The sequence below is a fragment of the Eubalaena glacialis genome, chromosome 14, assembly GCF_028564815.1.
Source record: "Eubalaena glacialis isolate mEubGla1 chromosome 14, mEubGla1.1.hap2.+ XY, whole genome shotgun sequence".
NCBI lineage: Eukaryota > Metazoa > Chordata > Mammalia > Artiodactyla > Balaenidae > Eubalaena > Eubalaena glacialis.
In genome coordinates, this window is record NC_083729.1 from 53,470,569 (window position 1) to 53,542,116 (window position 71,548).

Here is a 71,548-nt window from a genome sequence, read left to right on the forward strand (position 1 = left end):
CCCCATCTTCCATGGTGGAACCCTGGGTTTTGCGGGGGCACATCTGCCCAAGCACTTGGCGGCCGGGGTTCGGTCTAGGACCCGTACAAACTGACTCCGGCCAGAAGACGCCACTGGAGTCCTCACCAGGCCATGTGCTTAGTTTCCCAACATCAGATGTACTGCAAGAGGGGCGACAACAAGAGGGATTCAGGTTAGACTGGAATTGGAAAATAGTTCTTTTGAACTTCGAGCAGCCCTTTTTCTCCGAGGGTCTAGTTCTTGGGGTCCCCTTCCCCCAGTTTAAGCCTTTGCTTTCCAGGTGAGGGCCCGGAGGGTCCCCGGATGCCAGGAGGAGCACCAGCCTGGGCGGGTCCCGCGCGCCCACCGCCCGACCAACTGGAGCTGTGCCTTCCCCAAACTTGGGGCGCGGGGCGGCGGGCCGGGCGGGGCGGTGACGTGAGGGGCGGTGCCGGGCCTGATTGGCCCGTGGGGCGGGGGCGGGACCGGGACCGGGCCGGGGAGCCCCGAGGCGGCGACGGCGGCGCCGGGAGCCGGAGCCGAAGCCGGGAGTGAGGCGCAGCGGCCGCGGCGGCAACAAGTGCCGGAGCTGAGCCGAGCCGGGGCCAAGCCGAGGCGGAGCCGTCCCGCCGCGGACACCACCCGGCCGCCCATCGCGGGCGCAACGCATGGAGCGAGAGCGGCGGCGGTCGCCGGGCTGAGCCGCGCGGAGCGGCCGGGACGTGGATGCAGCCGCGATCTCCCGCCCCCGCCCCGCTGAGCAGGAGCTGCTCCCGGATAAGGTAGGGCCGGGCGGGTGTGCACTCCCGCCGCCTCCCTCCTCCCCAGGCCAGCTCTGCGCCCTCCTAGCTCTCTGGTCCCCGGCTCCCCCTCCTCTGGCCCATCCTCTCTCCCTCCACAGCCCAGTTCCTCGCCGGTTCCGGCTTCATACTGGCGCCCCAGAACAGGAAACAGTCTCTAGGTGGCTCCTGCGGCGTTTAGGCGTCCCGGTCCTCCCCCATGGCCCCCCGCCACCTTCCTTACCCTAGAGGAAGAGGATAACGCAACCCGCGGCAGCCTGTCTTTTGAGCTTCCTGCCCCACTCCACCCCCAACCCCGGGACCCGGGAACATCTCCGCCTCCCCGCTGCACCCCAATTTCCGGGGGAGCCCGCGCCGGGGTGATGCAGGCGTTGGGAAGGGGCGTCTGAGGCCTGGCGTCCTCATCTGGGTTGCACAGGCGTTTTGGGGAGGGGGCCCTGCTGGATTTCGCGCTACACCCCCGCACCCCACCCTCGCACTGCGCTGCCTCCGGTGCCGCATGGGGAGATCAGGTGTTCTGTGAGCTACAGGGCCGCCAGCAGTCGCTCCCCAGCCCCATCCGCCTGCCACTGCCACCTCAGGGTCCCTAAAGGCTGGTGTCTGTGAAACTTAGGAAGAACCTTTTGCTTTGACCTCTACAAAAATATTCCACACCGCCCGCGTTGAATGATTAACCCGGCTACTTGACCGAAACCTGGGGAGGGGGAGGGGTGGGTGCTGCGGGAGCGTGGCTAGCCGGCCTCTGCGAAACACCTGGAGTGGAGCGTGGACGTGGGGCTGCTCGGGGCGGACTCCTCGAGGGCTGCGGGCGCGGGTCCTGACGGCTGCCCCGGGACGGCAGGCGGACCCTTCTGGAGGCAATAAAACTGAGTCACCTTAATTTCTAGGCCACAGTGCTTTCCACTCAGGGCTGGGGAACCCCAGAACCCACTGGCTCCCCGTCAAGTGGGGAGGAGCAGCCGAGATACTCCCCACAAGTGTCACAGCGTGAAAGCTCATCTCTGAAAATAATATATACGTTTTAAACCTGGATTGTCGAGGAGGCTCCCTCTCCTTCTTAAAACGTAGGGGTGGTATGTTTGTTTTTGCTCCCCTGCCCCCCATGGTCTCCTGAACTTCCCCAACTTCGTAGAACGGTAGTTTGGAACAATTATACCATATTCTCTTGCCGCTCCCTTGTTGGAGCCTTGCTGTAGATTTCAGATTGCAAAGCCAGTTGGTGAATATGGGCTTCTACTTGTTATAACAGATCCTTCCAGTGTAATTTTGCTCCGGGGAGGTAATGGGATGGTTAAAGAGGTGGCCGACAGGGCCAAGAATGGGACTAGGAAGGCGGGGACCCAGCCCAGTCCTAGGGCTCTCAACCGAATCCATTGCGTGGTCTCCCCCATGTGTTATCTGACGGCTGCCCCAGAGGGAGGATAGGGCTGGGCGGTCACTTCTTCCCACTGCCCTAGTTCCCTCTTCTGTTCCTTTTCATTTATTTATTTTAAAAATTTATTTATTTATATTTTTGGCTGCGTTGGGTCTTTGTTGGGGTGCGCCGGCTTCACATTGAGATGACTTCTCTTGTTTCGGAGCACGAGCTCTGGGCTCGCGGGCTCAGTTGTTGTGGCACGTGGGCTCAGTAGTTGTGGCTCGCGGGCCCTAGAGCGCAGGCTCAGTAGTTGTGGTGCAGGGGCTTAGTTGCTCCGCGGCATGTGGGATCCTTCCGGACCAGGGCTCGAACCCAAGTTCCCCGCACTGGCAGGCGGACTCCCAACCACTGTGCCACCAGGGAAGTCCTTTCTGTTTCTTTTGAATAGAGGTTATTAAGACTGGTGGACTTCGGGAGAATGTTACACAGAGTCCCTGTGCTCTTAAACCAGATTGGATTTTAAGACCAGGGAAGTTCGGGAGTCCTATAGCACTCTACTTGAGTAAACCTTTTCCTACTGCCAAGCCTTTACAAATGTCTTTCTCTTTAGATCTGCCATTCAGAAGTACTTTTTCAGTTTGGGCTACTGCTTTTTCCCTTGGGAATCTTCCTGCAGTAGGGGCTCACTGCTCTTCATTTAGTTTTTGTGCAGATGGCATGTGTATGATGCAGGCCTAATTCTCCATAAGAGTTCTGAGTTCCCACCTTCACTGTTCACTGGTCTTGATTCCGCCACATACTGTTCTGTGACCTTGGACAAGTTGTTTATCATCCCTGCCTCATTTTCCATGTCTGGTTTTGGGATGGTAGTGTCTGCTCTACAGGATTGTTTTTGAGGACAAATAGGATAATGTTTGCCAAACTCCTAGCTCTGCATCATGGCGGGGTTGGGGGGGGGGGCGGGGGGTTAAGAAGTGCTTAATAAGTGATGGTCATTGTGTAATCAACGTAGAAGTTCCTCCAGGCACCAACTTCCCCTTACCAAAAACAGTAACCATTTAGATTTGTTGGAGACTGAAATCAGCCAAATTTGGCAGATGGCAGATAGTTTTTAAAATCCAGGGAATGAGGTAATCTTTTGAGGAAAATAAACATAATATGCTTGTAAAAATTATGAATTGTTTTTTTTTCCTGGGTTTCCTGGATGGAGAGTTGAGTATATATAGGTGGCTTGTAATTTTGAAAATTTCCTTGTTTTAAAAAAAACTCCACAATTCAGATTTCTCTAATTCTAAGATAGTAAAGGTTTGCTAAAAATAGGAAAGTGGAACTGATAATTCATGGTGGATTTTTCACTGTACAGTTTGCTCAGATGCATGGCTTAAAAAAAAAAAAAAAGAGTTAACATTACGAAATGAATGAGAACCCAAAAAAGTTAATCATTTTGCTTTACCGGGTGCATTGCTGGTATAAAGCTAAGATGTTCTGGATACAAATGTGTGGGGCTTTTTCAGCTGATGCAGGGATAAGTGAATCCTTTGTTTCTCAAACTTTGAAACTGTAGGAGAGGAAAACTTTTCTCTTTTTCCCCTCCAAGTTCTTTGGCTGATCTAATAATTAAATTGACATAAGACAGATTAATTGGAGAAAAACAAATTTCATATGTACAAGGATAAAAATATGTGACTCAAAGAAGTGACCAAAGCAGGCAGCTTTCATACCTTTTAGACAAAGAAACAAATACATTTGTGAAGAATTGACAAAACAAAGGGGTTTGGGTTTAGGGTGACTGATGAGTTAAGAAGTAACAAGGTTTGTGCAGGCTTCTCAGCGCTGAATTCCCTATCTCTGGTGATAAGAATGCCTTCTACCCTCCTGGTGCAAGGAAGGGTACCTTCCTACGGAAGATTTATCTCCTGTTTTAACGGGGACAACGGGGGGTCAGAATGTCCTTACACTGGCTGTTTTCTCAAGTAACTTTAATTCAAAATAATCATTGTGTCAAAGTGACATATCTTGGGGTGGCATATTCTGCTCCCCTTCAAAACTTTTAAGTTTTAATGTTTTCTGACAATGCTGGGTTTTTTTTGTTTTTGTTTTTGTTGTGTTTTGTTTTCCCCTCTAACCATAATTTAGGAATGCGGAACCAGGGCTGTGAATGTACTTAAAGCAGCACACTGTTCTTAACATACTGGGTCAGTGCTTTTCATTCATTCTAGCTTGCTTAATAGCTACAATATTTGACTCTACGTAGGTTGTGTTTTTTTTTTTTTTGACAGTTTTATTGAACAGTTTGTTAAGGACTTTAAAAATTAATAAATACAAATGGTTACTTTTATAAACATTGAAATTCTTGCATCTGGGATAATATTTGGTTATGTAATCTTGCGCATGCCCAACAGTGGTGCGTAAGTTATCAATTCTGAAAAATTCTCATAAAGGTCTTTTGGTCTTATATGAAAATGCTCAGGAGAAACTAAAATCATTTCAGTCAATTGCCTGGCACTTTTGGGTGTACAGAATGTTAAAACATGAATTAAACTGGGCTCTGAATTTGAAGGTTGGGTTTCTTGGCTTGCATACTCAAAAGCACCCAGTAAAGACCATACAACCAACAGGTGTGGATCCAGCTGTCCCTCCCCACTTCCCCAAAGGTGGTAAAACTGTAACTAGGTGCTTGCCAAATTTGTCTCCAAATTGTGGATGAATAAATTCCTCTCTCAGGAGAGGCAATTACCGCTTGACTAAGAGGTATATGTAGTGTGGGGTGAGGCTTTGAGCGAATTGATGTAATGATTTCATCATCACCAGCTGATGATGAGGCTTTGCTAGTCTGAACAAAGCTTTGGTGGGAAGAACTTGCTACTCAATGGAGAATTTGTTGTTACGGCATATGTGGCACAATCACCTTACTGCTGGGAAAAGTTATTTGAGTTTTCTGTTTGTTACAACTCTGCTTTGAGATTTTTACACTCACTGTGTTGCCTCTACTGTGAGATTTATGCACTTTGCCCACCGGCTTTGTCTTCTTGCCTTGTCTTAGTTTTTGTAACAAAATTCAAACTTCTTTTGAGGGTCAGCATTGTTGATAAAGTTATAATGTATGTCTTGAAATATTTTATGTAGTTTTATTTAGGTACTTCCATAGATAACTCTTAAGAATTTTGTTACAAATTATTTTCTGTGCATCTATGAACATTTCTTTAGAGCAAGGTTTAAAATTATTTTTATTCTGATGTGGCTACAGACAGGAAATTCCCAGTAGCAAGGAAATTGATACTTTCTACTTTTCATTCTGTGGCATTTAAAAATAAGTTTATTGTTCAGTTGCCTTCACTCTGATGTGATTAGGATGTACTTCACTTAACCAGAATGTTTTAAAAGACTGATTATCCAAGAGAATCAATTCTAGAGTGTGGTCAGGTTCTGTCAAATAGTGGTATGATGGTTTAGTGGTTAAAGACCATGAACTTGGAGTCAATCAAATGAGGATTTTTTTTTTTTAAACTTGAGGCGTAGCATACAATAAAATGTGTAAAGTGCACTAATATTAAGTGTGCAGCTCATGAATGTGTGTCCACCACCAGATCAAGAAGAAAACGTTTTCAGTACCCCAGAAGGTCCCTGTGCCCCTTTCCAGTCAGTCTGCAGCCCCTAAAGGGAACCGTTATTCTGACTTGTTATATCATCTTAGATGTGCTGCGTATCGTCATAGATTGGTTTTTCCTGTTCTTGAACTTCATGTAAGTGGCATTTCCAGAATCAGAGTGTGTAGTCTTTTGTGAAACAGACCTGGATTTGAGTTCCATTTTTGCCACTTACTGTGTGACGGTGGCTACTGTGTGATAAATTACTCTAAGCCTATTAGTGAAATAGGGGAGATAATCTAGCTCAGATTTGCTAAGAAAATTAATTTGATCATGCACCTAAAATACCTAGCACTGTGCCTGACATACACACTGTGCCTTTGCCCCCCTTTTATTTCTTTAAAAAGATGGTAACTAAAGCAACTGTATCTTCTGTGTTTTAATATGCTATTTCACTATAAAAGTTGTGTAGGTCTTTTATTGAAAGTTAGAAGCCAAATCTTTGTTGAGTCAACACTTTTTTGATGTAGCATCAGCTTAAATAAGACATATTATTTGTTGATAGTTGATCCCCTATTATTTTTAATTGACATTTCCTCTGTAAGTCATAAAATGACAGTCATTGAAATGTTCCATTTAGAGCTGATTGGTCACCTGTGTGATGTGAGCTAAGGTGCAGTGATGACAGCTAGTTTACACGTGTTTATGAAACCCATGAAAGAGTTTAATTTAGATAAGAGGCATCAGTAAGTGCCCAGGATGCCCAGAACAATGTTTTACTACTTTATGTTTTGTAAAATAATTATTTCAGAAGTGAAAACACAGGGTCAGTTGTTAATTGCATGCTTCATACAACCCATTTAAAATGTTTTCAGTTTTTACAGTCTTCCTCTATAAGTGGTATTGTATATTCAGTGGTCTCATGTCTCCAGTGTATGTGGTTTTTGTTTTCTTTTTTTTTAATACTTTTTATTTTTGGAACCATTTTTTAAATGTAACTTGATGGTACTATGGCATTCTTTGTAAGAGACTTTTTTCTTATGTTTATTTAGGGAAAAAAGTCAAGATAAAGTAAAAGAAAATAAAGTTAATTCCATCTCTTAATACTGTAATTACTGTTAACTGGGTTGAGATCCTTCTAGGTGCTTTTGTCTACATCTGTATACTTCTAGAATGAGACTAGGAAAAACATGTTGCCAACGCTTTAGGCAAATGTAAAGCAGATTGTATGGGCCTTCCTAGAGATACCTGGCTGAGAGGACAGAAGACTTTGAAGGTCTGGGTTCAGATCCATCCCCACATCCCTACTTGTGGCTGTACCATGGAGTCCTCAGGGGCTCCATCAGAGGGACTCCTGTCCTCCAGATTACAGTAGCCAAGGGGGAAAACCTGTCCTTGGACAACTCCGCCCACCCCTCCACCCCACAAGACCTCAAGAAGATATATAACAAAAGGGCCAATTTGTTCATTTAGCCAGCATGCGTTGATTGAGTGCTTAGTGGAAGCCTTGCACTGTGCTTGGCCCCTTGTGTATTCCTAGATGGGTCAGGCACAGTTCTTGCTGTCAAGGAGTTAGCAATCTGGTGGGAACTCTAACCAGGAACTGATGAAAGAGCGGTCTGGTAGAGGTGCAAGAAAAGTGCAGTGTTGGGGGCAGCCAGGAAAGGCTCCTGAGGAAGTTGTGTTTGGGCTTAGCCCTGATGGATGAATAAATAACTTTTAGGGGCAGAGAAAGGAGGGAGAGGCAGTTGGGGATTGCAGGCTTGTAGCGATGTGTCAGGGGAACAGCAGGTGATCCTGTGGGTTTGGAGGGCATGGTGCTTAGGGAGGGGTAATAGGACACAGTGCAGCCTTGATGACCATGTGAAGAAGTGACACTTGATAGTTACGGAGGTGATGGGGAGCCATGGAAAGTTCTTGTGGAGAGGATGTGGTGACATATCATGGTCAGGCCTGTGTTTAGGAGGATGACTTGAGCCAGAGAGGTGGACGTGAGGTGAGTGTGATCATGGCTCCAGGTCATTTTACGGCCTCCTAACGGGGCTCTCTGCTTCCTATTTGCCCCACAGCAGTCTATTCTCAGAAAGAAGCTGGGGGGATATTTAAAAACTGAAATTGCTTTACCTACTTCTCTACTCAGAATCCTCCACTGGCCCCTAGTCTCCCTCATGGTAAAGCCAAAGTTCTCTGTCAGCTGTCAGGCCCTTGGCTCAGTTCACTGCCTCTCCTGCCTTGCCCCCAGCTCAAGTCGCTGCAGCCACGCTGGCCTTTGAGCTATCCAGTCTCTGGCCTTTACACTGGCTGTTCCGTCTTCCTGAAATTGTCTCGCCCCCTTCCATCCACCTTCCCTCTGAGAAGAGAGGCTTTCTCTGACTGTCCCCATCCTTATCCCCTGTACTGTGCTTTATATTTCCTCTAAGCCCTTAGCAACCTTATGATAATTGACCATATAACTTAATTCTTTGTGGTCTGTTTGAAACATTGCTTAGTTTAAGTAGGTGCTTGATATTTGTTGAATTAGGTCACTTCATCAGTCTTGCTGGGGGAAAACTGAGGGCCCAAACCAGGTCAAGGACGGTACAGGATTAAAGTGGAATCTTAAAAAAGAAAAAAAAACAATGGTTCTGAAGAACCTAGGGGCAGGACAGGAATAAAGACGCAGACGCAGAGAATGGACTTGAGGACAGGGGGAGGGGGAAGGGTAAGCTGGGACGAAGTGAGAGCGTGGCATGGACATATATACACTACCAAATGTAAGATAGATAGCTAGTGGGAAGCAGCTGCATAGCACAAGGAGACCAGCTTGGTGCTTTGTGACCACCTAGAGGGGTGGGATAGGGAGGGTGGGAGGGAGACGCAAGAGAGAGGAGATTGGGGATATATGTATATGTATAGCTGATTCACTTTGTTATACAGCAGAAACTAACACCATTGTAAAGCAATTATACTCCAATAAAGATGTTAAAAAAAATAAAGAGGATATGGTACATAAAAAAAATAAATAAAGTGTATGTGTGCCTGTGTGTGTGATTTATTTGAAAGGGAGTGAGAGAGAAAAAGATAGTGGATGGGATGAGATTTGGAAACCAATTCAGGGAGGTGTGAAGGAAGTGAGCTACAGATAGGGGTACGTTGGGACATTTCTTAACCTCGGGACCCGGAGGCTGTAGTGGTGTGGAAGGAGGGGTCCAGAGGACTGGAGTGTGGGGTGAAGGAAGACCCACCATAGGCTTGAACCCAGAACTGTGGAGAGTGCCCATTTTGGGGGATGGGGCCAGGAGCAAATGCTGCCAAGATGCAAGAGAACCAGTAGAGAATTGGGGTTAGAGGATGGATGGTCTTGAACTTGGGGTGGGGGTAGGGATGGTGGCCAGCAGTGTTAGGTGCTCTGGGAAGTCAGGAGAGGCAGAGGACTGTGAAGATTCTAGAGGGGTGAAGGGAATTGGGAAGGTCAAGGCACAACAAAGGGGCGTGACAAGACGTGGAACCTTTTCAGGAAGTTGTCGGAGAGGGAAGGAGCAGCCTGTGCCTGGAGCTACTGGAGAGGGAGAGCTTTGAGGTGGATGATGAAGTGGAGATCGCCATTGATACAGGACCCCAGGGGAGCAGCAGCAAGGGCTGTCCCAGGGGACAGTAATCTTGTGGGGGCTGGGGATTGACTTACTGAAAAGGGAGACTGGTCCATGTGGAGAACTTGAAGTAGATTTTGGTCCCTGAGCTGACATTAAATATCTTTGTAACCATGGCAACCCACTTAGCTTGTTCCCTCCTCATCCCCACCCCCTGCATAATAGGAAAAAACCTGCACAGCCAAGCTCATATGTTGATTGTTTGAATCCACTGCAGTCATGAATATGGACCATATTTAAGGTCCATGGACAATTAACTTGCTAAGGCTTATAATTTGTGCTTTAGAATTCTGTTGTTGTTTATTTTCTTTGAAAAGCACTTAACATCCAAGTGCTTCTTGAAGTGCTTCTTGTTTTTTGAGTCCTGATCAGGGAGTAACACAGTTGTTTAAAAAAAAACAAAAACCAACTTCAAGTCTGGGTCTAGATTGTTCAGTGAAAAGCCTGGTGATGTTTTCAGAATCAAATCTATTTGTCTTAACAGTGAAAGGGTCAAAGTGGGTTTGTTACAGATACCATCCTCTATAAATATTTAACCTTTGGGACTAATGACATGTATTTTACATTTATTATTTTATGGCTAAATTTGATGCTTGTTTATAAGGAACTTATGTAGCTTTTATTCTTTAAGTAAATGAGATGCAACCCTTTTATTTTTCTTCTCCCTTCACCACAAAAGGAATTATTTCCTTCAGATGAACTTAAAATATCTCTCATGAATAATCCTATTTTTAACTGACTGTTTCTCTCTTTGAATTTTTTTTCCTCAAGGTTCTGATGGATCCTCTTTAGAAAAAAAAGCCTCCTTATAATGGAAATTTTTAATCAAGTGCACATAACAGAGTGATATAATGAAGCCTCAGGTAGCCATCTCTGGTTTCAGCATGATGGCCTCTCTTTTTTTTGTCCCTGCCCCACACGTGACTAAGATGCTATGTGAGCACCACCCAGAGTGGGAGGACAAGCTCATGCTGGACCTCCAGGTGTGTGTGTGGGAGTCATCAGTGTAGAGGTGGCAGAAGTTCTGGGAGTGATTGGACCCCCTGAGGGAGGAAGGAGTGGGCACAGTGTGCAAATGACACTGAGAGACACAGAGATTGCTGTGGTCCCCGATGTTTCCAAGGAGGTGATAATCTATGATATATGAAGGTGACATTCACAGAGACACTTAAAATTAGGTGATTTAAGAAAACAAATTTATCTTTTCTCACTTTTCTTTATTCATTTTTAAATTTGGAATTTAAAATAAAATATTTTGCATGTTAAATTATTAATAAAAGATCAAAAGCAAGATTTAAAACATTAAAAAAAAAAAAGAAAAGAAAACAAATTTAGGGTTACCAGGGGTTAAGGGGGAGGAGGGATAAATTGGGAGATTGGGATTGACATATACACACTACTATATATAAAATAGATAACAAATAAGGACCTACCGTATAGCACAGGGAACTCTACTCAATACTCTGTAATGGCCGATATGGGAAAAGAATCTAAAAAAAGAGCGGATATATGTATATGTATAACTGATTCTCTTTGCTGTACACCTGAAACGTAACACAACATTGTAAATCAACTCTATTCCGATAAAAATTTTTAAAAGTAAATAAAATTAGGTGATTTAAACTGCTTGGTGAAAGAGGCCCAATTTCTAAGCTGCTGAGCAGTGTGCTCATATATTGAGCAAACAACATGTTCTCTTTTATTTTGACAACATAAATTTTTCTTGGCAGGTGGCCAGAGAAAGCGATGTTACTATTTCATCCCTTCCTTAAATATGTAGACGTAGAACAGCTTCCCCTTTAATAGAACATTTGGACAAAAAGCCAAAATGTCACTGTTTTGAGGATGTGTATTTTAAATCCATGTGATTAATTTTGATATTTAAAAAAAATCTAAGAACATCCTCAAGCACCCATCTGTAACTTGGTGAAATTGAACAACATTTGAGAAAGGGAGAAGAGGCAGGAAAGGAATCTGGGAGATGGAGGCTGGGAGAGAGGGGAGCCACTCTGCTTGTTTGGTACCCCGTCCTGAAGTTGCCACCCTAGGGTCACTTGTCACTAGAGAGGTTGTCTTCTGGGAGGAGGATGGCCTCTGACGCTGGAGAAGAGGTGGTCTCCCAGGGGCACGTATTTTCATCGGATACTCTGTGTGTGAAGAGCAGAGCCTGGTGCTCAGCAGTTGGGGTGCTTTCACCTCACAGTTACAGCCTGTGGGTTGGGGAGCCTCTTGGTCCTGCCTCTCTCCAGGGTGAGGAGAGTGGATCTCAGCTCACCGGGAACTGTTCGGGCTGGGAAGCATTGCTGGGGGTAGGGGGCGTCTGGATAACTAGCTCTTGGCAGTCATTTTGAGGGGCTTCAGTTTGGGGAGTCCCAGGTGCTAGGAGGAGAGGATTAGATACAGTGCACTAGGGGAACCGAGGGTGTCCTTACGGAGAAGGCAGTGGGATTTGAACCTGTACCTTTAAGCGTGGGGGCAGGATTGAGAAGCAAGAGAATGGATGTCTCAGGCTGGGAGAGCCAGCATGAGCGATGGTGTGAGTGAGGACAGCAGTTGTTCTTAAGGGCTGCTGGGCCCCAGGAGGGGGTTTTGAGGGTGGCATACTTGGATCTAGGATGGGGTCTTTGTGAGAGCACTTAATGAGGACAGGGTGCCAAGCGCTCCTCCATCCCGGCTGTGCCATCCACGCAGCTCTTTCTGCCTGTCTTCAAGTTTGGCAGCAGCTGAGATGGACTTGCAGGCCGGGAGCTGCCCATTTGGGTTCCTAGTTCCTGCCCCCTCCCTCCACTCTCCATCTTGGGAACCTCAGACAAGTTTCTGGAAGCAGTTCACTTATCTGTAAAATGAGGAAACCTCAGTAACCACTGTGTGTGTATTCCCTTGGGCCTTTGGCACAATTCCTGGCACAAGGACAAATGTTACCGAGTCCAAGCTTGGACAGCTCACTGCATGACGGGCCAGTAAATCGAGAGATGAATTGTTGGGGCGAGGAGTAGGGGCTATATTCAGAAAGCCAGCAGACTGAGAAGATGGTGGACTGGCGTCCAAAAGAACCATCTTTCCTGGGTTAGGATTCAGGCTGCTTTTATACTAGAAGGGGAGGGGGTGTGGCTGGTAGTTGCAGACTTCTTGGTGTCAGAATCCTTTGTTCTTGCATTTGTCCATGTAGGTGTCTAATGTTCATGATGCTCCTGTAAACCTCCAACAAGACAAACGTTATTCTCTGTTCTGCAGCTTTTTATATGAATGGGAAAGTGTTATACCTTTAAAGGTCAGAGCCTTGAGAATGGACTGTCCTGTATATTGCAGGCTGTAGGCAATGTTCTTAACTTGTAGCAAAAGCAATAGAACACAAAGGTTAAAGTAAAAGAAATAGATTCAATATGGAGTCAGATTTCTTCTTCCCTATTACAAAAGCCACTGGTGAATAGGTAGAGGCTGGTGTGCAGTTGTTAATTTTTCTTGCTGTAGGGAGTGTCCCTGGCACCTCCACCCCATTTCTTCATTTCATTTCTTTTCTTTTTTCCCCCTCTCTCAAGATGTCAGACCTGTTGATTCCTTTTATTTGAATACAGCATTATTTACATCTCTGCACATGCCAATTCTGTACAACTCTGTGATCCTCATGCATGTTTTTGAAAGAGTGAGTCAGGCAGTTATCTCAAAGCTGCTTCTCTAAGAGACTCCAAATGGCTAAGCAGGGAGTCCTGGCGCCCGAGGCATGGCACTTTATGCTCCTTGGTGTCCCCTTGTGTTCCCTTTGTTGTACCCTTTGTTGTACCCAAGGGCAAATGCTCTTTAAGGAAATTTGTCACTGGAAACCTTCATCCAAATAGCCAAGAAATTGAGACTTCCCAAGGCAATTTATTAAATTATTTAAGAAAAACACAATGAATGTCACTGGTATTAATGCAATCCCAACTTGCAGCATGTTCAAACAATGTTTATTTTGGGAGATATATTTTTATTTTGGAAATAAATGTAAACAAACGTAAACTTTTATTTTGCAAGAGTTGATGGAGGTGCTCTCAAACCCTACATTTCATGGGGACAAGGATTACGAAATTTAATAGAATTGGGAAGGGCATTGGTGATTTGAAAGAGTTTGTAGAGTACCTTTTGGAAGTGACATAGGTGAATCTCTATGTCGGGGAAAATGGCAGATTGAATTTGGCTGCCCAAGTGCTTAACATTAAAGTGATTGTTTTAAAATCTAAAAAATTTTACTTCTCTTTATAGTCATTTATTATAGCCCATGGAATTAAGTGGTGAGGAATGATGTGATTTTGAAAGTCAATCCTGAGCGCCTGCAGCGGCGCGGGTGGTCACGGGCGCGCAGGGGCTCGGTCGCGGGCTGCCAGGCCATGCCGCGCGGAGTTTGCGGCCGGCTCGCCTCAGCGCTGCGGGGGACACGCGCACAGCCGCCCGCGGTCGCCCAGAGGTGTGTGCACGCGTCGGTGTCGCGGCCGTCCCCAGACCAGAGCGAGCGGACGCGGGAACCGCCCCGCGCCTTCGACCCAGCGCTGCTGGAGTTCCTGGTGTGCCCGCTCTCCAAGAAGCCGCTCCGATATGAAGCATCGACAAATGAATTGATTAACGAAGAGTTAGGAATAGCCTATCCAATTATTGCTGGGATTCCTAATATACCACAGGCAGCTAGGATGACACATCAAAATAAGAAGCAAGAAGAAACGGAGCAGCATTAGATCATACGTAGAAACGACAACACACACAACTGAATTTTCTAAATACCATCCACCTTTTAAAAAGTCAGAGTGGCGGGTAATAAGTGGAGGGGAAGAATGTTTCTGTCTCTTCCTACGTTGACTGTCCTTATTCCGTTGGTCTCGTTAGCAGGGCTGTTATACTCGGCCTCCGTGGAAGAAAACCTCCCACAGGGCTGCACTAGCACAACCAGCCTGTGCTTTTACAGTCTGCTCTTGCCGATTACCATACCCGTTTATGTGTTCTTCCACCTTTGGACTTGGATGGGTGTTAAACTCTTCAGGCATAATTAATACAACCAGGGCCAAGATGGTATATCCTAATGATATGCTGAGTGTCTGTCTCTGAAAGCTCAACTACATGGAAATACTGGACACCCACTTAATGTGCAAGAAAGATGCTTTGCCTAGCTTCTGTCAGAGGTTTAGGACTGGGGAGGCTTAAGCTGCAGAGGCTTCTTTATTGTACTTTGGTTCTGCCCTTGTTTTTTGAAGGTTCTTACTTATACCTGGGGTATCAGGAGAAACATTTCAACAAAGTGTCTTGTTGGAAATTAACAGCCCCAGCCATCATCTGATGACTTTATTTCTTATCCCATTCATAATTAAAAGTTACTAATTTGAAATCTTAAAAAAAAGAAAGTCAATCCTAAAACTTTGAGGAGAGTCAACTTTTGATTTTGTTAAATTAGTCTTTTTTTAAAAAATAGATTTATTTATTTATTTATTTATTTTTGGCTGCATTGGGTCTTCATTGCTGCGCACAGACTTTCTCTAGTTGTGGCAAGCTGGGGCTACTCCTTGTTGCCGTGCGCGGGCTTCTCATTGCAGTGGCTTCTCTTGTTGTGGCGCACGGGCTTCGTTTCTCCACGGTACGTGGGATCTTCCCAGACCAGGGCTTGAACCCATGTCCCCTGCATTGGCAGGTGGATTCTTAACCACTGCGCCACCAGGGAAGTCCCGTTAAATTAGTCTTTAATTGAGTATTTCATGCATTTTACTGTGTAAAATGACAATAATCTCTTTTCCAGTACCTATGTGAAAATAGTCTTTCTTAATTGGTTTCACCAGCTTTTCTCTATGTGTGACTGTAGACAGAAGTAGCCCACATAGCAAGCCCCAAGTTACCTCCTCCCCGCCCCATCTCTGTCCACCAAGATTGCCAAGCCATGGCTGATGGCCTGCTTGTTTCCAGAAGCACTTATACAAGGTCAGTTTGATAACTTAGTTTATATAATATAGTTTATATTATATAATGATAACTTGGTTTCTAGTCCAGTACTGTAATTTATGCTTGAGCACTTCTATTAATTTTTAATTGTCTTCTTCCTCCTCTCCTCCCATCCCTTGGGCCTTAGTTTGTTTACAGATTTGTTTAATCATATGAGACTGTTTCCTGGGATTTTTTTAGGTGATGTCCTGCATTGAGATGACACCCAGTGATGCTGTCCTGATGGGTGAGGGTGAGGCATGGAGGGGAAAGCGCAGGAATTGGAAAAGGCTTATGACAGTTGTGAAGAGGAGTGGCCTGGCCTGACACATAGACAGCCAGGGGCCAGGGAGGGTCTCTGGGGGGCCCGGAAATGTAGGGCCTGTGTGTGTAATCATTCAACAATGATTTGTGTGGAGCAAAAGATGAAAAAGGTCAAAGAATAGACATTTTCCTTTATTTAGTCCTCGTTCCTTTACTGCCCCTCCCCGTTTATGTCCTTCTTGTCCTCAAATGTATTGACTGTCAATATGTTGTCAGGGTGGCAGACGCTAGAGAGACTGAAATGAAATTGAAATGGCCCAGCCCCTGCTCTTGATGGCCACGTGCCCTGTGGGGTGTGTAAGACTTGTTACCGAAGAGGTGTGGTAAGTCAGATAAATGTGTGTGAAGTGTTAAAGACAGCAAAAAGGAAGTAATAAAAACCACTGTCTGGGGGCGGGGTGGCTGGCGTTGTTTTTTATGTTGACGGCTCAGAATTGAAGCTCCGACTATGAGAATGCGACTTTGTCACTGATGATGGTTCTCACTGCGGGACTCCTCCCTACGCTGACCCTGGGCAAGCCTCTGTGCCTCTCTGCATCTTGGTTTCTTCTTCCGTACGGGAGGTGGTTGGAGTAGCTGAGCTGTAAGGCCCTGGAAAAGAAATTCTTGTAGCTTCTTTTTGGTAATGAACTCGGGACATGGTCTGTGTGTGGAATGCGTGTGCATGTTCCAGAGAAAACAAGTAAAAGGGTGAGAGAATACAGTTTATGGCCAACACTTGCTCTTCCATCACCTTTTCTGACACGGCCAGTGTCCCTTCCTCTCAGAACCTGGAGAGCTGGGCTGCAGGCCCACTTGGATCTAACCTCTAGCAAGTGGGAGGACCATCCTGGGATCCCTTCAGCCTCAGGCTGATGTGCCCCGGGGAAGGGAGGGGGAGAGGAGAGGCAGGGCTTTTTCTGCTTAAAAGCTCTTGCCAAAAGGGTTTGCCCAACAGGTTTGTTAGATTGGGCTGGTTGAAGCTGCTGCCATCTCTCATTCCTCAGTGTGGATTAACACCTACCACAGAGCTGCAGGGACTCCACCCGGAGCAGGGGCGGGGCCCACCTTACCAGACCAGGACCTCTGGGCACCTTAAGACTACCGACTGGTTCCCTTCTGGAGATTCTGTCTACATTATTCCTTTCTCATGCTGCTTAAAAACAAAACGCAACTGCCTGGCTTTCTTTGAAACTGCCTACATCTTCTGGGTATCCACAGATGCAATGATTTCACTTACTAAGTAATTTTTTTAAAGTGCAACTTTATTTGAGGATTCTTGAAATCTTCTTTGAGCAACGAGGTTGTGTGGTAGAAATAGTTTAGACTTGGGGTCAGGGTCCAGGGTCCAAGTGCTGGCTCCACACAGATTAGCTTTGTGACCTCAGAGTAATTGCTTCACATTTTTGAGTTTGTAAAGATTAAATGAGGGCTTCCCTGGTGGCGCAGTGGTTAAGAATCCGCCTGCCAATGCAGGGGACACGGGTTCGAGCCTTGGTTTGGGAAGATCCCACATGCCGCGGAGCAACTAAGCCCGTGCGCCACAACTACTGAGCCTGCGCTCTAGAGCTTGCAAGCCACAACTACTGAGCCCTCGTGCCACAACTACTGAAGCCCACGCGCCTAGAGCCCGTGCTCCGCAAGAAGAGAAGCCACTGCAATGAGAAGCCCATGCATTGCAACAAAGAGTAGCCCCCCCTCGCCACAACTAGAGAAGGCCCGCGCGCAGCAACGAAGACCCAATGCGGCCAGAAATAAATTAAAAAAAGATTAAATGAAGTGAGAATATCCCGGTGTGGAAAATGGGCAAAGGGCATGAGGAGTGGGAAGTCAGGAAGGAAGCACATGAATGACGATGGGTCAGTTAAAACAAGCAGAGGTCCTTTTTTTGCGAAGATTAAAAAGAAAGACAGTGTCCACAGTCAACGTGGAGAGTGCTGTGCTCTTGGGTGTGTACAGTGAAAGGATAAATCAGTCTGGCTTTTGTTTTTGGTGGGGGATGGGTGGGACGGGGAATAATTTGATTATATTCTAAATGACTTTAAAAATGTATGTTCTCTTTGTAATTTTTCCAAAGGAAATAATAAGACAATGGACAAAGATGCACATATGAGGCTGTTCGTCAGTTTTTCTTTTTCGATTATAGGGAAAATCAGAAACAACGCGTGCTTTTTTTTTTTTTTTTTTTTTTTTTAGTATTAGGCTGCGCTGGGTCTTAGTTGCGGCATGTGAGCTCTTAGTTGCAGCGCACGAACTCTTAGTTGTGGCATGCGAACTGTTAGTTGCGGCATGCGGAATCTAGTTCCCCAACCAGGGATCAACCCAGGCCCGCTGCATTGGGAGTGCGGAGTCTTACCCACCGGACCACCAGGGAAGTCCCTGACTCGTGGGTTAGTGATTAGTAAGCCAGGCCAAATGCCTGTACTCTGTCAGAGGTGCATTAGAGATCTGATGATAGAAGATGAACCCCTCAGATCATGCTGTCTTCCGCTTGTGAACCTAATCTGCTTTACAGAAGTTAAATCTCTGAACACAATAGCCAACTGTATTTGTAATCAACATGGACATCCAATTTGGAAGTTCTTCATTTTTCCCTATTTCATATTCTTGTGTGATTTAGTCAGTTTTCTGTTTGTTTGGTTTTTTTTAATAGAGGGGCTGTGAAAGAAAACACATTCCTACAATCCCTCTGGCAGCAGCATTTGTTACGTTAGATGTAGGCATGGTGCACTCCCATCCCGTGGAGAGCCCTTGGGCTCAACAGCGCTTATCTGTTCTCTCCAGTGGCCTCAGCATCCATCTGCCCACAAACTGGCTGTGTTGGTCTCTGCATACAGACACCCTGTACCCACCCCCCCACCTCTTGCCTGCCCTGCTTCTCCTCACATCTCTGAAATCTACCCTGTTTCAAGCCCCACTCAGGTCCCTGCCTCGTCCTCTGCTGTCGACAAATGGACTGTCTAGTATTTATTGCTTGTCTATCAATTCACTGTACAGGACCCATGTTTTATACACGTTTCCCCTAACTCCGGACTTGAGTAATGGTGTTCATGGTTGGAATATGACTTTAGGTTGGTGATATAGAGATCTCTAACTTGTATCAGTTTTTAGCTATTGCCTGTCAGCTCCAGATTCACCCTTTGTTGCCTGATCTGTGAAAATGGATCAGAGCCTTCAAATATTTTTCCTCTGCCTTCTCTAAGTTGAGGGCTCTGAAGAGGATGTTGCAGGAGAAAGAGATTTTCCTTCCTGGTTCCCAGAGTCTAGAACCAGGCTTCCTGTAGAGCCTGCTGTTTTTCCTGCGGGTCTGCAGGCCACAGCTCTCTCCAGCATGTGGCTGCTGTGTCCTCTCTCCAGCTCTGGCAGCTGTGGTAGAAGGGGGAGCCTGGGCCCAGCCCAGGTCGCTGCTTCTCTTCAGCCCCGACATGTATACACACTGGGAGCCCCGTGATCCTGGCCGTCTAGTGAGCTGGCCACCTGATCTTTGTCCTGAGCAGTGGCCCTGAGCTGTTCCTGTCCGAGCCATGCACTGACGTGCTAAGCTCCTGCAGAGGGAGGCCTCTCCAGTTCCTGTTCAGCGGCAGCCGGACTCCCTGTGTGTGCATGACTCCTTCCGCACCCTCGTTCTCTCTGCACACCGTCCCAGCAGTCTGCGAGGTTTGTTTCCTGAAACCCTCCTGATGGGGACTCTTGCGTGTTCCAGGCTTTGTGCCTGCATCCCAGAGGGTTGTTCCTGCTCTCCTGGTGACTGGACCATCTCTGGCCTGGGCACCCAGGAACTGCCACCTATACCTACTTCAACAAACTCTGAACTTTTCTTCCACGCTTGTCCTTTCTTGGGTACTTTTCATCTGGTGCAGGGCATTAGAGTTCTATTCCATCTTTATAGTTACTCAATTATTATATTTTTAAACTTCCCCTGCTTGAATTACTGTGTGGTTTCTGACTCCTGATTGGACCCAGACTGAAATACATTCCATGTAACCCAACTAAGCAAACGGAAGGATGAATCAAAGAGAAATCTTCTAGGGATTTCTCTGAGGGCTTGTTGAGAGCCTGCCAGACTATACTGGTTTGTACATAGGTCCTGGAGCTTGGAGGGGAAACACTTACCAAACCATAGCCATGTACAGGCTCTTAACAAGGGCTTCCAGAACACGTGAAGCTCCCCAAGAAGTGACTGCCTGCATTGCAGCATTTCTTTTCTAAAATGGTTTCCCACCTAGGTAAATAGATGCCCCCAAGCTTCCAGTCTGTACCGGGGCCTGCCTTCCTTTACGCACGTTCACCCTGCTATCATGGCCTTGGTGGGGGTAACACTTGCTGGAGGTCCTCCCCTCACCAGGAGGGAATGTGGAGGCTTCTCTCTGTGGGGATGGGATGAAGGAGAGTTGGCTTGGGTGTGCTGCCGGAGGAGGGATGGAGCCCTCACCTAGAAGCACTGCTGAATCCCACGCTCCTGCATTCCCACACTGGAGGGCCTGGGCTGCCTGTGGGAAATGAGGGGCTGGGCTGGGCTTTTCACCACAGTTTACCTCTTCAAATCTTGCCCACACCCGCCGAGGTGAGACAGATTTCTTTAAATACATATGTGTCGTTGACTAGCACACATATAAGTGATTTTTCCTGTGTCATCTCTTTGGAGAAAGGGCATGTATATTTAATTAATCTAATTTCTACTGAACGTCTGTATTCAGTGAACTTGACCAGATGACCCAAATACCTTTCTATTCAGCAAATGCTGAATGACTCTCAGATGCCATGTGCAGGGGTAATGGTGGTGCAGGGTGAAGACCTTGATCACAGAGGATGCCCTAACTCCTGGGAGGTGGGCTCTTCAAGAGTGACACTTGACCTAATTTAGGAGTAGAAGCTCTTCAGGAAGGCATGGCAGACAGAGGGCACTCCTCAGGTGGCAGAGTGAAGCTGGGATTTTTCTGGAAGAGAAATGTGTTTGCTGTGGTTGGAGGTTCAAGTGTATATGGTGTGGAGATGGAGGATGTTGGCAGGAGGTGGTGTGAAAGGAAGCACAGATCATCATAAAGGGACCAGAAGGGCATGTGAGTGAGAAGATTGGAGGAATGAGGCTGGTATTTAGGCTGGGGCGTATCCTTGGGCAGGAGAACTCACAGAAGAGGGGAAGAAGCCATGAAGCCCTAAGCTCCAGGAATGGAGAAGAGAGGAGTTTTAGAAGACAACACAGTTACAGTTAGGCTATGAGGGAGCTGTGCCATGTTGGTGGTGGTGACCAAACCAGGGAACAGCATGAGAAGGGAATGTATGTACAGGGGCTGAAGACTGAGTAGCTGGGGAACAGGGCATGTTTGGGAGCTGTGGGAAGTAAGGCATTGGGCTCCTGCAGTAGCCAGTGGCAGAGCCTGAATGGGATAGAGGACAGGCGAGGAGGAGGGGCAAGTGATGTTGCAGAGGTGGGAACACAGATGTGCTGGATGTGGAAAGCAGGGGGGAGAAGCAATTCAAGGTCCTGCTGGGGAGTGCACATGGGAAGTTGATCCATCACCGATGGGGGACCCAGGAAGAGAAACTCCACACGGCATTTGCTATCTGGAGTTAGCTGGGTCAACTTGTGATACTTCTTCTGGAGGTAATGTTTAAGACGATGGATAGGTGGGTTTCTAGAGAGAGAATATTTGTGAAAGAGGCAATGAATGACAAAACTTGAGAAGTATGCTTAGTGTTTGGAGGAGGAATCAGAACCCGTGAAGGAAAACTATTGAAAGCCCAATGCACAGTAGACAACACCCTGGTGTGGTAGGTTATATCATCCCCATTTTACAAATGAGGAAACTGGGGCTCAGATAAGTCAAGCAACTTGCATAAGGTCACACAGCTAGTAGTAGGTAGCATAACCAGAATTTAATTCTGGGCTCTCTGACTCCAGGTACCAGACTAACTATGGATCTGGAACATTTCCATCCTCAAAACATCTACGAGCCTTGTTTTATAATTACATAATCTTATAAAATGAAGATCTAAAATTCTTACCAGTTTTACTAAAGGCAGGGACAGGATGGCCTCTGGGAGGGTTAATTCCCTGTCATTGTTTACTACATTTTCCTCTTTCTCCTTTTCTGAAAATTCTATGCATGTTTATTTAAAGAATGAACTTAGTGATTGATTTTATTTTAAATGATAAATACCATTTGAGAAAATCAGCCACATTGGGTTTTGGGGGAACTATAATCAATGGGGACCAAAACATGTCCTATAGACACTTTGATGTACAATGTCACCTGTGGGAGCATGTAGGTAAATAGATTCATCATATGTACTTTTCCCTTTAAATTTTGAACATGAAGGGTACTGCTAATGACTATGAAACAAATTCCTTGAATTTAGCTGATAGTTGTTCTAGGACTTAACAGACCAGAAAGCAGTCAGACACATGTTCTCGCTTCATGCCAGCTTCTAGGTGAGATTGTGGGGGGAATCCTGGGGCTCCCCGGCACCAACCCAGGCAAGAACCGAGGCCAGGCTTCTTGCTCCCATTAAGGAACGAACTCTAGGTATGGCCCAGCTCTTCTGGTCCCACTGAGCTGCTGCACTCACACCCTTATCACCACCCCACTGTCTGCCCTGAGTGCTGGGAGGTGGCCCCCAGAACCACTTAGCTGCAAGCTGTCCCTGTCTCTTTATCTGAGCAGAATCTGGAAAAGTCTGGCAAGGACCAGGCAACAGATGTTAGAAGCCTGGGAAGTAAGGATTTAGCCACTCTCACCAGGCTTCTGGAGGGAGGATGGGGGAGGTTGGGCAGGCAGAATGACGTACACGTCCCCTGCCCCCGTGGTACGGCAGCGGGCTTGGGCTCTTTATCTCCTGGAGGATTTGTGGGTCCCGTTTGCGCAGGAGAGTGAGCAGGAAGCAGGACGCCCCTGGACACGGAGCCCGCCTGCTCAGCCTACTGGGACGGAATCAGGAACTTGGATTTCTCGCCTCCAAGCCTCAGCCTGACTAGATGGGGTGGCTGGTCATTTCATTTCCTGATTACAGGAAGGTCCTGCCTTTCTTTTATCTTTCACTTTGGTACTGGGGGTGCGGGCAGCAAAGGCAGTCCTGGGCACAGGTTTTGGCCTGGGTCCGGGTGTGGTTGCTCTTCTGTCCCTGACCAGCTACTCGTGGCTGTCTGCCTAACAAGCCGGAGGCCCTTGGGGTGCAGGAGTCAGGCTCTGACTCAGAGCTTTGTGAGAATGGCCACATTCAAATGTCTTCTGGCCAGCGCTTCGCTTTCAGAACTGGAGGGAACCTTTTAGGACCATCCTCTTTAGTGGTTCCCAGTCTAGTGTCCAGGAATGAAACATTGGGATTGTTTAGACTGCATATTGGGAAACAAAATGACTACAGAATAGTCATTCAGTAAATGTTACTTATGATCCCACCCTACCTCTCATATCTGACTTTGACTGATGGTAGTTTTGAGGGTTCAGATGTATAAATATAAAGCTTTAAAAATTTTAAATAAAACAATTTTTAAAATAATCTTTTAAGAAGATTAACCATCGAAAATCAGACCATCATCCTTTTAGTTCCTTACGTCCTAAGCCTGTGCTGCAGTGTTCACTTGTATCATGGTTTAAAACTCAGACGCTAGAGTTTCAGGAGGAGCCGCTTAGGTTTGCATCCTGGCTCTGCCATCTGCCAGCTGTGTGACCTTGGACAAGTTAAATCTCCTCTCTGAGTATCTGCCTCATAGCATCACTGGTGCCTGGCACATAGCCAGTGGTACCTAAGTATTTATTAAAATAAAGCATAAGTGTTCATATTTTACTATTATTTTGAGGAGCCCTCTCTAATAGATGGCTTCAGGCAGAGAGCACGGGCCCACGGAAAGGTGTGCAGTGATCTAGGGATGGATGTTGTGACAGAGCCTGTGCTGAACACCGCAGGGTCCAGTACAGGGCTGGAGTGTCTGGGACCGGGGGACCATAGCCCAGGCTAGTGATGTGGGCTCTAGAAATGGGGACCTGGCATTAGGATTTGTGTGTGACGTGCCCCAGCCCCCATCCCAGGCAGTCTAGATGTGAGTGGTAGAGGCTGCTGAAGGGGGAAGATGGTGTGGCAGCATTAAAGAATATGAAAATAACCTATAATCCTACCACCCTGATTAACCCGGTTTTGTTTTTGTGTGGTATCTTATCTGGATTTTCACATAGTTTAAGCATGGCATCTGTACTATTTTATAATCCATTTTCAGCTAACACAAATTTTTGTGTGTGTGTCTCTACCTTTCTAAATATTTTAATTGCAAATTAAAGAAGGAAGTTGTTAAACAAAATCAACTTAAGTGTTTTAGAAATTTTAAGACTGTTCAGTCTCTGTTGGGGAGAGTCAACTCCCAAGTACAAAGTGAAAGCTAAGGTTGTTCTTTGTCTGCATATGGGATTTTCTATTTCTGTTACTCACAGTAAAAATTCTGTGTTTCACAGTGAGGGTTGTATAACATCTTCCCTAGCTTCAGGGTAGGTTTTCTTACTCAAAATTCTTTTTGAGCAATGTAACTTCCTGCTCAAAAAAGGACACGGAATTGGTTTTATGTCTGTAATGGGAATATTTAGTCAAATATTCAGAGAGCTTTTTCCCACAGATATTTTTATGGAGGTCACTGCTTTATCCTCCTTTCCATGAACTTTGGTTTATTGTAAGAGTCTAGTTCTCATGCGAGGGACTGTGCCTCGGTCACAAATGAAAGTTGACATTTACACTCGATGGAAATGTATAATTGAGAATCTGGGTGGTTTTCCCACCCTTCCTTCTCAGGTTGGTTTGGAAGAAATGCCCTTTAGAAATAGTGGTAAGAGTTAGCCCAAGCTGCACGTTTGGGAATTTAGAAAAGGAAGGCTGGCCCCTTGTCAGAAGTGGGGCTGGGAGCTTCTAGGCTCCAATTTCCCTTTCTTTGGAAAGTCTTTGTAACAACCAAATGTACCATGACCCAGTGCCTTGGGTCTTTTCAGCCTTGAGCCAGCCCTTGAAACTTCACTGTTGACCTGGACCGGGTTACAAGAATGTGGCCATGCCTGGTAGAAAAAGGAGGAGATCCAAAAAGCCCTGGATTAGGAGCCAGAAGACTGTGTCGTCTTGGCCTTACCTTTTAACTCTGTGGTGACATTTAGGCAGCCCAGTTGTAACCCTCTTGGAGCCTCTGTTTTTCTCCCTGGTAAAGTGGTATCCTCTCAGCTTCCCTGAGGGGGCACAAATGAGAAATGGACAGGAAATGTTCTGGAATCCTTTGAAAGTGGAATCCTTGAATCAAGGACTTGAAACAAGGGGAAGATGGTGTCCCTTTGAGAGCCACAAAGCCCTGTCTTGGCCGAGAATATGGGAGGTCCTGGCTGGGTCTTGATGGTAGAAATAAAAGCCTGAATTGCCGTGATGAAGCTGGAAACCTTGGCCAGGGTCAACAAGCTTAATGCACTCTTCAAAGTATTCCTGAAAGAAGGATTGGTGCTTTTCGTGATACGAAACTTCACATCATCATTTCAGATGGTTCTGGCTGGATTGCTGGTATCCATAGGTCTGGATGCATAGCTGGCTCATTTATCTGGAATTATATTATTCACCCTGAATCTTTTCCTAGGAAAATTAACTTATAGGTTCACGACCTGCTATGTAAAAGTACTGTGCTTCTCTTTTTTTCTCCCTTAAGCTGTCCTGTTTTACTGTAGAAATTTCAGGAATAGTCTACTGATATCCATACTCCTTTTCTGAGTTGAAAGTTTCTGCCAAGTAGTTAGCTGTTCATAGCGCATGCTGTTTTCCCTTCCAGACCTTCTTGCTCATTGTAGTCTTTCTCTGTTCACCCTCATCCTTTTCCTTGTCCTCCTTTCAGCCTGTTCACATGACGGGCAAGACCAGTGATACTGGGTCAAGTGCTACTTCAGCTTTAGGAAAGTTATCCTAATTTAGAGAGAATGGTTTGTTTTTGGAAAGTGTTTTGTCTCGAATCTGGAGGCCAAAAAAAACCAACTTAAAACTATCCATGATTTATTTGCTAATAAGATGACTAATTCTTTAATTGTATCAGATACCCACACAAATACATTCCAAGTGTCTACTTGAGCTCTCCTGTCCTGGCAAGTTAGGCCCATAACAAAGAGGTTTAGGGTGCCGAAGATGTACTGGCCTTCAGTTTGCATAAAAGGTGTGCTCAGAGGCTCACTTGAAAGGAGCTGACCTAAGGAGGGCATGGACCATAGACTTATGAATTATTCAGGTTGTGTGTGACTCGGGGCCCTTTAAAACTATAATTAAGGAGTAGGGAATGTCTTGTGGGGTTTCCTTTTTTTTCTTACCGCCTTCTTTGGAGGAAGTTTAAGAAGGCCCTTTCTTGGTACCTCAGTAGTGGGATTCTTGAGGGGTGGAGGGTGGGTAGTGGTTGAGAAGTGAGGGGAGAATGGAGTGGTGATGGGAGGCTGCTTACCTGGGTGAGCTGAGAGCACCCACATAACTTTATCATCTGCCATGTTCTCTAGCTGTGTAGAGGCTTTGGGGAGTGGAAGGTATGGTGGAGGGACTGGTTTTGTAAAAACATCTTTTGCTTATATGTCCTTAACCAAAACTGTTTAGCAGTGATAAATACAAGCAACTAGATTTGGATCTACTGGACAGATTTTAAGAGACGCAAAACAGTTTGTGAATTCCCATTGATCTAATCTGGGCTGTTCAACATAGTGATAACTTCACAGCATTCTCAGCATGACAAATACTTCTGCCTTGAGACTATTTGTTAGAACCCAGTGAATTTTTAAATCTTATAGTAACAAATAAATAAATAAACACTACCCTTGATTAAAATACATAATTAAGTTACAAGGATGTAATGGACAGCACAGGGAATATAGTCAATATTTTATCATAACTTTGTATGGAGTATAATCTATAAAAGTAGCAAATCACTATGTTGTATACCTGAAACTAATATAATGTTGTAAGTCAACTATGCTTCAATTTTAAAAAAACAAATAAACAAAATCCCATGCTCCTCCAGTGATACCAAACTGTTTCCTTTACACCATCCTTTTTGAACTTTCACATTTTGTATTGAAATTTTAGAAGAATCAATGTTTATTAACTGCAGCCCCCCCAATAAAAAAACCCACTTCGTTCTAGAGGTCAGAGAAGAGTGGCTACCATTTGACATGGTGGTCTTAGAACCCCCATCACCTTGGCTAGGATTCCAGCTCTGCCCTTAACACAGTTACTTCTTTAAATCTGTTTCCTCAGGTATAAAATGGGAATAAAAGTAACAATACCTACTTCAGAGGCTCCCTGTATCAAGATAATGCACCGTGCCTGAGAAGCAATACTTCTTTGGGATTCTTTTCTGAGGATGAATTCTCAACTGTAGAATTAACCTGATAAGAAAATTCTTTTTTTTTTTTTTTAATTTATTTTTGGCTGCATTGGGTCTTCGTTGCTGTGCACAGGTTTTTCTCTAGTTGTGGCGAGCGGGGGCTACTCTTCGTTGCAGTGTGCGGGCTTCTCTTTACGGTGGCTTCTCTTGCTGCGGAGCACGGGCTCTAGGCGCCTGGCCTTCAGTAGTTGCAGCAAGCGGGCTTCAGTAGTTGCAGCACGTGGGCTCAGTAGTTGCGGCACGCGGGCCCTAGAGCTCGCGGGCTTCAGTAGTTGTGGCACGTGGGCTCAGTAGTTGTGGCGCATGGGTGTAGTTGCTCCGCAGCATGTAGGATCTTCCCGGACCAGGGCTCAAACCCGTGTCCCCTGCATTGGCAGGCGGATTCTTAACAACTGTGCCACCAGGGAGGTCCCAACCTGATAAGAAAATTCTTTACCGAGTATTGCCATTCCACTTTTTGGGGTTGTCTTTTAATGTCAAGCTTATCTAACTGGTTGTTCTTGGGCCATCTGTCTCACCAGTGTTAGAACTCTGCAGTTACAACCCCAGCAAACCATCTCATTACTCTTTCTTTGTTCTGTTGCCCACAGCCTGAAATCTATTCTTGGCCTTTGATATTTCACTAAAATGTCATTTTCATTTCTCTTTTCTTTCTTGCTATAAACAGCAGGGATCTTAAGAATACAGTTTGAGTTTTGACAAATGTATACACCCATGAAACCCCATCCAGATCAAGACATACGCAGTATATTTCTATACCCAAGAAGGCCCCTCCTGACTCTCTCCATTCAAAACCCCTACCCCTATCACTCTCAGATTTCTAGGGCCTAGATTAATTTTGCCTTCTTGAACCTAACATAAATGGAGTTTGAGGTCTGTCTCTCCCTCACTACACTGTTGTTGCTCGTAGCAGTAGTTTTCCTCTTTATTGCTAAGGGTTGTTCCAGTGTATGAATATAGCACAGTTTCATAATCCATTCTTCTGTTGATGACATTTTGGTTGGTCTCAGTTGTGGGCGATTTGGATGAAGCTGGTGTGAAGCTGGTTTCATCTCTCTGAACACTCAGTGTGGTTAGTGTCTCCTCCACCTCCTAACCCTGCAGCCCTGGGCAAGTGTCTTAATCTTTCTGCCTTGGTTTCCTCATCTGTAAAATGGAAGGTCAGGAAACAATTCAAGGTTGTGGCCACCATTTAAAAAGAGTAAAATAGGGGATCAGAGTGAATGACATGGAACTGCACATGTTGCAACTCACATAAATACAGTTATGTGTGTGTACAGGTATGTACATAATAACAAATATAAACTGTATTTGTTTTTATGAATTGTGAGTACATCCGTTTGCAGCACACAGATTTGTATATGTCCTTGTGTAAGCAAGGAAGTTGAAGCACCTGTGAATTATCTAGTTAATTCGTATCTTTGTCCTCCGGTGTCCAAAACAGCCACAGCGTTAAGGGTCATTTATACACAGCTCGCTATAGGCCAGCCACTGTTTTAAAAGCTTACATATAAAGGCATATAGCTCTCACAACCGTCCTATGAAGTGGGTTATTATCCCCATTTTATAGATGGAGAAGCTGAGACATTGGTTATACAACTTGCCCAAGGTCACAGAGCTTGAATCTAGGATGATAGGGCCATGATTTGAACCCAGGCAGTGCAAGTCTAGAATCTGTGCTCTAAACCGCTATTCCGGGGGACATAAAAGAGGCAAGTGACATGTGAGCAAATGCAATTAATAATAATCTAATCAATACAATGCTCCTCTCTTTTATTTCAGATATGAGAAATGAGTGTTGGACGTCGAAGAATAAAGTTGTTGGGAATCCTGATGATGGTAAATGTCTTCATTTATTTGATTGTGGAAGTCTCCAAAAGCAGTAGCCAAGAAAAAAATGGAAAAGGGGAAGTAATAATACCCAAAGAAAAGTTCTGGAAGATATCTGACCCTCCCAAGGCATATTGGAACAGGGAACAAGAAAAGCTGAACAGGAAGTACAATCCCATTTTGAACATGTTAGCCAACCAGACAGGGGAAGCATACGGATTTTCCAACATAAGCCATCTGAATTATTGTGAACCTGACCTGAGGGTCACGTCAGTAGTTTCAGGTTTCGACAGTTTGCCAGACAGATTTAAAGACTTTCTGTTGTATTTGAGATGTCGAAATTATTCACTGCTTATAGATCAACCCGATAAGTGTGCAAAGAAGCCCTTCTTATTGCTGGCGATTAAGTCCCTTACTTCACATTTCGACAGAAGGCAAGCGATTCGGGAATCTTGGGGCAAAGAAACCAATGTGGGGAACCAAACAGTGGTGCGAGTCTTCTTACTGGGCCAGACCTCCCCAGAGGACAACCATCCTGACCTTTCAGATATGCTGAAATTCGAGAGTGAGAAACACCAAGACATTCTTATGTGGAACTACAGAGACACCTTCTTCAACTTATCTCTGAAAGAAGTACTCTTTCTCAGGTGGGTGAGCACTTCCTGCCCAAATGCTGAGTTCGTGTTCAAGGGCGATGATGATGTTTTTGTGAACACCCATCACATCCTGAATCACTTGAATAGCTTATCCAAGAACAAAGCCAAAGATTTGTTTATAGGTGATGTGATTCACAATGCTGGACCTCATCGGGATAAGAAACTCAAGTACTACATCCCGGAAGTTGTTTACACGGGTGTCTACCCGCCTTATGCAGGGGGAGGTGGATTCCTGTACTCCGGCCACCTGGCCCTGAGGCTATACAATGTAACTGACCAGGTCCTTCTCTATCCCATCGATGACGTTTATACTGGAATGTGCCTTCAGAAACTTGGCCTCGTTCCAGAGAAGCACAAAGGCTTCAGGACATTTGATATAGAAGAGAAAAACAGGAATAACATTTGTTCCTATGTAGGTTTGATGTTGGTACATAGTAGAAAACCTCAAGAGATGATTGATATTTGGTCTCGGTTGCAAAATGCTCATTTAAGTTGCTAAATTATGTATAGAACTAAATTTTGCATAGAAAGATGTATCTTGAATAGTTCCCATGTTGTGTTCTCTCACATTAGAGGTAATTTCTATGTAAAACCATCAAAACTGCCTTTATGAGTAGTATCCATATGAGGGCCTCTAAACCTTTCAAATGTAGTACTTTCTGAAGAGGGAAAGCAGAAGATCCTAATTTTTATGTAGGATATGACAGGACGAATGGTTCTGACCCTTCCTGCTGGCTAGTGGTCATTATTTTCTAACTTGTCCCCCTTGTCATCTGAAATCATGTTTCTGGAATCTGATCGTGTTAAGTTATTTTTGTTTTGCCCTCATATGATGGTAATCCTATTTCCCATTATAATGAGTGAATTATCTGCAATTTAGGTATTCATAAATCTATTGGCTACAAAGACACTGTTATATATGATTCAATGCTTTTTGTGAAATGGAATTATATTTATTTTCATGAAATTTGGATGAATTTTTTAAATAGTCTGGAAAAATTAACTTCTGTTGAAATTTCCTGCCGCCCCAACATTTCCTTGGGTTAATCTAATCAATCAGTTTTGCAAAATGGGAATCACCGTGTGACATTCATCCAGTTTATCTTGTTATGGTCTTTTGGTCATAATAAGGAGAAAGCTTAACTATCTTGTATTTGGTTTGCTGGGTGGTGTCGTCATAGTTCTCTCTTTTTTAGTATTTGAAAATAATGAGTATGATTCCATAATCTTCAAACTGAAGATTGAATTGACCCTGGTAACCATATTGTGTTTATGATTTTTCATTGTGGACCAGGAAAGCATATGTAACTTTTGAACTTTAAGTGAAAAGATTGAAGTTGCAGACCTTTTTATCAGTGGTTTGTCAGTTTAAAACTGCAGAATTCTATTCTTGCCACATGATTACATGTTGCTTATACAAAATTATTATCCTGAGTAGTGACTGCTTTCCTGTCTCAGTGTAGAAGTGCCTGTGTTTTTATTTATTGTTCAGATCAAATACCAAAACATTTTCTTAAATATATTTTGTGTAATATTTTATTTGTATACGGTGTTGTTGATGAATTATTTAACTAGTGCATGGTATTTTAAGTAGTAAGTATAACATATGTTAAATAAAGTTAATTGTTATTTTTGAATTAAAAATTTTGGGGGGGGGATATGAACTAGAATTCTGCCAAACTGTTGCTTATATATACTGTCTTGTAACATGCTTTCTTGAGACATTTTTGTGTTATAGATATGAAGATTCTTACCAGATGTGATACTGGGGACTGTAAGAAGATGGAAATAAAGTCACCATATTTTTAATTGTCACGTGTAATGTGTAATCTGTAATCTCTGCTTCCAGCATTTAATTACATTTTCCCCAAAGAGGCCATTATTTCCCCCCAGAAACTATTACAGTAATATCGAACTATACCTTTTCATCTGTCTTTGTATTTAAAATTCTTAAAAGTGCTTTCCCATGTAGAGTCTGTAGAGAGGAGTATGAATACTTACTTATGCTTCCACTTTCAGTGAGTATAAAGGATTTAACTCTTTTTTTTTTTTTAATTTATTTATTTATTTATTTATTTTTGGCTGTGTTGGGTCTTCGTTTCTGTGCGAGGGCTTTCTTTAGTTGTGGCGAGCGGGGGCCACTCTTCGTCGCGGTGCGCGGGCCTCTCACTGTCGCGGCCTCTCTTGTTGCGGAGCACAGGCTCCAGACGCGCAGGCTCAGTAGTTGTGGCTCATGGGCCCAGTTGCTCCGTGGCATGTGGGATCTTCCCAGACCAGGGCTCGAAGCCGTGTGCCCTGCATTGGCAGGCAGATTCTCAACCACTGTGCCACCAGGGAAGCCCGGATTTAACTCTTTATACTCACTGAAAATGGAGTGAGTGGAATGGAGCAGCGTCTTAAAGATTGTACAATCCTAAGCCGTGTCCTTTTTGGGGTTTGTATCCATGGTGATGAAACATAGAGCAGCTTTGACCACTCAAGTTTCTTTCCTAGACTTTTGTTGAGAAGAAACTGCTAACGCTCAATTAAAAACAAGTAGGCATTGGATGAACTCAAAAAACAGAAGGATTAGTGTTGTGAGAACATGTAACACACTGTCCTCTCCTAGTGGGAATGTTGAGGCCGTACATGTGAGAGAGTATGAGGGCACAGATACTCGATGTGGGTTTGAAGATTTGTAAGCTTGGTCCTTCTAAAGGGTTCATGTGCCTGCATCTGACCTCTCTGCTCCAGTGGTTGTGAGTAGAGGGTGGTGGCCACATCACCACATCAGGTTTAAAGAAGAGTAATGAAGCTCTCAGAGCATTCATAGGCAATTGGTTCACAAATTGCTTGTGTCCGTGTAACTTGACCATGTGTTCTTAAGTAATAGATTTCTCCTCTGAGGAAGATTTAATTTTTTTCTTTTAGGGAGTCTCCTTCACTGAGATTTCAAGTCTACAGAGAAAGAAGAGATGTAGCAGGTTTTGAAACATGTTTGGAGGACCACGGAGGGCCTTTGGTGAGCCTCCTCTTGACATGTGCCATTATTCGAACATCAGTCCTTGGTGCTGACAATGTCTGGTGGGTGAGATGCTCTCCGGCTCTTCTTTATTTGACAGAAGCTCTCATGCAGTCGTTACCTGAGCCCACAACACTGGTCATCGACCTCATGGGAATGACCCTTTTCAGCAAAGGGATACTAGATGTTACAGCTTTCCACATGCTTGGGCTCAGTGTTGGTACTGACTGATCCCATGCAAGCGCTCTTGGTGTCCATGAGCTGGATTCTCACCTGAGCTTCCATCTCTTGGATGTAAGCATCACAGCCTAATTCATTCTTAGAGAACTGTTCAATAACTGAGGCCTCAGTGGAAACTGCTTTTTGGACCTTTTTTCATGGTTACTCCCAAGTCATGTTGTTTTTGAGTTTGAGGGTTTTTGAGTTTGAGGGTCAAAAAGGCTAAATGAGCATTGCCAGAGTTTGGACTTTTCCTAAACCCAACCACACCTTAACAGGAAAAGGATGAAAGAGACCAGAATGGCATATTTCCATCCCTGACCCTGGTTTCCTTTCTTGAGTTGGTTGAGAGAGAATGGAAAAGAAGGGCAGGAAGTTTGAGTCTCACTTGAAGTTGAATCCAGAATTAAAGGCACCCAAAGTGTGACCACCTCCTACTTTTCTACTCCTGATTGGTATGGTCTGGAAGTCTGATGTTCTGGGTTATCTTGTTTCCCTTAGATGCAGGAAGGGAGAATGCATTTATGAAGGTAGAGGGTGGCTTATTTTCACTTCCAGGAAAGCTGAAATGAAAGAAGCCTTTACTTGGGCCAAAAGTTAACTTTTCTGTGATTTGCATTAAGAAAAATGTCAGATGAAGTAAAAATTCTTGTTTAGAACAGGAAAGTAAATACTTCATGTGCTGGGCTGTCTAGGTTATAGGATAAATTAGTGTTTCCTTTATGTTAATTCTATATTAGTTTTATTTTTTAAATGCTAGGGTCATCTGCCAAGTAATTTTGAAACTGAGCTTTACCTAATTAGGGTTAACAATCTGAAAAATTAAAATATTTATCATTATTTAGGTCTCAATACACTTGAAAGTTTTTTTCCCCTTAATATCTTTTTTTTTAAAATAAATGTATTTATTTATTTATTTTTGGCTACGTTGGGTCTTCATTGCTGTGCGCGGGCTTCCTCTGGTTGCGGCGAGCAGGGGCTACTCTTCACTGCGGTGTGTGGGCTTCTCATTGCGGTGGCTTCTCTTGTTGCGGAGCACAGGCTCTGGGTGCGCAGGCTCCGTAGTTGTGGCTCGCGGGATCTAGAGCACAGGCTCAGTAGTTGTGGCGCACGGGCTTAGTTGCTCCATGGCATGTGGGATCTTCCCGGACCAGGGCTCGAACCTGTGTCCACTGCACTGAGAGGTGGATTCTTAACCACTGAGCCAGCAGGGAAGCCCGCCCTTAATATCTTGAAAGGTAGAGGCCAAGAATGAGGCACTTTTGTCTTTAAGGAGGCCCTAAAATCTTGTTTGTTCACATCACATATGAAATTCCATATTTATTAATTGTAAGATTCAGTACTTTTTATATACCACTAAAAAGCCCAATATGATTTGTATCAATTGTATGATATGCCTCAATTGCGGGGGTGTTAAAAAATGAAATATTATATCTTAGAATAATTGTACTGTATTAGTGTATATATATGTGTATGTGTGTGTGTGTATATATGTGTGTGTGTGTGTGTGTGTGTGTGTGTGTGTGTGTGTATGCCCTTAAATTGAAAGATGAAGCCTCATTTAGGTTTATTTGAAAGATGGAGACCTGTTTAGGTTTATTTCCTGCTTCTCTCACTTTAATCTGTGTTTAGGAATTTTCACCCAAGCAACCATAGTAGTGGCTTCTGAGCTTTGGCAGTTGTTTTCTTCCTGTCTGTTGTGCATTGTGAAAGGGAATGTATTGATTGCGCTGAAGCAGCAGAAGTAGAGTTTTTAATTTGATTGTAATCCAAGGGCTTATTTCGAAGTCAGGGGCCAGGCGGTTGAACAATGGTGCTTGCAGCTTCCCGACAGCTGCCCTGTATCAGGGAAATGCTCTTTCATCCTACGCAAGCAGTAAGCCGGCCACATGAAGAACTTGCATCCTCAGTGTCAGCATGGGCTCACTCATTGCTCTGGAATCCTGCCATCCTGTATACAGCCCATCGCTAGCCTGTCTTCAACTAACACTTTCGTCCAGCTCATCATCCAAGCCCTTCCCCAAATTGGCTTTCCTAACCATTCTATTGAAAGGCCATCAGTAACTCTGATCCTGGTACCAACTTCAACCACCTCTTCTTTTAAAATAATTATATCAAAATGAAAAAATATTATCCTACCCTTGGTTGGGGTTCTTCCAGAAACAGATCTTAAAGAGGAGGATTCCAGCTCAAGTTAGTGTTTTGGGAAGTGCAGGTGCGTGGTCCATGGTGAAGTGATGTTGGGAAGGCAGACAGCCAATAGGAGTGTGTGTTAAGCCAACGGGCACCATGGAACTGGAGCTCAGCCCCTGGGACATCTCTGAAGAACAGTCCAGAAAACTTGTGTCAGAAGGATCCCTCCTCCAGCCTTGGGGGGGTGGGTGGCGGGGGGCTGGGCTATTTTTTGTAACAGTTCTATTGAGACATTCAAGTGTGCTATGATTTTGAGTAGATTAGGGTTGTGCTGTAACTATCACTACAGTCCATGACAGAAACAATTTAGTGTTCAGTCATAACTGTTCTATTACTTAGCCCTTTACAGAAATTATTTATTTTGGCTATGTCTTTTACTTTTTTAAAATATTTCCAAAGCAATATCTTGTTCTCTGAATACTCCTCTTTCCATAGCCGCCTGTTCTTTATGGATGCAATGACTTCCTATAAGAAAATAAATTAGACTTTTATTTTGATAATCCATGGATTTTCTAAGGGCTTGGTTATGAAGAGAACATTAAGCGATTATTTGCCATTTTTGTGAATGAAAGATTGAACTGACTTGTATAAGTTCCTGAGAAGGATTTCTTTTTCAGGGCTATTCACCCAAAAGTCCACTTCCCTGCATTTGGAGTGAGGGTTTGTGTGCATGTGGGTCTTGGTTTAGACCGATGTCCTTTCAGGGACTGAGCAGGTGGGGAACAGGTAGATTTGACCCCAGAAGCTGGAGCTGCCTTTCCTCTTTTTGCTCTGGGCTTGTTTGGGGTGTTCTGCTTAGCTTCTCCCAACCCACATACTGCATCTCTCTGCTCAGTTTAGGGAACATTTCCTAGCATGTAAGCATCTGAGCTCATGCTCACCCAACTTGTGTAGATATGTGTGTGCACGTGCGTGCATATGTGTGTGTGTGTGTGTGTGTGTTTGGTGGGGGGCAGTGCTGGTCCAGATGGTGTGCAGCCAGGCCCTCAGTCAAATCACCCCCATTGCCTCCTCGAACCTGGGAGCTTCTGTGGGGCTCCCATGGGAAGGCCGGCTGCGTATCCCCTGCAGCCTTTTCTCGTTCATGTTCTGGACTGTGCTTTCCTTCTGGTTTGTCCATTGATACAATTCCGTGTGTTTTCCATCTTTCCGAGAGGAAATCTTTCTGTTGCTGGTACCATGTTCGTTGCCAGCGCTGCCTTGGGTTTCTTCATTTTTGTCTCCCTTATTGTCATTTCAAGGTGATTTTAGTAGTGGGAGGAGGCCAGCACTTGTGACCGCGCTCTGTTCTGAACTGGGGTCCCCAGGCTGTCCCTCCTAGCCCCTGACCTCTGCGGTGTTTCACTCCGCGCTCTCCAGCCTGCCCTGTGCGACAGGCACTCCTCGTCCATCTGCGCCGCCGCAGAATCCTCTGCTCCTTAATCCTGTCGGCTCCCTGGTCCTGAGCTGCCCACGCTGCTCCCACAGCCTCCTGCCGCGCCTCTCCCTTAGGGTCCTCCTGCTGCGCCGCTCCCCAGTGTTCCCACCACTGAACCCCACTCTTCAGTCTACCTCCAGTGAAGAAACCAATGGGAAACCTTCCAAGTTCATTTCTCGCCCACCTCTCCTCTTGCCGCCCTCCTGCCCTTCACTCAGTTCCTCCTCTGCAGAACCTGCCTACCTGGCTTCTCCCTGTAGGGACAGATCTGCCTTGAAGCCCAGCACACTCTCGGGGTCACACTTGTCCACTTTATAGACTTAGGGTCACAGTCAGACCCCCTGGATGTCCCCCCTGACCCCACCCCCATCCTGGGGAAATGGGTCCCTGAGGCCCCAGGTCTGGGGGAGGCCTTACGAAATGGGAGGGGTTCCATTTTATGGTTTCTACGGTAAATTTCCCCCTGACTTAAAAGGACTGTCCCTTGGCTCCTGGTCTCTTTGAATGCTTTTACCTCTGGGGCAGGTAGGGGTGGGGTGCAGACCTTCAGTTCCCCTCCAAGTGGCTCTGGGTTGCCCAGGAACGTGGTGGATGTGTGAATGCCCTTCCGATCAAGGAAGAAGATTAGTATTCAAGGTCAGTTCCTTTGTTGTCGGGGTCAGAGCACTTGCTACCTTGCCTTGTCCTTGTCGATATCTGCCCTGTGCTCCCTCTCAAAGCACCCTCAACCCTCCTCTGACTGCCTTGGCACGAGGCCTCTCCTTCCCTCCCTTGTTTGTCTTTATTATCCTGGTGGTGACAATGGGAACTGGCCTGAAAGGGCCTGGGCCAGAGCTGTCTCCCCCTGCCCTGTCCTCCACGCTGCCCCCTGTGCTGCAGCTACTGACGGGTGGGGTGGGAGTGAGGGCTGACCCGGGGAAGGGGGCTCTGGGGCTTGTTCACAGACACCCGACCCTGCCCAGGCAGCACCCCTTCAGCTGCCCAAAGTTCCAGAGTGGGTGGGAGGTGGCCAGGCCTTCCTCGCCTCGGTCTGGTCCTACCCAAGCTCTCCCTGGACAAAGGCCTGGCGCTCGCCTCCTTTGAATCAGTGGCCCTCTGGACTCTTCCTCCTCTCGTTCAAGGGTTCAAGGCACTGGGCTCAGAATGCCTTTTCCCACTTGTCCCACCTCATTGCAAAATGGGATACAGTCATGAGATGTTAACCAATCATCGGATGATTTATTTCCAGTCTGTGGGTAGAGAAGAGGATGGAAACGCAGAATTTTGTTGGCACATTGCAAAGTTAGCCAAGGGGCAGGCTTGGAGGGGCCTAGCAGGAAACCTCACCGTGCAGAGACCCAGGGTCAGACAACAGGTGCCACGGTCCAGAATGGCACCAAGGCTCAAGTCCTGTCTGTCCTGCCCGTCGGAACCTTGAGGCCCAGCACACCGGAGCGGCAGTCAGTTAGGAGCCAGAGTTGCAGATTCTGTGGCCTCTGGTCTGCTCTTATCCTCCTGGCTGGTGAGATGGGAGAACCCCAGAGAGGCACAAGGGGAGAAGAACCAAGAAAATGATCAAACCTGGGCAATCCCGAACCTCTTAAATAGCAGTAATCTCACATGTATTTTTCCTCTTGTGGGATGTAAGAAATGAGTATTGAGGGCTAAAGTTGTCGGGCTTAGATTTGGTGGGAAATGCCTTTATTTATTTGATTTCGAAAGCCTCCCAGAGTGAGTCACTGTGGAAGGAATGAAGAAGGAGGGGCTGTGATGCATGGTCAGAAAAGCTAGAGAAACTTCTCACTCATGGAGTCCTGCTGGATCGGAGAACAAGATGAACAGAAGATGCAGCACAACCCCACGGAGAGCCCGCTGGCCCATGAGGCGGGGGAGGGGCGTTTCATGGCCTGTCTTGCTGGTCACACTTCCCGAAATCGCAGAGGTGCTTATTGGAATGAGCTGGCACGGTCCCTGCAACTGAGTACCTGCTCAACAAATAGGAGCTATTATAACAATTTAAAAAACTCGGCTGTGGCAGATTTTTAATAATATGGCAAACAAAATATTTTCTGCTTTTCTCAAAGTCTGGGCGTTTTTCATTGCTGGTAGACCAACCCTGTAAGTTATTCTTCTGAGATGGGATTGATTTGTTTGGGGAATCTTGCACTTAGAAAACTTGAAATTCAAAAATAATTTTAAAATTTTAATTTTGAATTAATTTTTTGTTTCCAGAAAAGTTGTAGAGCAGAGAGTACCCGTATACGTCCACCCAACTTTCCCTAACGTTAACATCTTACATAACCACATCACATTGATCAAAATGAACATTAACCAACCAACAACAGGAAATCAGTACTGCTCTGATTCTATTACCTACACTACAGACCATATGGGGATTTTACTAATTTTTTCCACTAATGTCCATTAGGCTCCTGTTCAAGGTCCCACATTACGTGTAGTTATTTTTCCTTGGCCTTCTGCAATCTATTAGTTTCTAAACCTTTCCTTGCCTTTCCTGACTTTAATCTTTTTGAAGAGTACTCGTTATTTGTACAATGTCCTTCAACTTGGGCTTGTCTGATGTTTTCTCACGATTTGCATGAGGTTTTGTATTTTTGGCAAGAATACCACAGAGGTGGTGTTTTGTCCTCAGTGCATCCTGTTGGGGGCTCCTGGTGTCAATATGTCCCATTCCTGGCAATTTTAACCTTTGTTTAACCTGGTTTCTCCTCTGTAAGGTACTTTCTCTTTGTAGTTAAGAAATATCTTGGAGGGCATTTGTACATTTAAAACTAACAAATAACTGAGTTAATGCATCTAAAGCACTTAAGGCCTGGCGTGTAGTAAGTGCTCAAGGAACATAGCTGTTGTTTTTTTCATCATCACTTTTATTGCTGCCTCCGTCCCAGTTCTGTCCCTGCTTTTCCTCTGGTGTTGGCTACTTTTACTGTTCCCTTCATTATTCTCTGCATACCCTGCCGATCCAACCTGCACTGGTCACTTCCTCACGTTGGGGTTGGCTTTCTCATTCAAACTGTCTGTGGCCTCAGGAAGGGCACAGAAGAGCTGGAGGTGTCTCGGCACATGGGGGTCGGGGTGGGGCAAGAGCCTACTGTTACTCCAGGGTGAGGGGAAAGCCTGCTAACAGGAGGAGTGCTCATCTCTCTTTGTGGGATGTGCTTACTTTAGAGGGGGCCTTGGCTGGGGAGGTCGGCTGGCCCATATCATTCACGGTGGAAGCCTGGACCAGAACCCGAGGACTCACGGTCACACTCCTTGTGGACCTGCAGGGACAGGATGAAGGAGAGCCCACCTGGCTGAGGCCTTAAAGCAAGAATGAGCCAGAGGCAGACCTCCTTCTGTAGAAGGTGATGGAGTTTTCTCCAGCGAGGCGGTGGGTTGCTGCTCTGAGCCACCTTCAGGGATCACTCTAAGGGGGAGGGTCAGGGGTGGAGGGAGCCCTGAGCCCTCCCTTCCTGCACAATGCCCAAGTAAAGCAACCCTGGCTCCGCCTAGATGAGAGCAGGGGCTCCTCAGCCAAGGTCAGGAGATGCCAGTGCTCTCAAGGAAGCCTGCTACAAACTGCTTTCCAGGAGGTTCCTTGTCCTTCTAGCACACACAGTTTTGTTTGCAGAATGGCTTTTCTTGGCAGCCTTCTCAGCCTCCCAGACTCTTCCCGTACGTTAGAGCACTCGGGCTCTATTTTGACACAGAGGTGAAGTTTCGCATGTTTGAAAATAGCTGCCATGCAGAGGACTGTTGTAGCTACTGTTTTTGCCTGCAGCACACTTTCCTCCATCCTCCTCCTTCTGGAAGCAGACCGAGCCCCGGGACTGGAGGGTTGGGCACGTGGCCAACCAGGACCCATGGGAGTCCTCCCTGCGCTGGGAGAGGGGTGCTCTTCTTCTTCGGGGCTGATGGAATTGCCCAGCCAGCTCCCTGACTCTCTGCAGGAAGCTTCCCATCGGCAGAGGAAACAAACAAGGGCGACTCGTGTGGAAGCAGGAAGAGGGGGTGGAGAGGGTGATGGTGACACGTGGGAGCATTTGTGCCCTGGGTCCACGTCCACCGCTGGCCCTTCCCGGCTATGTGAGTCAATGCGTTCCTTTCCTCTCAAGCTCGCCGGGGTTGGGTTTCTTGGTCCTGGCTGACGCCATGAAGCCTAGTTCCTTCCCTGAGTTCTAGGTTGAGCCCAGCTGTGGATGCCTCCAGATTCCTACACCAAGGCACCCAATTTCAGGTCGATTTCTCCCAGGAGGCAGCTGGGGATGGGAGTTGATGTACTTGTCTTAGGCCAAAGAATCTGGGTGGAAAGATCTAGGAAGCAGGCAGCAGGGAGTAGGAAGTAATCTCCTTTCTCCCAGCGTGTGTTCAGCGCCGGTCTGGAGATCCCCGGATGAGAGAGTTTACAGCTTCTCTTTCAGGGTCAAGTTTATAGGCTCAGTTTATAAGTGTTAGCTCTGGTGACATGTGAAGAGCCAAAAAAAGAAAAGGAAGAAGCGTGTGTGCGCTCACGTGAGTGTGTGCATGTGTGAAATCCAGTTCCCTGGGAGAAGATGCTGGTGGGCTGGGAGAAGAGTGGGGAGGGGGAGGTGCTTAGCTGTGTCTACAGCCAGTGCGTGGGGTGCGGGTACCCCCAAGGGGCCTCACAGTCAGGTGAGGGAGACCCTGGCAGCTCCACAGTGGGGTAACGAGCAGCTGGTACCAGCTGTGAGGGGAAGGTGGGTGGGTGCTCATTAGAAGGTTCTGTGCTCCAAGCTGCACAGGGCTCTCCAGGGCCTGAGCGAGCTGGGGCCGGGCAGCATACAGCTGCGGAGGTTGGAACGATGCCCTGCTTTCATAATCGATGTGACCATTCCTGAAAGTGTGCTTGGTGTTGGCAGGCGTGGGGAGGCGAGACCTCTGGGCCTGTTGGAGGGGGTGAGTGCGTTGCCGCTGGGTGCAAAGCGCTCTGGCTGCTGGGAGGGGAGTTCAGTGCGTCTGTGAGATGTGATCCATTGAGCCCAGTTCCGGTTTCCTCCTTCAGTTCACAGATGAGGCAGGCGAGGCTTAAGAAGTTACGTCAACTCAAGTTCACACAACCAGCAAGTCAGGGCCCAGAACTTATACTTGGGGCGTCTGACTCCAAAGTGTAAGGGCTTTACCTCGCTGTGGGACTGTCTCCCTGGGCCTGCCAGAGGAGGATGTGCAAGGCCATCACCGTCCCAGGAAGTGCCACTAGCGCTGTGGCATCTCTGCCCAGGTCCCCGGCCCTGAGCTTGTATTTGCCCTTTGGCCTCTGACCCCACTGTCCAGAGATTTTTTTCCCTCCGTCAGCCACCTAACTCAGGTTTCGTCTTCCGAGAGTCTGACCCCAGCCCCACCCTGGTGCCCCACTGTGAAGAGCCTGGGGTTCTACTCACAGACCCACAGTGTTTGTTGATGAAGATGTGTGGCCACCGAGAAGATGTGTTAGTCGGTGAAAAAAACTGAGGCTCACAGAGCATGTGACCTTTTCATTTCAAATAGGCAGTAAAAGGTAAGGCAGGTTAGTGATTGCCTAGGGCTTGGAGGTGATGGAGGAGGGAAATGGGGAGTGACTATTAAGGAGTATGTGGTTTCTTTAGATGAAAATGGTCTAAAATTCATTGTGGTGATGGTTGTACAACTCTGAATATACTAAAAACCATTGAATTGTACACTTCAAAAAGGTGAATTGTGTGGTATGTGAGTTATATCTCAGTAAAGTTGCTACTAAAAAAAATTAAATTTCACCACATTTTAAGGGGGAAAAAGGGTAAGGCAGGGCCTCAATTCCAAGTCTTGCACAAAACAGACCAAATCAGTTGAGTCACATTGTTCCCCCAGTACCAGTAACGGACACATTGGGCTCTACGACGGTTACTGCCCACTAGACTTGTCCTTTTAATGTTTCCCCCCAGTTGTCCAAACACGCCTTCCCAGTTCTGGAGACAGAGGCCTAAGGCCTCTTCCGATGTTGAAATTCTGTAATTGTGATTCCATGATGCTGTGAGACCCCTGCCTGTCCGTGAGCTGGTTGCTTGGAATCAGGGGTGCAGTCAGGACAAAGGGCTGTCGGCCTCTGGGCTCAGTCGCTTTGCTGCTTTCCCATCAGTCACCCTGTTAGACTAGGTGTGCACCCAGGATGAGGCCGGTTCTGTCTTGTCCGTCCCTGAGTCCCTGGTGCCTGCTGTCCTGTTCCTCCACTTTATTGGCTTCAGAGCACTGGTTTCTTTGCACGTAGTCTGCCATCCACACCCACAGGGCAGAGATGTGTCTGTCCTGTTCACCTCTGTACCTGCCCATGACAGGAGCTCAAGGGGTGGGTGTTGAATGAATGAATATGCGAAACATAGTAATATTTGTCCATAGAAGACGTATGTGAGTGAATAGATAAGTTTCCCAAGTGTTTTTCCTAAGATTTTTTTACTAACCAGATTGACTGATTTAATTTGAGTTTAATATTTGTTCTCTTCCCCTCAGTTTTCACATGAAAGTAGGTGAAAAGTTCTCTGAGGGCAGGTATCTGTTGTGTTTACCTCTGTATCTTGTCCATAATAGGAGCTTAATAGAGAGCTGTTGAATGAATGAATAGATGAACACGGTAATATTTGTTGAAGGAAGAAAAGGTAGTATAACAAGCAAAATGTCCCCAGAGAGGAAAGGGGGAAAGAGCAGGGGAGTGTTTGTTCCACATAGTTGCTGACTCTTTTTTTTTTTTTTTTTTTTTAGTGTTTTAATTGAAGTGTAATTGATTTACAATGTTGTGTTAGTTTCTGGTGTACAGCAAAATGATTCAGTTTTATATATATATATTCTTTTCCATTAGTTTCATTACACGATACTGAATATAGTTCCCTGTGCTACAAGTAGGACCTTTTGTTTCTCTATTTTATATATAGTAGTTTGTATCTGCTAATCCCAAACTCCTAATTTATCCCTCCCTCACCCTCTTTCCCCTTTGGTAACCATAAATTTGTTTTCTATGTCTGTGAGTCTGTTTCTGTTTTGTAAATAAGTTCATTTGTATCATATTTTAGATTCCACATTGTAAGTGATATCAGGTGGTATTTGTCTTTCTCTTTCCACACAGTTGCTAAGTCTATTTTTTATTTTACTTTATTTTGGTGGGGGGGCGTCACCTGATTTTTTTCCCCAGTTTTGTTGAGATATAATTGATGTACAGCACTGTATAAGTTTAAGGTGTACAGCATAATGATTTGATTTACATGCGTCATGAAATGATGACCACGATAAGTTTAGTGAGCATCCATCACCTCATATATATACAAAATAAAAGAAAAAGAAAAAACATATTTGTTCCTTGTGATGAAAACTCTTAGGATTTATTCTCTTAGCCATTTTCATATGTAACATACAGCAGTGTTAATTATAAAAATCATGTTGTACATGACATCCCTAGTACTTATTTATCTTATAACTGGAAGTTTATGTCTTTTGACACCTTCATCCAATTCCGTCTTCCCCTACCCTCTGCCTCTGGTAACTACAAATCTGATCTCTTTTTCTATGAGTTTATTTGTGTGTTTGTTTTTTGAAGTGTAATTGACCTACAGCACTATATTTGTTCCTGGTGCACAACATAGTGATTCACTATTTCTATACATTACAGAAGTCTAGTTACCATCTTTCACCATATAAAGTTATTACATTATTATTGACTATATTCCCCATACTGTACCTTTCATCCACATGACTCATTTTTTTGTAATTGGAAGTTTGTACTTCTTGATCTCCCTCACCTATTTCACTCCTCTCCCCTCTGGCTAACTCTTTATTATGTCCTTTCTCTCTGTCCTATCCTGTCCCCTTACATGGACTCAGATTGCCTACACAAGGATAACCTGAAGATAGTAAATACCTGGCCACAAGTGGCAGTCACTTACCTCAAGGACTACCTGGATCACTTCTTGTCCAGTCCTCCAACTCCCATTTGCCTCTGCTCTTAGCTTTGATATCTGTCCCAGTCCTGCATTTAATGACTCATTTTGAGACCTGAATCTCAGCCTGAGACATCTGACTGGAATCTGGCATTCAATCTCCAGCCCTGCCTATGGTCACAGTGGATGAGACACTCCTAATTTCTGCCCCACCCTGTAGGCCAACCAGCCAGGTTGTATCCTGTCCAGTGTCCCTGCCAGTGGAGGGAGATAGAAAATTAATCTGGAGATGAGCTTCTTCTTGGAGGAGACTCCAAGTGTCTAAACTTAGTGACTTGCTTCTAATCAATAGAATACGGCAAAGATACTGAGTGTCACTTTCATGATTAGGTTATAAATGATTTCCTGTTAGCAAACTCTCTTTTGGTAGTTTTAATGGAGGAAGTTGTCATGTTGGAAAGGCCTATGTGGCAAGAAACTGAGAGTGGCCTCTGGCCATCTGCCAACTGGGAAATGAGGCCTTAAGTCTAACAGCCCTGGAGGAAGTGAATCCTGCCAACAACCACATGAATGGGCTTAGAACTGGCTCATTCCCCAGTTGAGCCTCCAGATGAGACTGCAGACCTGAGGCCAACACACCTTGGTTGCAGCATGGATTCCTCACCCTCAGAAACTGTGAGATAATAAGTGTATGTGAAAGCACTAAGATTTGGTATAATTTGTAACTCAGTTGGAGATAACTAATACATTGTGTCTGTTTTGTTTTATGCTCTCCACCAAGGAATAAATTTACTATGAAGCTAGTGAAATTTAAGTTTCTGGGCCCCTCACTTGCATCATCCCTTTGCACAGCCCTGGGAGAGCCCTTAGCAATGTGTTCACATGGTCATATGTTTTTGTAAAGTTTATAGGAAATATTTTAACTGCAATTAGTTAGGGTTGGTGCTTCTTGCTACTTCAGCCTTCCTCTTGAGTCTGGTGGTGTGGCAATGGGGGAGGACATTTTGAGGATCTGACTAAGGGGAAGTTGATTTGAGATACATTTAGTGGGACTTGGGAATGTCCATGTGTGTGGCTTGCAGTCGCTTCTGTGTCAAGTCATGTTGCTAGCAAAGTTTCACATGCTGGTACTTGGCAGAGTTAGGATTCAATCCAAGGTTCATCTCATGGATTTAACACTAGACTAGGTTGATTTTCATCTTCTCAGTGATTCATCAGTGGCTTTGATTTCTTAACTTAAAGTCATGAGACTCTGCCTTCAGATATTTGCTACATTTGACACTTTTTCCACCTTCCCACCTGGTCTAACACCCTAGTCTTATCACCCATTGACACCATCCCCGTGCCCTTTGCTTGATCCATGGAACTTCTCTTTTTGCTGGGCCTGCCTGTGCTCATACTTCTCCCTCAGCCTGAAATGGCTTCTCCCAAGCACGCCTATATAGAGTCTTCTTAAGTTTTTGCTGTCTTGATATGAAATACTGACATAACATAAAACTCATATTAAGCCACTGTGAGGATATTGGTGTCAAAATGGGTGATGAGTGTAGTCAATTCCAAGAATAAGATGAGTCACCGAACAAGAAAACTTGAAAGTCCCTGAAATTAGATACAGCTCCTATATAAAAGGAACTTGATCGTTTTCCCCAAATTTGGGGAAAATCCTAACAATATACATGGTATAACAAATAATGAATTGTGAAGCTGAAAGACTTTTCTAAACCATCAGTGAAAAGCCAGTTTTGATCAAACATGCTAGAATAAAGACTGAGTGATCCTTCTGTTCTCTCTGTAAAAAATCATTTCACAAAATTGTTGTTCTGTGAAGTATGATCAGAGAGTGCAGACCAAAAAATATAGGGGAAAAAGTATGATAGAGGTGTCTCAGGCAGTTTATAAAATATGTTAATTTGGGGGGTTTATGATTCTTTTATTTCTAAGCTATACACAAATTTATAATTTGTTGCAATTTGCTTCCTTATTTCAAGACAAATTTTTTGTGTGTATTTGGTGTTTTGTGTTCTTTCTTTTAAGAGGGTCACAAAATTGCACCAGCTTCAGGGTCCAGAAAGCCTGGGACTACTGCTGTTCCTATCAAGTAGGAGAGAAAATTCCTTGATGCAAAGATTGGGAGGGACTTCCCCGGTGGCAGTGCAGTGGTTAAGAATCCACCTGCCAATGCAGGGGACATGGGTTTGAGCCCTGCTCTGGGAAGATCCCACATGCCATGGAGCAACTAAGCCCATGCGCCACAACTACTGAGCCTGTGCTCTAGAGCCTGAGAGCCACAACTACTGAGCCCATGAGCCACAACTACTGAGCCCACGTGCCACAACTACTGAAGCCCGCGTGCCTAGAGCCCGTGCTCTGCAACAAAGAGAAGCCACCACAATGAGAAGCCTGCACACTGCAATGAAGAGTAGCCCCCGCTCACCACAACTAGAGAAAGCCCGCACACAGCAATGAAGACCCAATGCAGCCAAAAAAAAAAAGATTGGAATTTCTTCTTCCTACTTCCCCCCCTCAGAGACCAGCTGTATCTTACATATCTTTAGAAGAGCAATATTTTTTTTTCTAAATTTAATTCAACTAAAAATGCTTTGGTTTTGAGGAGCGCAGGCAAAAGGAACACGTGATTAAATGGGTCTTCTGTCCGAAAGGTGGTCGGGTGGAGCAGGAAGTAGGGAAGTTCTCTATAAACTGAGAAGATGGCAGAATCAGAATCTCAGGTGGAGGTTATATTCAGAGACACTTCAGTTAATTGTGAGAAACACCTTTTTAATAGTTGACCATATATTGAGGACCCTACCTGGACAGGCAGGTGGATTCCATGACACCTGAAGTCTCCTCATTCAATACCTGGATGCTGAGGGTGGCAGTTCAGGCCTGACTAGGGGAGCTGGTACCTGGAGACTGGACTTGGCTTTGGGGCAGGGCGCACCCTGGGGCACAGGCCCTGTTGTAAGTCTAGTCCAGCAGGTAGACCTCTGGGCCCATGAATGGTGTCAAGGAGACCTTATTAGGAGTGGTGGAGGGGTGTTTGGAGCTTTGGAACAGGAATCTGGTATGGGAATGTGGGGAAGGCTGAGCAGGTCACTATGACAGACCTGGGGCTCCAGGCAAATCAGAAGGCCAGCCCGGGGGAGGGGATAGTACTGAAGGAAGCAAAATCAAACGCCAGACTCTGGGGGAGTCAGATGGAACCCCCTGGTTCGAGATCAGCTCACAGGCCTGACTTGTGGTCTTGTTGGCAATAGGATTATCTGCTGACACTTAGGAGTCTTTCCAGCTCTTTGCCTCCTGTCAGCTGCACGAGCGAGTAACCACGGTGAAATATCTCATAATACGTCGTTTAAATATAGCTCAAAATTCTGAAATCTCATTTACTGGTTGATCTGCTCTACAGTTCTCTCTTCCTTAACATAAAGGCAGCTACTTGAGACCATCAGAAACAATAGACTTAAGAGGAAGACAGTGTCCTTAATCTGCTCCTTGTCATTATGCTGCCTCTCAGGCTTTTCAGGCTGGCTGAGAAATATCAAAAGGAAGCTCTTGAGAAAGGCTTGGGGCCTCAGTCATTTTCTGACTCTCAGTCCCAACATAGATTGCAGATCACAGGTTGAGAAAGCCTCTCTTAGCAGGGCTGTATTCCTTAACATCTCAAAAGAAAATTGACTAAACAAAGACAATAACAATGATTTGTGGGGTTTATAACATATGTAAAAAGTAAAATGCATGAAAACAATTGCATAAAGGCTGGGAGCGGGGAGATGGGAGTATACTACTGTAAAGTACTTATATGATACATGAAATGATATAAATATCACTTGAAGGTAGAGAGTCATAAGTTAGCAACCATCAAAGTAAAGAAACAGAGTTATAGCTAATAAGCCAATAAAAGAGATAAAATAGAATCATAAAATATGCTCAATTAATCTACAGGTAGGCAGAAAAAGGAAACAAAGGACATATAGGACCAATAGAAAACAAATAGCAAAATGATAGACTCAAAGCCTCATTACATCAATAATCACATTAAATGAAAATGGCCTAAACACCCCCAATCGAAAGATAAAGAATGTCAGATTGATTATCAAAACAAGACCGAACTATATGCTGCCTGCATGAAACATTCTTAAATATCAAGATAATAGGGTAAAAGTAAAAATGGATGGAAAAAGATGTACATGCAAGCACTAGTCAAAAGAAAGCTGGGTGGCTAAATTAATATTAGACAAAGTTGATTTCATAGAAATAAAGTCACTTCATAATGACAAAGGGGTCAATTCATCAAGAAGATGTAAAAATCCTAAATATTTATGTACTTAACAGATCTTCAAAACACATGAAGCAAAAACAGGTAAAACAGCAAAGAGAAACAGACAAATCCACAATTATGGTTGGAGGTTTCAATACTCTTCCTTCAATAATTGATAGGACATGGAGATAGAACATATCAGAAGTTTCTTAACATGTATCTCATATGTATAGGAAGAGTAACTCAGGAAAGAGTACCTCAAAGAGGTGGCTAGAACTTGAGCTTAAGTACCATTTTCAGCTAAAACAAAGGAAGAAAAGTGTGGGAGAAGCAAGTTATGGGGAAGTGACCAGGAAAGGTACAGTAAATAAGGGTAAGATTTATTATGCAGATTTAAGTCTGTGCCTTCTTCACTGATAAGTCCCCTGTGATCTATAGTCCACCGTCTTTCCTGGTACAGAGAGGGAGACACCCGTACAAATGGAGAGTTCCTTTATAAATGTAAATTTCCCTTATGAAAGGGTAACTTCTACTCTGTTTTCAGTGCTTCTCCTCTGTCTGCTTTTTCTCAAAATAATGAGCTCAAAATAATCCTTAAACCAAAGAGGCATATTTAGGGTGGCATATTCTACTCTCTCACAGTGGCCCTTGTTCTGGACCTGAGTCAGCTCCCCTATTACACACTAGTCACTGTGCTCAAACTTTACAAACATGACTTCATTAAAAACAAGCCAACAAACAAGCAAATGATGCCTCAGACCTGCCTTCAGAGAGCCAATAATCTACCTGAGAGACGGGTCTTTTATCAACTCCCTATAAAACAAAGAGGAAGAATATCAGAATTATGACAGCAGATTCTAAAAAGAGCCATTAATCCTGTCAGAAGATTTGGGAGGGATTCACAAAAAAGGCAGCTACCTTGAAGGATTTTGATAAGCAAGGTGTACAGCATGCTTGGATGGAGGATGAGGGGGAGCAAAGATCCACAGATGATGATGATTATTTTTTTGATCCACAGATTATTAAAAGCACCAGTTAGCATTGGAAAACCACATTGTAGATGCCTGCTATGGAACTGGATATTCCAGGATTTTTGTAATTATTGGTGTGGTTGAACAGATTTTCCCATGTTCATGGTCTGCTCATCTGTTTACATTTTATATATTTGGTCTTGGATTTAGAACTTGTCCTTAGATCTTGGCCCCAGAGCCTAATGTTCTTCTGTTTCCGTGAATCACAAAAAGGCTTTCCTTTCATTGTCTTGGAAAGAAAATGCTTACTCAGTAGAGGTGCAGAATCTGCTTTGATATTAGACCCTCCTGATCGCTATTTGGACATTTGACCATTTTACTCTTATTTGTTTCAAGATAATTTGAAAAGAAGAGAAAGGAATTCTTAAGCCACAAAACCCAAATCATGGTTTCTCACAATTTGCTCCAGATGGGGCAGGAGGTTCTGAATCACAGCAACATGTAAAAGGTGTTATATAGAGCCATTATTTTTTCATTCAAGAGTTATTTTTGTTACCAACTACACATTTAATGAAATACTGGCCAACTATTGACTGTGTATCTTAAAAAGTAGAGAGCACAGGTTTCAGAATCAAGCTGACTTGGGTTGGAGTCTTGGCTGTCTATTTATCAGTTGTGAACCCAGGGGTATGTAATTTAGCTTCTCTGAGGCTCAGTTTTCTCATCTGAGAAATGGGTCTAACTAAAATATAACCAAGCCTTCCCGGGCAGCTCAGATCTGGCCTCACCAAATAATGACACATTAGAAAAAGAAGGGGAAAAAACCCCATAAATCTGACTACAAAGGGATTAAAGAATAATCTACTGTGTTTCTTTGAAATTAGGACATATTTTCAACCCATGGGAACTTGTAATTGATCGCTTTCCTTCCTTCCTTCCTTGCACGTGAATGATGTGTCTTGCCATTGACTGCATCTTATAGTCAGTGGTCTTAGATTAGATGAAACCTAGCAGATTTTGTACTGAGGTTTTCCTGGAGCTCTGGAAAAAGGAATAGGTTATACTTCATGTACCAGAACTTTAAAAAAATCCTCTCCAAATATCCCATTCTTTCCCCCAAATTCTCCTCCCCTCTGTAGTGACCTGACACTTTCCTCTTTTATCTCTATAGCCGTCTCTCCCACCGAGCAGCCCCTCCCAGGCTTCTCCTAGCCCCTCATCCCTGTCCTTACTTTCTCCTTACCCTCTCCTTCCGCCCTTAATCTCCAGCTCCCTACAGTCCCTCAGAGTCTCCATCACTTTATTCCAATTTAGCCCTCTCTCTTGGCTTCTCCATTTCCTGTCCCCAACAGCACCTCATCAAGGAAAAGAAAGAGTCCGCCCAGTAATCTACCTACTTGGAAGGCGAAGAGCAAGGAGGCAATTATGAATACTTAACATTTAATTTTTTGTGTGTGGTTTCATAGATAATAATACTATCTACCTCATGAGGCTTTGTGAGGATTAGAAGAGATAGAGAATGTAAACACTTGGCAAGTTGCTGGCACGTGTTAATAATTTAATCATTGTTAGCTATCATTATTTACTCTTGTTCTATAAATGATTGTACAATCAACATTGTAACCACACACAAAAGAAAAAAGACCAAAGGGTAAAGAATCACCCATTGTCTTACCATTACATATTTTCCTGATAGTGATCATAAAAATGCCATGCTGAAATTTGACTTTTATGCTTTTCTAGTGACAGAGCATTCTTATGAATCACAGTCTATACATGGAGATATAATAGGGTAGAAAGAAAGTCATTTTGCATTTTTAATGCATTTTAACATGTAGCATTCTATGATATTTTTAGATCACCACAGAGAGGAACTTACTGTCATCTTCCTGTAGCTAGCATGAGTTTCTTTTTCTCCGAAGAAGGCCATTTGGCAGACACTTTTGAAATTCAAAGGAATACTACTACCTACTGTTCTTTTTTTAAAATTTATTTATTTATTTGGTTGTGGTGGGTCTTAGTTGTGGCTCGAGGGCTCCTTTACGTGCGGCTCTCAGGCTCCTTAGTTGTGGCAGGCGGTCTCCTTAGTTGTGGCATGCAAACTCTCAGTTGCGGCATGCATGTGGGATCTAGTTCCCTGACCAGGGATCGAACCCCGACCTCTGCGTTGGGAGCGCAGAGTCTTAACCACTGTTCCACCAGGGAAGTCCCTACTACCTACTATTCTAATGAAGTAACTGAAGAGGTCTGTAAAAAACTTTAGAAACTAGGGTAATAATTTTTAAGATGTTTTCCTATTTCTAGTCATGGAGTTTAAAATGCAACCCGTGGTCTTGGTTGTCATTTCACATCATGTGATTGGGAATTGAAGAGACTGCCTCAAAGGCTGAGACCCTGCTATAGACTGAATTGTGCCCCCCACCAAATTCATAGGTTAAAGCCCTAACCCCCAGTGTGATGGTATTTGGAGATGGGGCCTTTGGGAGGTGATTAGGGTTAGATGAGGTCATGAGGTTGGGGCCCTCATCATGGGATTAGTGCCCTTGTAAGAGACACCAGAGAGCTCTCTTTCCCTGTGTGCACAAAAACAAGAGAGCACATAGTGAGGTGGTGGCTGCTGACAGGCCAAGAGAAGGAGCTCAGAATGAACCCTACCTTGCCAGCACCTTGATCTTGACCTTCCCAGCCTCCAGAACTGTGAGAAAAATTCTGTTTGTTTAAGCCACCCAGCCTATGGTATTCTGTTATGGCAGCCCAAGTAAACTAATACAGTCTGGCATCCTCCCATAGTCAAAGTCAGCATAAAGGTTAACGCTGAGATTTCTTAGGCCAGTCTCTCCAAGAAAAGGGAAATAAGTCTCTTTGTGAAAGTTGAGACAATGTAAGAACTAAAGAACATATACGTAATACAGGCATATCTCAGAGATATTGCAGGTTGGGCTATACACCACCACAGTAAAGTGAGTCACATGAATTTTTTTTTGTTTCCCAGTGCATAAAAAAATTATGTTTAAGCTATACTGTGGTCTATTAAGCGTGCAATAGCGTTATATCTTTAAAAAGTACATACCTTAATTTAGAAATTCTTATTACTAATAAATGTTGACTATCATCTGAGCCTTCAGGGAGTTGTAGTAGTAACATCAGAGGTGACTGATCACAGATCACCATAACAAACATAATAATAATGAAAAAGTTTGAAAGATTGAGAGAATTACCAAAATGTGACATAGAGACCCGAAGTGAGCCAATGCTGTTGGAAAAATGGCACAGACAGGGTTGCCACAAACCTTCAATTTGTAAAAAACGCACTATTTGCAAAGCACAATAAAGAAGAACACAATAAAACGAGGTGTGCCTGTATTGCAAATGAAGCCGTGATGAAACTCAAAATTAGTTTTATTTTAAGAAATTGCAACAGGCTGCTCAAATGTTCCTTGATTTCTTTGCTGGCTAAAGGATGGATATGATGAGTTCATACCCAGCACAGGATATACTGCTGTCTCAGCAGGTTTCACGCTGCTGTTTGGGTACTGACCACTTCAGCAGCTGCTCAGAGCTTCTCCTGAGGGCCCTGTTATTTTATGGTTCAGCTAAGAGCCCTTAGACCATGTTCCTGGGGTAGGACACAAATGACCTATGCCCTGAGGATTTCCTCGGCCTTGAGGACAACTAGGTTCTTCCCTAAAGGCAATTCTTTTTTTTTCCTTTAATATTTTATTGTTTTAAAAATATTTATTTGGCTGTGCCGGGTCTCAGTTGCGGTATGCAGGATCTAGTTCTCTGACCAGGGATTGAACCTGGGCCCCCTGCATTGGGAGTGTGGAGTCTTAACCACTGGACCACTAGGAAAGTCCCCTAAAGGCAATTCTTAACTCAGCTCTTTTTTGGGCTCTGAGAGAGAGAATATATAATAAATATGGTAAATTAAAGAGTAATTTCCCTGAGAGCCATGTGACAGAAAAAATTTCCTCTTCCCTTCTTCCATTTTGCTATTTATTTGTGTGGTGGGAGATGAAAATTTTGCTTTTTAGAACAAGAACCAACTGCTGCCACCTTCCCGTTCTAGAGAATTGTCTTATTTTGTCTGAGGGGAAATGGTTCTCAGTCTGGGTGAGTCCCTGGCTGGTCTCGGTGTTCAAGGTGGGCACTCAGATCCAGACCAAATGCACGGGGCTACGTCTTCCCCAGTGAGGCGGGAAGAATTTTGAATTCCTAGAGGCAGCCCTGGAGCAGGGGCTGAGGGGCAGGGAAGAGAAGGGAGGGAAGGCAGAGAGGTTTAGAGAAAGGGGAATTGAGGACTTAATGTCCAGATAGCACAGAGTGAGGCCTGAGAAGGGGAAGCCAGTGAAACACTCGAAAGGGTAGGAATACTCAAAGGTTCAAATAGCAGATGTGCACATAGTGGCTGGCAGTGCTGCAAAGTGGCCCCCTCTCCATCCTTTATAAAGGTGTGCCACACACAGCTGCCTTGGGCCAGTGATGGCTCTGCAAAATCAACAGGGAGCTGGGTTCCAGGGGTAGGACCCAGAGAAGGGGACAGCCGCAGTGCATTACATAGGCATTCAGTGGGAATAGGAAACTAGAATGAGGTGTTCACGAGAGGGAAAACTCTAGGAAGGCACAGATTGAACCATTGAGGTGCAAAGGTTAAGGACAGGGCCACTCTCTGAGGTGGAGGACTTCCCAGCCCACATCTGAGTCAGGTGTAGTCAGGATGTGGTTTTACTGTTGGGCCCTGGGAGAGTCCCAGCCAGAGTCCAGAGGAGGGAGGACACAGCCAGGACCAGTTTTTACAGTCCTGCTCACCATCTGAGGAAGAGTCGAGCCCCAAATCTCAAAGCAGAGTCCCAACCTGAGTGGTAGACTTGGACACTCTCGTGGTCTAACATTGGAAGTACCAGAGAGCCTGGAGTTGGCAGCTGGTCACATGGTCCTGTCTGTGTGGATGGTGAGGGGCTAGGAAGGAAACCCAGGTGGGTCACTGTGGCCTTCTGCAGCAACTACTTGTTATCTTTGGGGACAAGGCAAGGCGTGAAGTAGATAAAATCTTAACTGATAAGATCAGAAGCCAGAATGTTTTGATACTTCTTATATTTCTTCTGTTTATTCTCTTTCTTTCATGTTTAGCAAAATCATTATGAAAGCCTGCTACAGCTGGGCTAAGAATGTCAAAGTATAATTTTCAAAAAGTTAAAAACATAGCTCTCATACAAGCATACAGTGAGCCCTTGTCAAATATTTATCTAGCTCACGAAGGAGGGAACCAGCATGATGACAAAGCTAGTTCAAAGGAGAATAAACTCAAGTATATACAGCCAGTGAAAAGAAGAATGCTAAAATAAGGTGGCTGAGTTAGATATGAAACAGGTTAATGTCCTTATAGGGCAATCAAACTGTCACCTTTGGGCCTATCTTTTCTACCAGACAGACGTCATTTACATCTTTACAGGGGTAAAAGTCATTTGCAAAACATATCACTCTTTTACACATTAAGCAACTTCACAGAGCCTGGCCTAATCAGTTGTAAGTTGTGGGTCAAACATCCCTTAGAAAATCAGATGACTCACAGGCAGGTTGTTACACAGAGTCATGTGGTTTTGAAAGGTCATACAGTAATCATTCTGCTGAATTTCCAATTTTTGGATAACTTTTCTTAAGGGGAAGCGGGGCCCTAGACCATTGTCCTCACTTAGACAACTAAAGAGGAGCAGCAGAGTCTTGGTGCCCTTATGATGGGGTTGAAGTGATTCAGGAAAGGAAGTCCAGAGGTGGCTGAAACTCCAGGAAGATGAGGAAATGACTATTTAGCCCTCCCCTCCTGGGGATTCTTCTTTTATTTCTAAAACCGGACCTTTCTGCTATTGATCCTATAAAGGTACTGCTGGTCTTTATATCCACCAAGACCCTCTGTGCCACCACTTGGGAACCCTTGACCTAGCACTGGGTTCAACACGTTATGGGTAACCCAAGCACTGCCCTACGTACTAGGGGTGGGGGATTTAAATGCTAAAGCCTCTTTGAGGACAATTTGGCAGTATCTATCTATCGACATTTTTTTTAAATTGTGATAAAATATACATAACTTACCATTTTAACCATTTTTAAGTGTACAGTTCAATGCTATTAAGTCCATTCACATTGTTGTGCAACCATTACCACTATCCATCTCCAGCATTCTTTTAATCTTCCAAAACTGAAATTTTAACAATAACTTCCTATTCCCCCTCCCCCCAGCTCCTGGTAATCACCGTTCTCATTTCTGTCTCTATAAATTTGACTACTCTAGGTGCCTCATGTAAGTGGAACTGTACAATATTTGTCTTTTTGTATCTGGCTTATTTCACTTAGCATAATGTCTTTAAGGTCTGTCTGTGTCATATCATGTGTTGGAATTTCACCCCCTTTCAAGGCTGAATAATATTCCATTTTCTGTATATGCCACATTTTATCTACTTATCCGCTGATGTCTATCCACATTTTCAGCGAACAAACTTTTTTGACCCAACAAGTCTATTGCAAGGACTCTGACCTGTGAATATACTTGCATATATACACATAGATGGATATACCAGAGTGTTAGTGGAGAACCCTCTGGTTTGCTACCCAATAAACATTTCAGCCTTTTAGCTTCCCAATAGGACCTTGAGTTGGTTCAGGTACCAGGATGCACTGTACTCAGGGAAGGCATGTCCTTCCCCAGCACTGGGGGATGAATCTCGATTGATATGAGCCAGTAATAGTAATTCTATTCCCCTTTGCCAATGATTGTTTATGGATGGGCATGTTCCAGCCAATGACGTGTGAGGGGGAGTCTGCAGAAGGGCTTCTGGGACAAGTTTTCCTCCCGGAGAAAATGAGATGTATAAGGAGAAATTGACTTCTTCTCTTTGAACAGAGTTGGAAGATGATATGATGTCTGGACCTGTGGCAGGCCTCTTACTTCCAAACCCAGGGCACAAAATGCCACACTCTGAGGATGGCAAGAGAAATACGGAAGGCATCTGGTCCCTTAATGGCATTGTTGGGCCTCTGAATTAACCCACCCTGGGACCACCTAGCTCTAGATCTCTTGCTATGTAAAATAATAAATCCTTATGGTTTAAACTACTTTTAGTTCTGTATTCGGTTACTTTCATCCTAAAACACTCTGATACAGTGTGGATTGCAGCATTGTTTGTAATAGCAAACACCCTAAATGTTAATCAATTGAGCATTCATTAAATAAGTTACAAAGCATCCATACAATGGAATGCTACACAGTTGTAAAAAGGAAGTAGATTTATATGCAGATATGGAACAAGCTGTAAGAGAGAGTGGGAATAACAAAGTGCAAATGCATGTCTGTGTTAAAAAAATATATGGACATAGATATATACGTACAGATATGTGTTTGTGTAATTTATACAAATGTATGCAACAAATTGTTAATAATGTATCTCTGGGGGTGCCAGGATGGAAGGGAAACACACTTTTTATTATTATTAAGAGTTTGTATTTTTATACCAAGATCATGTATTACTTTTTCAATTAAAAAAAAAACAACCAACAGTTCAAAACCACCACCACCACAGCCACATTAATAGCACTTCAGTGTATAAGCTGACAACTCCGGACACTGTCTTTGGACTTGAACCAGCCACTGATTCAGTTTAAGCTGATAGAAGGCGTAGCTTCAGAAGGTAGAGCTAGGACTTTCAAAAGAGGCACATTGTGGGCAGAGTCCGGTCTAAGCAAATTCAACACTAAACATAGATTTGATTGAGTCCCCTGATTTGCCTTTTGTAACTATGCTGGGGCTGATATTCAGCTGGGACACGTTGGCATGGGCATATCTATTATTTATGGCTGGCATCCATTCTGACTGGGCCAGTGTTCTTTCAGATTGTTTTGTGTCCATAATGGACCAGTTATTAAATATTTTGAATATCATATCTGACCTGCCCCACTCAACATGGCTTTTCCCTAGCTCTTCTTGTAGCTTTAACTGTCTGAATATATCCTCACCTCCTGGTTTCTAAGCTTATCTCCTGATAGTAAATATTATTTAGGATTTAGTTAGCAGCAGATAACAGAATATCAACTAAAATAGCTTTGACAATACAGAAATTATTTTATATAACAAGTCTGGTAGTAGGTAGTTTAAGGGTGAATTTGGTGGCTCAGTGATGTCATTGAAGACCTCGAGTCTTCTCATCTTTTCTTTCTGCCATCTCAGCATGTTGTCAGTGTCTCCCCTCTAGGTCACAAGATAGCTGCTGTAGTACCAAGTATTGCCTTCATATGATAGCATCCTAACAGGAAGGTTAAGAAGGAGGACATAGGGGTTTTTTTCCTCTTGTGATTCTCTCTCTCTCTTATTTTTAACCAAAGAGTAAAATCTTCCTTAACAGCCACCAGCAGACTTCCACTTATGTTCTATTGGCCAGAACTGGGTCTTGTACCCACCCTTAGGCCAATTGCTGACAAAGAGGAAGAGCTTTGGACAAATTATAATTAATCTTCTTCAATTGGGCATACCTACCCTGAATCAAAAGGGGTTTTTGTTAATAGGAAAGAAGAGGAAATGGCAGCTGAGTAAGCAGTCAGCTATGACTGCCACTCATAGTTCTTTTGTTGGTGTTCTTTTAAAATTGGAATTCTGTCTATAGTCGGTTCCTCTTTTTTCTTGTTTAAAAATAATGTCTATGTGTTTCTTATTATAAAAGTAATATATGCTGATTGCTCACTGGAGAGACTATAGGATACATAGAAGAAACTAAAAATCAATAGATGTATATATATATATATATATATATATATATATATATGTGTATGGGTACATATATAGATATTACACAGAATTGAGACTGTATTATATATAATTTAGTTTAGAATCCTGTCTTCACTTACCATTTTATGATGAACTTGCTGTTCCCCTCTTGATCCTACACATGTCCAAGTGAAAGGCAAAGAAGCACAGAATACATGATGAGTCTCCGTGAATTGATTAATGAGATAAAAGTCACTTTTGATTTGGGAAGGTCCTGACTTCCTAGCTCCTAACTGTTCTCCACATGGGGCTCCCCGTCAGACTCCCAGGACATCAGGATACTTAGGGTGAGAGAGAGAGAGAGAGAGAGAGAGAGAGAGAATATATTCTTCAGACTGACTAGGGCTTCACACTGGGAGTGCCCTTCCTCTCCTGGAGAGTCCCAGCCTCACCCTTGCAGGCCTCCACAGGACACTTGTATTTCTATAGGACCTGATAGCACCAACTGTTGTGTAAGGAATAAGCACAGCTGGTATTGGTGAGGGGGTAATCTCCATCTCCACAGAGCTTTGCTTATACCGTCACCAAGTGTGGCATTATGTTGGCTGTAGGGAAATGAGGGCAGGAGACGCTCTCCTGCTGAGCTGGACCTTTGGGAGCTCCAGATGGAAAGCCATTTGTCCCTAACAAAGTTCCCTGATTACTCAGTGTGTCCACAGTACATTGTCACCTCAGGTGGCCTCACTTTAGCAAAAGCATCATCTACAGTGGTGCTATGGAGTATCTGTTATTATTTATAACTTTGGTCATGGTGTCAGCAGAGACGAATGCCTATTGTCAATAGGGCTTAGAGCTACCATCTGAAGATAGCTGGCCTCAAAGCTCAGAGTAAAAGGGAAAATAGATAAAAGAGGATCCTTTCTCCCAATTCTAGCCACCCAGGCCACGAAACTTGAATGTGATCTTGTAGGTGATGGAGAGCCATGAAAGTCTCTGAACTGAACTCTATGAGGACCCACCTGGAAGCATGTGGCAGAATGCATTTTCTGAAGGCCACGACAATACCTCCCAACCCACATGCTCTCTGCAACGTGACCTTGCCACTCCCTCATCAAAAAGTGGGTCTAACTCTCCTCCCCTTGAACCTGGCTGGCCTTAGTGACTCCCATGTAAGGTTGCCAGGTTTAGCACATCAAAGTGCAGGATGCCCATTAAATTTGAATTTCAGATAAACAATGAATTTTTTTTTATAAGTATGTCCCATGCAATATTTGTATTTTATCTGGCAACGCTACTCTCATGTGACCAATAGAATGTGACAGAAGGGATGCATGTGACTTCCAAGGCTAGGTTGAAGGAAGCTTTGCAGCTTCTGCTTTGGTCTCTTAGAATACTTGTTCTGCAGATGCTGTCCCTCAGGGTACACCTTCTTGGAAACCAGCAGCCATGCTGTGGGAAGCCTAAGCCTCACGTAGGTAGATGCTCTACTCAAAGATCCCAATCCAGGCGCCAAGCATGTGAGGGAAGGTGCCTCCAGCGCAGGCTTTCCAATAGAACTTTCTATGATGATGGAAATGTTCTATATCTACGCTGTCCAATATGGTAGCCACTAGCCACATGTAGCTTTTGAGCCTTAAAATGTGGCTCGTGCCTCTGAGTAACTGAATTTTAAATTTTATTGGACTTTAATTAATTTAAATGTACATTTAAGTAGTCACATGGGACTACTATTGGACTCTGCAGTTCCAGATGATTTCAGCCCTTGGAGTCACCCCTACCTGTTCGAGTCTTCCTAGCTAAGGCCCCAGGTATTATGGAGAAAAGACACCCTAACAGTGCTCTAACCAAATCCACAATCCTAACCCACAGAATCCAGAAGCATAATAAAAAGGTTGTTTTATGTTGCTAAGTTGGGGTGGTTTGTTATGCAGCAATAGATAACCAGAAGAAAGTGAAATATACTAAGAAGAGGCTAGAGGAGGGTTCCAAACCCAAAGGCCCCAGTGCCCAGAAGTTAGTCAATGAAGAGAACAGCCCAGCGACTGTAGCCAAGGCCCAGGAACAGGGCGAGGGATCAGCAATCTGTAGTTAAATAGTGTCCTTCAGTTCCTGGTGTCCCAGAAAGGCATGAGGCCTAGGGGCTGAAGATGTGCCATTGTCCAGGCTCTACCTGACATCCCAAGTCACTTTTAACTTGGGAGACTCGATTTCTTAATCTGTAAAGTGGGACTAAAATGACCTACCATGGTTGGCTTAGCATGTTGTCGGAGGATCAAATGGAATCAGGCACATGGTTCACTCCTCACGCTGAGCTGGATTCCTCATCTACCTGCTCAGTCCTCTGTTCTGCAGAGTTTTGCAAACTGACTACAGCAGCTCTCGTTTCACTTACAGGAACTCTGTGTTTTAGGAGCCAAGTTCTTATTAGATACACATTGGTCTTGAATTGAGTTGCTCTGGAAAACTGCCCACTGCACCAGAAGAGTCAACATTTTTGGCACAATTTAGATGAAACCTCACTCTCACAAAAACTTTCTTGTTTTTCTGGGTATCCTGGGGCTCGGTTTCTGTGGGGCCTTTAGCTCTGAGCTTCATACTTTGCTGAAGCTGATTTCCAATGATGATCATCCAGATGGACTTGGGGTATAAGGCCTCACTTCAGGGCCTGGGCATCTGAGGGTGAGTCTCCTGCTCTCTCAGATGTAGGGACATCAAGCGAATTGTTGCTGGGAATTGAATTCCAGCCAAAAAGGAGCAGCAAGCTTATGCGTGAAATCTCGGGAAGAGCATGTGACATGTACATAGTCAATGCACCCTAGACCTGAGGAAGAGAGATTTCAAAAAAGTTCAGGGAAGGATGGGCATGATCCCATGTCCTGAGTCGTGGATGAGACAGTTGTGGATGAATGAGACAGCGGTGGGTTTGAATCTTGGCTCTGCCACTTGTAGGGTCAGTGATCTCTGAGATTCAGTCATCTGTGAAGGAGGTGTACACTTACCACCCAGGGTGTTGTGAAGAGTAAACTAGGACACAACAAAAGAGACATTTAATCAGTATTAAAGTGAATATCAAAATATTCAATAAATAAGAAAATAAAGCAAATACGTATCCAATAAAAAGGTATTCAATCAATAAATAGATTTTTGATAAATACAGATATCCCACCACAGAGAAGACGGCTTAGGAGGGTTAGGGCTCTAGAAAATGAAATGTGACAACTTAGCAGCAAATTGTCTTGGTGCAAAAGGAAAGAGCAGGCAGCAAAGGTGGTTAGAAATCCAATAGGAATGTGGTACCACTTTCCCACCTACAGATAAGCAAAGATGAAAATGAATAAAAGTGCCTAGTGTTGAAGATTTGGGGGCTTTCTGGATGGGCATGTAAATCACACAAAATTCTGGGTGGCAGGTTATTTTCTCAACATCTTAAATATCCAGTGGTCCTCCCTCTAGAAATTTATCTTAAGAGAATAACTAAAAATATAAATCACGACGTGTATTCAAGGATGCTGTCGATAAATAGTAAAAAACTGGAAACAGCCTAAATATCTAACAATAAGAGATTGTTGTAATCATATGACAACATATATGTTGTCATAAAAGTAGACAATTTATTGACATACAGATATTCCAAAAATGTTATGTGACAAAAGCAGGTTAACAAATAATGTAAATATTATATAGTCTCTCTGCAAAAAGTACATATATATGTGATATAGACCTGGAAAGATATCTATCTAAATATTCAGTGCTTATGGTTGTTTGATAGGATGTGCTTTCGTTTGAGATATAATTCACATACCATCAACTTCAGTATTCACTTTAAAACTTCACCATTTTAAAGTGTAAAATTCAGTGGTTTTTAGTATATTCACAGAGTTGTGCAACCATCACCACTGTCTAATTCCAGAACATTTTCATTACCTGAAAAAGAAACCCTATATCTACTAGCAGTCACTCCTCTCCCCAGTCCTTGGCAACAATTCATCTCTTCTGTCTCTATGGATTTGCCTATTCTGGACATTTCCTATAAATGGAATCATACAATAGGTGACCTTTTATGTCTGGCTTCTTAGTGTAATGTCTTCAAGTTTCAGCCACATTGTAACATGTGTCAATACTTCATTCCCTTTTATTGCCAAATAAGATTATGTTGTGTGGATATGCCACATTTTGTTTATTGGACAGTTGATAGAAATTTGGGTTGTTTCCACATTTTGGCTATCATGAATAATGATGCTATGAATACTTGAGTATAATTCTTCTGTGAACATATATTTTCAGTTCTTTTGGTTATGTACTTAGGAGTGGAATTGCTGGGTCATATGGTAATTCTGTATTTAATTTTTTGAGTAACTGCCAAAACTGTTTTCTGTAGCAATTGTACCATTTTACATTTCTACCAGCAATATATGAGATTTCCCAGTTTCTCCACATCCTCACCAACACATTAATTTCTGGTTTTTATTGATAATAACCATCCTAATGGGTGTGAAGTGGTATCTCACTGTGGCTTTGTATTGCATTTCCTGAATGACTAATGATGTTGAACATCTTTTCACATACTTATTGGTCATTTATGCATCTTCTTTGGAGAAATGTCTGTTCACATCCTTTGCCAGTTGGTGGGATTTTGGTTGTTTTCTTTTTGTTTTTCCACATTTCTGATTTGTCTGCAATGACAAAGGTTGCTCGTGTAATAATGAATGAAAGAATCAAGATAAAGGCTGGATGTGGCTGCACAGCAGCTGCTTCAGAGCCCCTTGAAGGCAGAGCCCCTATCTCGGGCACTGGCTTCCTGGCAGGATTCACCCACTTGGCCAGGTATGATTCTCCTGGAGTGGCAGAGACCCCTCTGGCCCTGGCTAAGGGGCACATTATCAGGAAGAAAAGACAATAATCAGAGGTGGGTCCTGAACATAGAGAGAAAATTTGAATCTGAGGCAGGGCTCTTGGTGGCAGGTGGAGCAGTCAGGTCTGAGAGCGTCTCAGCAGCCGGGCTGGGCACGGCCATGGAGGAGAAGTTGTTCTGAGGCTCAGGGTCCCCGTCCCAACTCTGCGGAGCTCCTGCCTAACCTGGGGGCCTGATGTGGGTCACACTCTCCGAAACAGAGAAGGCATCCTTCCTTCAGTTAGAATTCTCATTTTGAAGACATCCGCACAATAATTCTGTAGAGTTTGCCTGGAATGGTTCCTTTCTTTTCCTTCCAGTGGGAACCCAGAGAAGCTGATTTGACCATTCAGCAATCCTCAGGTTCTTGTGGTTCGTTTGGGATCCTTCAAAGTTCACACCAACCTCCTACCAGGCTGTTGGCTCCGCTAGAAACAGGTCTGAAACCAAAGTACACCAAATACACGAATGTTTTCCAGCAAACAGTCACAGAAACAGTGATACTGCATGTTTGGGAAGGCACTGACTGCGAATGGGCACAAGGGAATGTTTAGGGATGATGAAAATGTTCTATAACTTGATCGTGGTGGGTCTATAAAATGGAATAGAACGGTACTCTAAAAAGGGTGCATTCCAATGTGTGTAAATTACACCTGAACAAGTTGCTTTAAAGAGAAGTGGAAGAAGAGGAGGAAGAAGAGGAATAGGAAAAAGAAGAAGGAAAAGGAAAAAAGGAAGAGGGAAGGGGGGTGAGGAAGATGGAGAGGAGAGGGAGGAGGTGGAGGAAGAAAATTAGCACATAGAAATGATCATACTCCCAGCTCACTCATCACCTACCTTGTGCCTGGCACTGTTTTGTTTTGTTTTTTAATTTTACGGAAGTATAGTTGATTTACAATGTTGTATTAATTTCTTCTGTACAGCAAAGTGACTCAGTTATACATATATATTCTTTTTCATATTCTTTTCCATTATGGTTTGTCACAGGATATTGACTATAGTTCCCTGTGCTATACAGTAGGACCTTGTTGTTTATCCATTCTATATATAATAGTTTGCCTCTGCTAATCCCAGACTCCCAATCCTCCCCTCCCCTGTACCCCTCTCCCTTGGCAACCACAAGTCTGTTCTCTATGTCTGTGAGTCTGTTTCTGTTTTGTAGATATGTTCATTTGTGTTGTATTTTTTTTTTAATTTTTATTGGAGTATAGCTGATTTCCAATGTTGTCTTAATTTCAGGTGTACAGCAAAGTATCAGTTATTCATATACATATATCCACTCTTTTTTTAATTTTTAGATTCTTTTCATGTAGTATTTTACATTCCACATATAAGTGATATCATATGGTATTTGTCTTTCTCTTTCTGTCTTACTTCACTTCGTATGATAATCTCTAGGTCCATCCATGTTGCTGCAAATGACATTATTTCATTCTTTTTGATGGCTGAGTAATATTCCACTCTGTGTGTGTGTGTGTGTGTGTGTGTGTGTGTATATATATATATATATATATATATACACACACACACACCACATCTTTACCCATTCATCAGTCGATGGACATTTCGGTTGTTTCCATGTCTTGGCTATTGTAAATAGTGCTGTTGTGAACATAGGGGTGCGTATAACTATTTGAATTATAGTTTTGTCTGGGTATATGCCCAGGAGTGGGGTTGCTGGATCATATGTGTGCCTGTCACTGTTAAGTGCTGGGGTGGGTATATAAAAGTACAAGACAAGCCCCCTGTCTCGAGGAGCTTACTATCTGTTGGAGAGGTGAAATGTTCTTCAAGATCCCCAAAGTGTGAGGAAAGACAAATATATCTCACCCGGCCCCTGCCCACTAGGCTTGGTAGGAAAGACAGGCTCTCTTCTTTGTTGGGGTTCCCTCCTTCTTCTCCTACTCCATCCCACTGCCCTCAAGTCCCCACAGCCTGTGGGCATGCAGAGGAACTGTAGGCTTGCACAGGCTTGGGAAGAGTCCCTGTCTTCAGTCCAGCATTGGTGGCTTCTCCTAGTGCCCTCTTACCACAGCTGTCACCATCTCTTCTAGGCTCATGGCTCCTCCTCTTAGCCTCAGGCCACCACCCCCAGTGCCACTCTCTCTCATCCTCAAGGCACCACCACTCCTGGGGTGCTGATCTCTATGAGTCGGGAGACCTTTGAGGGTGGATGACTCAGGCCCCTCTTCCTTTCCTGCACTCCGGGCTGTTCCCCTCTCCAGCTACCTGCCAAGTCCTCCCATCAGCTCTTTAACTACTTGATAAGAACAAAGGCTCACCTCTCTGGGCAAGGGGAACTCAAGGCCCAGGACTTCAGCCCTGGTTATCCATTAGGAGGAAGGGGGATGGTTTATTTTTTCATTATGAGCCTTTAGCCGACAGAAAACGAGGGCAAGTTAGTTTCTCAACCTGGTTGCTCTGTTACACACTGCTGCAGGGGTCCTGTCTACAAAGAAGAGAAGGTGCTGGATGTCCGGTGGAGGTCAGATGGCCCCAGACAGTGGTCAGTGCATGTCAGTTGAGTGTGGCAGCCTCGTAAGGGTAGGGCCAATGGCAGGTAGCCACAGCTCTGGAAACAGACAGTGTCTCAGCGTCCTGGCACTGTGCCCGACCTGTCTGAGGCCAGCATCTTTCCAGTTGAAATACATGTGGTTTAGGAGAAAGGGAACTGGGTTGGGTGACAAAATGGGTGGTTTCAGGAGGTCTGCACCCAGAGAAATCTGGGCTTACTCTCAGACCTATGTTTAGTCTAAGGACTCAGATCTCCTTCCTTAATTTTGCATCCCTGGTTGTTGATTTCATCAGTTGTATAAATTAGCTTCATGGATAATTCCACCTACATAATCACTCCCAAGTCTATACTTGCAGTCCTGAATACTCCAATTTTCCAGATTTGTTTCTAACTTTCTACCGGACATCTCCACCAGGAACTTGTAGAAGTTCTACCTTGCGTTCCAAGCTGCGCTCATCATCCAACTCTTCAAACCTGTTCCCCCTACTCTATTCAATATTTTAGTTATGAAAGTTATTATACATTCAGGTCTCCAAGCTAGAGATTTAGGAGCCAAATTTTCTTCTCCCATCTCTCCATCCAAATCCGATCAGTCATTGTGTCTTGTGAAGTCTAACTCTGAAATGTTTTTCAACTCTGTCACTTCTTATCCATTCTTATATAATTTTATTTATATAACATATGTGGTCATCTCCTTTTCTCATGTGACTCAACCTAGCCTTAATATGCTTCGATGCCACAAACATACTAATGGAATGGACAAAAATGCCTATTCACATTTTTGACCATTCATTCAATAAACTGTCCATGATTGTTTACTATATACCAGCAGACTTGGCTAGGAGCTGAAGATACACACCAGAATAAGGCACAGCCTCTGCCTCATGGACCTTGGAATCTATACCATGGTTCTCAAACTTTAATGCACATCAGACTCCCCTGGACGGCTTGTTAAAACACAGATTGCCAGGCCCCATTCCTGGAGTTTCCAATTTGATAGGTCTGGGTTGGCCTGAGAATTTGCATTCCTAACAAGTTCCCAGGGGATGCTGATGCTGCCTGGTCCTGGGACCAGCCTTTGAGAATCCCCCATCTAGGCAACCATTTCACCCAACCATCTTTACCTCTTGGTACAACCCGGCTCGCTCTGGTGAACTGGAGGAATTTTGGAGCCCTGGCCCAGGTTGTTGACAACCTGAGGTCACCTGCCCTGGAGCTGCGGCCATCCCAGGCCCCCGCCAGTGAAGGGAATCAATATCTTAAGGCATACTATCCTCTAGGGAGACCATGCAAAGGCCTTGGCACCAACCCTGAGATGGGAGCATGTGCAGCGTTGAGAGATCCTCTGTTGACTTTTCTTTGGAAACGAAGGCCTTATTTTGCCACCAGCCTAGCACAAGCCCACAGCTCTGGGTGTCGAGTCTGGGGTGAGGTGCAAGGGAGTCTTCCACAGTTTTGTCCTCCCTCCATCTGGAGCCTCTGCTCCTCTCTTCCTGTCATGTTCTTGACGACCCAAACAGCTCACTCCCCTTCCAGGCTCACAGGCAGCGCAGGCAGTTCGGATGCCAGTCAGGCCTTTGTAATCTCCACCTGAGTAAACACAGCGGCAGTGTGGGACGCAGCTCAGTGGGGCCCTGCTCCAGCTGAGGCTCGTGTGACAGCCATGAGTACAGGGAGGAAGGGAGAGGGTGAGTGACAACAGCCCTTTGTACCAGGAGCTTTTGAAATGCATTTGAGGAGGGGTGCTGGTCAGAGGGACAGCTGACCTGAGGCTGGATGCAGACCCCATTTTCCAAATGACAGATCATCTTGTGAGTCAAAATATGCCAAAATTATATTTTTCTGACAGCTTATGGAGGTATCATTCACATACCATACAACTCACCCATCTAAACTATACAATTCATGGCTTTTATTATATTCACAGAGTTGTGCAACCATCTTCACAATCAATTTTATACCATTTTCATCCAAAAAAGAAATCCTGGACCTTTTAGGTCCCCATCCTTTCAATCCTCCCCCAGCCCTAGGCAAACACCAATCTACTTTCTGTCTCTATAGATTTGCCTTTTCTGGACCTTTCATATGAATGGAATGGAAATGTGATAACCTACATTTGGGTCCAAAACATGCTTGGCAGAAACTCAAGATGGGCACAGATATTTTGAGAATTGTAACTTGACCTTGGAGTCTCCGTTGTCTCAGGGTGCTAATTCCCAGGTCACAAGGCTATGGTGAGGATGTGAAGGACCAGCCCAGGCCTGGCACCCCGCTGCTCAGTGCAAAGGAGGCTTAGTGATAAGATCAACTGTGGAGCAGCCTCGGATCAAAGTGATCTTATTAAGAATCAGTGGCCTGCTGTGGCATTCCAAAAGTTCAACCACGAACTAAGGTTGTGCAAGAGGTGTTTTCCCTGCCTCTCAGCCAGCAGGTTCTCTCTGGATGCCGAAGTCAGCAGAGCAGTGCTCTGCTGTCCCTCACCAAAGAGGTGCAGAAACTTTCAGCCCCGCTGAGACGGCTCCTGCTGTCTGAGAGAGAGAGGAGGCTCTCTGGGGTCCGCTATGGACCCCCGTCTCCTCTGCATTCCCACATTCCTCCTGGCTGTCTTCTAGGCCTTTCCTGATTTCTCTGCAAGCCCTGAACTGCCCCTGCCAGGACCTCTGCTGACGACTACGCGGGCCGAGGCAGAAGGCTTCTTACCCAGTCCACGTGAGCTGGTTGTTTTTGTTGCTGCTATAGCAACAGCCCCATTTCAGCTCCCTGTGAAAAGTTCCACCCCCAGGAATCCTCCCCCTCTGCTCTGTTCAGACCCCTGCTTGTCCTTAGTGCATAGTGGGAGGCCCAGAACCCGGGTCAGTAATGGACCCTCTGCCCCAGCCTGTGTCTGGGGTGGAAGCTCTTTCAGTGTCCACTTTTCCTGCCTCGGGCGTCTGACAGGAATGCCAGGAACCCACCCCTGCCTCTGCCCTCTGTGGAGGGATTGACGTCCGCAAGGTCCCTCCCTGCTGGCCCACAGGCTCAGGCCACAGAACCATCACCCCTCACCCTCACATCAGTGGTCTGCGGTCTTTCTCGACAGTTGCAGAACAGAGTCTGGGGTCTCAAGTGAGGGGAGGGCCAGAGTCCTGCCGTCTGCCATGCAGGTCCCCCCGCACAGCAGTGAGTTCGGCTCTGGGAATGGAGGGGCTGGGATTGAGGCTGGCGCAGGGGAGTAAGCGGGGGTGGGGGGGTGGGGTGGGGGGGAAGCTGAGGAGATGGGCAGGGAGGAGGGAGGGTAATGAGAACATCCCTTCTCTGAACTGTGTCCAGTGGGGTGTGATTCCAGCCTCCCAGGGGAGGGGTTGAGTGGCTGCCTGAGACCAGTAACCAGAGCTCTGGGACAGCCCCCAGGGGCCAGCAGGGCAGCAGCTGAGACAAAGGCTGAAGGTCAGTCAGGACAACTCGGATTGGTGGGTGGGTCTTATCAGGAGGGTCTTATCAGTGACAGTGTTGGCCTGAGACCTACCCGCCCCGCCATAAGCTCAGAGTTGGGGGAAGCAGCCTTCGGGATCTTGTGCAAGAGGCAGCCAGGGAAACAGACACCACGGCCTCAGCTCACAGCCTGGGTGCGGGCCTGGGGCCCACTAGGTTGAGAGGCCTGAATTATTAAGCCCTGGGAGAGAGGCCGGCTGGCACCAGCGTCAAGGGGAACTGATCACCCTCTCTTCACAGTTGCCCAGGAGGTGAAGAATTCAGCTACTTCCAGCGCTGGCTGCCCCAGTGTGACCAGAGCTGTAAAAGGACATCTGGCTGGCCTTGGAGGGACCCTGGCCTAGGCTGTTCCTGTCCCCACGCCCCAGGTTTCTCAGGGCCTTTTGTTTACAGGTTCCAGCTCACCTCTGCCACACACATTTTCCACATTCCCCTTCCTCCAAAGCAGCTTGGCTTCTTCCCTTCCCCGCAAAGGAAGGCCCTGCAGCCGCCCAGGGGCCATGGTCTCCAGAGCCCAGGGGTCCACCTGCACTCAGATGTCAGCCTGGGGCTGGCTGGCGAGAGCCCCCCAACCCCCATTCAGCTGGAGGTGTACAGAGGAGGCCGGACCTCCTCCCAGATCTGCTCTGGGCTTTGGGGTTCCCCTCTGAGCAGCTAGGGTTAGGGAACCCCCATAAGAGCCCCACTTCCAGTGCCTGGGGAAGAAAGGCAGAGGGATCCATCTGAAGTCAAGGAGATAAGATGGTGCCTGTGAAGCCTGGAAGGAGAGAGGCCAGGCCCGTGCTGGTGCCGCTCTCTCACGGGTCTAGAGTCCTGGGCCAGAATGAGCCTGGCGGGCCCAAGGATGATCTGGCGGTTCTTGGAACCAGCAACCCCTTCCTGGTTTTCTTTCCTACCGTCCTTTCTCTAAATGCCCATATTCCTGAAAACTGATATTCTACTAAGACGAGGACCAGCTGGGGCGGCAGGGCATCTCTGGGCCCTCACTTCTTTGATAGCACCACTCACTCTTTCCTCCCTGGCCTAGCTTTGGGCCTGATATCCCCCTGCTTCCCTTCATCTGGACAGTTAGGAAAAATTGTCCAAGACTAGCAGATGGGACCAAAGGAGTTCCAAAAAGCCCCGGAGTCATTCTGGGCTTGGGAGTCATCCAGCACAGCCCTCCCCAAACTTTTTGGCACCAAGGACCGGTTTCGTGGAAAACAATTTTTCCATGGACCGGGGGTGGGGTGGGGGAATGGTTCAGACAGTAATGGGGGCGATGGGGAGCGATGGGGAGCGCGGCAGATGAAGCTTCACTTGCCTGCCGCTCACCTCCTGCTGTGCAGCCTGGCTCCTAACAGGCCACGGACCGACATGCGGTCCGAGGCCCCGGGAGCTGGGGCCCCTGACAGGCCTGCCCTGGGCAGATTATCTGGTTTTCTAGGGGAGTAGACCTTTGTCTAACTTGCTGTTTACTATTGATTAGGGTATTTTACAACTTTTTAAGGAAGGCGTAGAAAACTAATAGCAATACGGGACTGTTATATAGTGATGCAAATAAAAATATTTTAGTCAAACGGCTAAGGTTTTATTTTATATAACGTAATTTAGCAATCATTTCAATATTCTTCCTTTCAGTTATTATAAATATTTCAGTATCTCCTGTACTTTTTTGAACCATCCTGTTGGTTCTCTCATTAATTAATGAAATACATTTTTGTTACATGTTCATTCTACATTTGTACAAAAGCCATGTTTTAAAAATTTTAATTAAAAAATCACCGTATAGCAAAATGGACGTTTTTCATACATAGTTCTATGAATTTTAACCCATTTAAAGAGTGCAGCCACTGCCACAATCAGGATACAGAACAGTTTCATGCCCCCCTGAAACACTCCCTGTGCCATCCCTGCAGAATCATGTTTTTGATGTTGTGTGTGTTTTGTGTGTATAGTAAAAAAAAAAAAAACAACCCACACATCATAAAATTTAAGCATTTTTAAGTATACAGTTCAATAGCATTAAGAATATCTACACTGTGGGGCTTCCCTGGCTGTCCAGTGGTTAAGACTCTGCACTTCCACTGCACGGGGCGCAGGTTTGATCCCTGCTTGGGGAACTAAGATCCCATGTGCCACGTGGTGCGACCAAAAAGTAAAAAAAAAAGAAAAAAAAAACTACATTGTTGTAAAACAGATTTCCGGAACCTTATCATCTTGCAGAACTGAAACTTTGTACCCATTAGACGGTGACTCCTCTGTGTTCCCTCGCTGCAGCCCCTGGCAACCACCATTGTACTTTCTAGATCTATGAATTTGACTAGTTCAGATACATCGCCTAAATGGAATCATACCGTGTTTGTCCTTTTATGACTGGCTTATTTCACTTAGCATAATGTCCTCAGGGGTCATCCATGTTGCACCATGTTTTCGACGTTTTGAAAATCATTCTTTGACAGAATGCAGAAAGATGTCCGTGACTGGGGTGTTGCTGGCCTGTCTTTATCAGTCCCCCCAGCCTGAGGGAATTCCCT

General features: G+C 44.8%; 3 protein-coding genes across 3 annotated transcripts; all 3 read left to right on the plus strand.

Moving 5' to 3' along the window:
- Positions 1-504: 504 nt before the first annotated feature.
- B3GNT2 (UDP-GlcNAc:betaGal beta-1,3-N-acetylglucosaminyltransferase 2) lies at positions 505-31,258 on the plus strand. The gene is made up of 2 exons (XM_061211367.1): positions 505-782; positions 28,761-31,258. Exon 2 carries the CDS (start codon positions 28,770-28,772, stop codon positions 29,961-29,963), a length of 1,194 nt encoding a protein of 397 aa, XP_061067350.1. The 5' UTR covers positions 505-782; positions 28,761-28,769; the 3' UTR covers positions 29,964-31,258.
- On the plus strand, positions 13,738-14,079 carry LOC133074569 (protein preY, mitochondrial-like). The gene has a single exon (XM_061168471.1). The coding sequence runs from the start codon at positions 13,738-13,740 to the stop codon at positions 14,077-14,079; it is 342 nt and encodes a 113-aa protein (XP_061024454.1).
- On the plus strand, positions 14,176-14,391 carry LOC133074579 (phosphatidylinositol N-acetylglucosaminyltransferase subunit Y-like). Its single transcript, XM_061168497.1, has one exon. The coding sequence runs from the start codon at positions 14,176-14,178 to the stop codon at positions 14,389-14,391; it is 216 nt and encodes a 71-aa protein (XP_061024480.1).
- Positions 31,259-71,548: the final 40,290 nt, after the last annotated feature.

Coding starts and splice junctions, on each gene's coding strand:
- B3GNT2 (XM_061211367.1), top strand. CDS start 28,770: ATGAGTGTTGGACGTCGAAGAATAAAGTTGTTGGGAATCCTGATGATG.
- LOC133074579 (XM_061168497.1), top strand. CDS start 14,176: ATGTTTCTGTCTCTTCCTACGTTGACTGTCCTTATTCCGTTGGTCTCG.
- LOC133074569 (XM_061168471.1), top strand. CDS start 13,738: ATGCCGCGCGGAGTTTGCGGCCGGCTCGCCTCAGCGCTGCGGGGGACA.